The 72089-nt window shown below is 38.4% G+C and overlaps 4 protein-coding genes and 1 pseudogene across 4 annotated transcripts in view; all 5 read right to left on the bottom strand.

Moving 5' to 3' along the window:
- LOC148126473 (proto-oncogene Mas-like) overlaps positions 1-197 on the bottom strand; it is a 7722-nt gene extending 7525 nt beyond the window's left edge. Inside the window, exon 1 of the mRNA XM_087928732.1 lies at positions 38-197. The gene's annotated coding sequence lies outside the window, so the exon portion shown is untranslated. The remainder of the gene's footprint in view (positions 1-37) is intronic.
- Positions 198-5624: 5427 nt separating this feature from the next.
- LOC113451563 (mas-related G protein-coupled receptor member H-like) lies at positions 5625-7518 on the bottom strand (annotated as a pseudogene).
- Positions 7519-14782: 7264 nt separating this feature from the next.
- Positions 14783-15727, bottom strand: LOC113454936 (mas-related G protein-coupled receptor member H-like). Its single transcript, XM_026726253.2, has one exon. It carries the CDS (start codon positions 15725-15727, stop codon positions 14783-14785), a length of 945 nt encoding a protein of 314 aa, XP_026582038.1.
- Positions 15728-31274: 15547 nt separating this feature from the next.
- Positions 31275-38239, bottom strand: LOC113455073 (mas-related G protein-coupled receptor member H-like). The gene is made up of 2 exons (XM_087928731.1): positions 37419-38239; positions 31275-32374 (listed from the first exon to the last, which is right to left on the bottom strand). The coding sequence occupies exon 2, from the start codon at positions 32329-32331 to the stop codon at positions 31387-31389; it is 945 nt and encodes a 314-aa protein (XP_087784857.1). The 5' UTR covers positions 32332-32374; positions 37419-38239; the 3' UTR covers positions 31275-31386.
- A 5171-nt stretch (positions 38240-43410) lies between these two features.
- On the bottom strand, positions 43411-60843 carry LOC113451559 (mas-related G protein-coupled receptor member H-like). Its single transcript, XM_087931735.1, has 3 exons — positions 60774-60843; positions 59660-59789; positions 43411-45866 (listed from the first exon to the last, which is right to left on the bottom strand). Exon 3 carries the CDS (start codon positions 45821-45823, stop codon positions 44879-44881), a length of 945 nt encoding a protein of 314 aa, XP_087787861.1. The 5' UTR covers positions 45824-45866; positions 59660-59789; positions 60774-60843; the 3' UTR covers positions 43411-44878.
- Between the last annotated feature and the right edge of the window lie 11246 nt (positions 60844-72089).

Below are 72089 nucleotides of genomic sequence, written 5' to 3'. Positions count from 1 at the left end.
TCCCATGGTAAAAGCTCTATTTGAGCCGAGGACATACCTGGTGATGATTTTCAGTAATCCCTGGTGAGAACCAACAGATCTCCTTGAGAATCCAGATGAACCCAGTTTTGTCTGTAGCTGATGTTTCTGTTGTAAGAAAGAAGAATTTATTGAGCAACAGGAACCGATATCTATGCCACAGAGGGATTTCCTTTGCATTTTTCTGTAATACTGAAAGGAGAAAGAGAAAATGTTTCTACAAATTTGCAGGGGTGTGTGGATTTATAGAGACTTCATAGCAACTTTGAAGGAGAAACAAACATCAGACTGAAAATCAGTCCAATTTCATCCCTATTTATAATAACTATAAGACTGAGAAAACACCTGAAATTGAATCCAAAGTCAATTTCTTCCTTTGCTTGCCAACATTAGCAACTTTTGAAATTTTTGCATGAAGATTTAAAGTCATTTCCACCCCCCCAGTGGGTTAAGATACCCTTCTGGAGCCATAGTGGCACAGTGGTTAGAATGCAGTATTGCATGTTAATTCTGCCAACTGCCTGGAGTTTGATCCTGGCCAGCTTAAGGTTGACTCAGTCCTCCATCCTTCCGAGGTCAGTAAAATGAGGACCCAGATTGTTGAGGCAATAGGTTGACTCTGTAAACCATTTAGAGAGAGCTATAAAGCACTGTGAAACAGTATATACAGTGCTATTGCTGTTGCTATTTTGCACAATGTTTGTTAAGGCTGTAACTCTTTCTCCTCTTTGCCAAGGTCATTCCCACATACCACTGCATGTTTGCATATCATTACAAGGTTCTAAGGAATCTGCAGTTGAAGGCCAACACCTTAACTTCTAAACTATGGTCTATTTGAATATTCACATTCCTCCTCATGACTGTTACATCTGATCCTGGCCAGATTTTCCTGTTTTTTTGAGAAGCACAAAATGGTTATATAAAATCATGGAGTTCTTCTTTCTAACAATCATCCAATGACACTGACTGGATCTAAGTCAGGCAAAAGATATGTACTCACACAGTGCATAAGTTTAACATTTGAAATGATTACCATAGTTTTAAAGGATCCTGGTTGCCATTAGTATGGATACTTTTAAAAATAGGGTTGATCAATGTATAAAGATTAGGACATCCAAATGCAATCACTGATGAACAATGAATGCTACCTGTGTTTTGTGAGCATTTCAAACATCCCTTTACTCAGAAGTAGGGAAAGAGCCTTCTGCCATGTCTTCCTTCTTAACATCTTAGAAATATCTGTTTAATTTTAAAAATGCTGAAATAAAAGAGATCTTTGATTCATTTGAAGGTCAAATGCAGAACTTGTGGGACTCTGGGTACTTTCAATATTACTAGTCATGCTGGTATAGTTCAGTTATATCCTCAAGAGTGTAAATTCCCCAGAGTCATATCTATATGAAGGCAACCCAGATTGAATGTAGTGCACTACAAGTTCTATGCAATCTTAACAGAATAGAAGGGACCTTGGAAAGTACCTGCTAACAGAATGAGAAGTTCTTATTACAGTTCTTATTATAGCAACACAGAGATTTATGTGGAACTGTTCTTTTTTTAAATTGACAATTAAAAGGTAATTTCAGCAATCCAATTTCTCTTTTGCTTGTGTAGCTGGAGAATTGCTGCAGTGATCACAAAACCAAGATTTTTATCCTTAAGTCCTCTAGATGTTTTTCATTATAATTCCCAACAGTCCTCATTATTTCCCATTCTGGCGGATTCCAAATTTGGAATTTCCCAAGTTTGGACAACATCAGGTCATTGATTTCTACCAAAAGTTTGCCACAATTCAACACACAAATGTAGCCTTTCTCTGCCGGTTTGAATGCAGCTTTGCTTTCAAGTGGCAATGAGGGACACCAGAAGAAGTAGCCATACTTTCAGACAACCAGGAGCCTAGTTCGAAAATTCACATAGTCAAAAGCACTTTTTTGTCAGTCAGATCTGAACTACTGTTTTCTTAAAATCAACCTATTGGATGAAACCATAGTATCTTACATACCCATCCAACCCATCTTTCAGCCTATCCACAGCAGAAGAGGGCTTCTTTCTTTCTTTCTTTCTTTCTTTCTTTCTTTCTTTCTTTCTTTCTTTCTTTCTTTCTTTCTTTCTTTCTCCTTCTTTCCTTCCTTCTTCCTCTTTTCTTTCTTCCTTCCTTCCTTCCTTCCTTCCTTCTTTCTTTCTTTCTTTCTTTCTTTCTTTCTTTCTTTCTTTCTTTCTCTCTCTTTCTTTCCTCCTTCCTTCTTTCTTTCCTTCCTTCCTTCCTTCCTTCTTTCTTTCTTTCTTTCTTTCTTTCTTTCTTTCTTTCTTTCTTTCTTTCTTTCTTTCTTCTTTCTCTCTCTCCCTCCTCCCTCTTTCTTTCTTTCTTTCTTTCCTTTTCTTTCTTTCTTTCTTTCATTTTTTCTTTCTTTCTTTCTTTCTTTCTTTCTTTCTTTCTTTCTTTCTTTCTTTCCATTTATTGGCCTGCCCATCTTACCACAGGGCTACTCTGGGCAGCTTATGGTTACATCCAATAGTTACTCACAATAGAGAGGCTTTGAGTTTGATCCTAGGCAGATCTCTTGATTGAGCAGGGGATTGGACTAGATGACCTCCAAGGTCCCTTCCAACTCTGTTATTCTATGATTCTCTTCATATAACACAATTTCCATGAGCTACACCTGGACAACAGGTTTCTTGGGGATGATAACCAGGAGCTCTATTTTAAGACCAAAGGATGCCCAGAAAATGAAATTTATTTGATGAATCCACTTTCACCCGTTGATGCCCTGTGGTAGAGATGCTTTGAGGAAACAGAACTTAGGAAGCCAACATTGAAGGAAAAAGAGGAACTTGTTTTATCTCTGCAAACTCAGCATGATGATTTCCTGTAAGTACCCAAAATAAACTTAATAAATATCTGACTAGATCTTGTCAGGAGAAGGAATCTGAGTGAAAACATCCGGTGGCCTTTAAATTCTGTTTAAATTCTTCCTTCCAACTTCATGATTCTGTATTCTATAGACAGAGGACAGGCCAGCAAGGGCTGTCACTTAACCAAACATTGGAAGCCATGTAGGAAGCAAAAAGATTTAAAACAATAAAACTCACGTATTTTTCAAATGCATTGAAAAGAAGAAAATCTAGAAGCAAACTTTATTGTAAAAGTAAATATAACTGTAAGAATGTGATAAATTTAAAATTAAAAGTTAAAAAGGATAAAATATAGAATAATATGTCTGACATTTTCTAGATCATCAATATCATATTTCATTTCTTGGATTATTTATACAGCAAGGTTTCCTTTTACTCTATTTCCTATAATTATTTAAATTACACAATCTTATTCCATATATCTTCCATTAAATATAATTATGTGAAAATATTAAAAAACTCTTCTTTAGGAGGAGCGAGACCGCGTGGTAGACCTAAACAACACTGGATGGACACGATCAAGGCCGATCTAGAGATCGCGAAGGCAGACCCGACATACGTGGCAGACAGAGAGGTGTGGAAGCAGTACTCAAGGACATTAGCGGACCTCGCCCGAGCGCGAGACAAACGCTGAAGAAAAAGAAGAAGAAGATTAAAAAAACTCTTCTTTTATTGTTTGAAGAGTACAACGAAACTGGTCTTCCTTCATGGTTTTCTGTTCTTCCCAACTGCCTTCTAATCGTTGAATATTTTCTATGAGGTTGGTTTGGTTCTTTTTTTCATCTCTTTTCTCTGGCTAAAAATATAAGTCATTTCACTGATACTTCTCTTCAAAGGAGTACATCTACAGAGTGCAGATTTTACATTATGCATAGTAGATTTTATAACAGATATAAAAGTAGCACAAATAAATTGTTCTTCAAGTCATTCTTGAAGGATAAAGGCTGACTTGAAGGATAATTTACTTCAGAGGTGGTATTCAGCAGGTTCTGACCAGTTCTGGAGAACCAGTAGCAGAAATTTTGAGTAGTTTGGAGAACCACTAGTGGAAATTTTGAGTAATTCAGAATACCAACTCTGACTGGCCCCGCCCCCATCTATTCTCTGCCTCCCGAGTCCCAGTTGATTGGCTGGGTCTTCTTTTGTTGCCCTGCACAGGAGAACAGAGCTGGAAATCAGGTTAGTGGAGTGCAGAGGGAATGGGATTTTATCCTCCCCCTGCCACACCCACCAAGCCACGCCACGCCCACGAAGCCATGCCCACAGAACCAGTAGTAACAATTTTTGAATCCCACCACTGATTTACTTGTGCTACTTTTATAACTGATATAAAATCTACTATGCATAATGTAAAATATAAACAGACATCAATGTACCCCAACATTTAAAACTGTTCAAGCTTTCAAATAACTTACAATTCAATCAACAATTTCATTTCAAAAATGGAGGTTACTAAGCTATTAATGGAAGTTACTAAGTTAATTATAGAGGCTGATTGAATTTCAAACTCTAGCATTTGATGATAATGACTGGAAAATATGCAACAAAGCATCACATTTTAAATGATGATAAAGGCTAAAGCTTTAAAACATTTCATCCAGTATGAACTAACAATTACTGCTACAAAACTCTTATTATGAAAACAAAGCAACAAATGGAACAAAATGAAAGACATCTTTCATATAAATGTTTTGCTAGTTTTAAAAACTATGAACGCAACCATGTTTTTTTTTTTTTTTTGTGGTTTTGAGTGTTGTAGCTGCTTCTTGTAGAGCACATCCGTGTTACACATCCTTATTGAAAACACATATTATATACTAAATTAAGCAACAGTAGAAAATATTGAATATACAGGGTCAGCAACACTTCACAACTTGTCTTCCTTCAGAGCTTTCTGGTCTTCTGCGCTGTCCTGTTCATCTTTGAAAACTCTTTGCAGAGCAAGTTTGAAAGATATTCTGGGCTGCTCTCTTCCCCTCTTCTTCCTCCCAACTGAGAAATAAAGAAGAGGGTTGGTGCTACTGTTGAGAGAGGCACATCCAAATCCAATGGTCATGAGAACGTTATGAAGTAGATCCAAATGTGCAATGACATAAAAGGCATTTATTGGGTGAGAGAGAAGGAGGAAACAAAGAAGAACCAGCAAAGTGCTGGTGAGCAGCTTCCTGTTAGGGATACACCCTAGCAGAATCTGCAGGGCAGTCAGTCAGGCAGGCAAAATATGTGAGATAAACGTTTTTGTAGCTTACACTCAGTAAAACAGATACACAGTGCTAATTAAATAGTTTATTCCAGTAAGAGTTATAGCATAGTCAAACAGTCCATATATCATTCACTAGTTCAGTCCATCCAGGGATTATTCAGTTGCAAATTCCAGTGTCGAAAAAGACAGGTCAGTAAACTTACAAATATCAGTCCAGTGATATATCTCCTCGCAGTAGAGATATGAAGAAGTCAAAAACTCCTCTCTTCCTTCAGCAACTCAGCAGTAGGGAAAACACGCAGCTAACAAACCATCAACCATCCAATGCAATCCAGTAATTGTCAGCGAATGAATCAGGTTCTCTTGCTCCCTCTTATGGTGGTTTCACACCACACCCAAAATTACATGCTTTGCAGTTTTAAAGTGACACACACTTAAACTTACAATCATAGTTTATATATATTATTTTACCCAAACTATGTTAGGTAACTTATGTTATTCCTAACACTTCCTTTTGATTGCATTGCAATGTAGACCTCATGTGAATCAAAAGGGTTGCAGTGGAGACAATCATAACAGGTGTACAAAGTAAACCATTCGCAATAAGCTGGAAAAGCAAAGGTGAGCTGCTGATCCGGGGGAGAATGACGTCTACAGCAGAGATCAAGAAAGAGAGGATCCAGATGAGGCCACAAACAAGTTTGGAGAAATATAGAGGGTGATGGCAGCGATGCCAGAGTGGGAAGTGAACACCACACACCTGTCCAGGCTGATGGCCATCAGCAGAAACCGACTAGCAGTGAAGAAGAGCTAAAAAAAAAAAAGAATTGAATGGTATGGACAAGGTCAGTTCTGTGACCCAGAAGTGACACCACTACAAATATAACTGCAACAACTGGAATTTGAGGACACAAAATCAGTGAGGGAGAGATTCAAGATGAAAATGGCAAAAGAATTTCTCTTAATGGAATTGGTCAGAATATAAATTGTCTTTCCATTTCCCACCAGTCCTAAAACACAAATAACTGCAATGAATCAATTGATAAGATTTCATGTTAGATTATTAAATCGAACATCAAATGGAGAAGTAGAAACATTCTTTTTGCATAGTATTTTTTATTTATTTTTCAAATAAAATATTACAAAATTACAAAGATTCCATTTTTATCTCAAGCAGTGTGTCGTCTGGGTATAGACATCTTTGTGCTACATTTTTCACCATTCCACCATTTACAACATTCATATTTACCTTGATATTATTTCTCAAGCTTAGAATTAAAATATAGGCTTCATGTAATACATTTGCAACATCGTCACTACCAGAACTCTTAACCAAATTTAACCATCCAGAGTCTGATCTGTTGACAGAAAGAGAACAAAAGGAAACCAATCCTTATTACAGAAATAGACTTTTTTTAATGCAAAGATTGGTGGACAATTTTTTTTTAATCAAAAGTTAACTTTGATAATTCCAATTCTCTGTTCTTGTGTGGCTGGAGAATAGCTGCTATATGTAATGTAATGTAATGTAATGTAATGTAATGTAATGTAATGTAATGTAATGTAATGTAATGTAATATAATATAATATAATATAATATAATATAATATAATATAATATAATATAATATAATATAATATAGATACAAGCTTTTTATCCATAAGTATTCTAAATGCTTTTCATTATAACTCCCAACAACCCTCACTGCTGATTATTCTGACTGATGTCAGTGGAAGGCAGAGTTCCATGTTCTGGAGAACATCAGATCCCTGGTGCCATGAATGTGTAACCAAAGTCATGAAATACTAACTAATTTCTCAAAATCACTGGGAAATAAAATGTAGCAGTTTGAATGCCATTTTGCTTTCAAGTGGCAATGAGGGACACTAAAAGAGACAGCGATACCTTCTGACATTACCTCCAATTGCATTAATAGATTCAGGGCTTAAGAGGTTACGCCACAGCACACTAACTATATCGATTCTTCATCCTTAGGACTTCCTGATTTGAAGTGGGAGTCATCATCCATCCTCATAAGGTCTAAGGAAAGTAGGGAAGGGAAGGAAATTATTGCAGCAAATGTTATTTCAGCAGCTGAAGGGCCAATTTTCTAACACCATGTTAAACCTCATTAAAATTAAGTTAAAAGCATAATCGGCAGGTTATAAGCCCACATAATATATTATATGAGAAGTCACACTGGAGGTCCTGTTTCAATGTCTAGACATTGATGGAGTCTGGATGGGGAGGAACTGGATCAGTCTCAATGCCAACAAGACCTAAAGCTTGTTTACAGAATGACAGGGCATTTTCTGTATTTCCCCAAAATTAGCTCTGAAGGGGTTACACTATCTCTGCACTACTATTACCGTTAATCGTCTCATCATTCCTTATCACCCATCCCCTCTCACTTGTGACTGTAACTTTGTCCCTTGTATACTTACGATTTATATTGACTGTTTCCTAGTACGATTTGATTGCTTATTGTACCCTGTGACTATCATTAAGTGTTGTAACTTATGATTCTTGACTCTTGATGAATGAATCTTTTCTTTTATGTATAGTGAGAGTATTTACACTAAGACAAATTTCTTGTGTGTCTAATCACACTTGGCCAATGAAGTATTCTATTCTATTCTATTCTATTCTATTCTATTCTATTCTATTCTATTCTATTCTATTCTATTCTCAGCCAGAGCTTATGTTTAATTTGTGTTGGTCCGAGATTCTTAGTTCTTCATGAAAGAGCCAAAGTAACCATGGGTTTGATGGCATTGTAGATATATATCTGGTACCAAATATTTTTCTTTTCTGGACAGAGATGCCTTTCTAATGAGACAACTTTCCTCAATTATTTCTCAGTTGGTTTATCATAGCTTGCTCCCCTCCAATTCCAGATGTTCTGCCTCATTGTCCTGGAGGAGCATATTGACATGGCCATGTGCTTACTGTGCAACACATCATAAGCTGCCTATATGCAAGCCAGAATAGGAGGAGGAGAGAAGGAGAGGAGGAGGAGAAAGAGAAAGAGAAAGAGGATGAAGAGGAGGAGGAGGAGAAGTTATTTGTAGTCATTTTTTCTACAATATCATCATGAATGTATACCCACCATTTTCAAGGAGAAAATTAGGAACCGCTGAGAGAGAACTAGAGGAATTATGGAATTAAGTTAAAGAGGTTGTTAAGGATGAATATGTAAAGAGACTGCCAAAAATAAAAGAAGAAGAGAAAGAAAACTGGATGTCAGAACAAACTATGAAACTTGCCAAGAAGAGAAGAGAAACCAAAGCTAGTAAACATTTTAAAAAAGCATAAAGGAATTTAAGTGTGTTGGAACATCCACCGCTTCTGCATTAAATTTATATTTACCAACAAGAAATAAAGGAAGACTAGTATAGATCTATTTCAAGCTATTTAGCTCTCATCAGCTAGCCATACCCTTCTGGGATTCAAATCCAGGCTACTTGCATATTAGGTAGATGTATTAACCACTAAGTCACGGGCTCTCCTTGGTTTGAAGGCTGTACTAGGGGAGAGATTAATTGTTTTTCCTATCAGGGCAACCTGGTCTACCCATATAAGGGACAGAGTATACAAAATTGGAAGCTAGCCCTCCTGAAGCACCTAGACATGCTTCAGGAAAAGTTCAAGTGATCTCAAAACTGTTTTTGCAATCTGCTTCTCAGAGTGAAATATAGCAATCTTGTTTGTGTCACCCACCTCATTTCCTTGACGTTCTTAATATACAAGCAAGTTGAGAGGAACCTCATAGTATAAAGTAATATTTGTGCCATGGATCATAAACATGTATTGGGCATGACGAACCCACAAATTATGGTTAAGACGAACCATAGAAATGTCATTTTGAGCAGAAACATCAGTAACCATAAACAAGAAAATGCAAAGTAAAATTGTAACAGAATTAGCAGTAATAATAGCAAAAACAGCAGGAACAAGATTTTTAGGCGTCTGAGGTAATGACGCCTGTTGCAGTTGTTGTTGAGCTTGAAATGTAGTAGATTTAATCTGGCCCCAAGTGATGGGTTGTGGGCGCTTCGACCTTGGAAGACGGACTTCTGTGTTCAGATAAAGATTGAAATCCAGAATCGGATTGTGAAGGCCCTGATGCCATGCCATGATATGGACAAACACAGCACACTGAAACCCACACTGCTTGTCCAGTAGAAGGATCTTCTATGGCAGCGTAATCACAACCCCAGGTGATCAGCAGTGTAGGGCTTTCCAGGTTGGATCTGGAGCTTGGTGATACTTTACCAAAGGCCTTGCTAAAGATTCAGTAGTTCGAAAATGCAAATTAACAGTTGAGCCTGCAAGAGAATCTAAAAAGGTTAAATAATTCCAAGTATATAATGCTACAGCAATGAGATTTTGAATCTTTCACAGATGGTAAAGGCCAGACTCAGTTTGTAATTGTTTCTGAAACAATGCCTTAAAAGTACGATGAGCTCACTCAACTATAGCTTGACCCTGAGAGTTGTAAGGAATTCCGTGCACTAAAGTAATATTCCATTTCTGACAAAAGGTTTGAAATTCCTTACTAATATAAGCTAGGCCATTATCAGTTTTCAACTGAGAAGCCTGACCCATTATAGCAAAAGAGGATAGGCAATGAGAAATAACATCTGAAGTACATTCATGTTTTGAAACAGTAACCCAAAGGAAATGTGAATGAGTGTCAATAGACGTGAAGATAACGAGTATGGCTTAAAGGTTGAAAATTGAGTTACATCCATTTGCCAAATTTGATTAGCTTGGGTTCCTCGTGGGTTGACACCCACTGGAAAGGGAACAGCCAGTTGCTGACAAGCTGGACAAGCATGGACAATATCCCGGGCTTGAGATAATGAAATTTTGAATTGCTTTGCAAGCAATTTGGCATTTTGATGAAAATAAGAATGGCTATCAACAGGATCAACAAACAAAGATGCAAGATCCTTTAAGGATTCATCTGCCTTCTGATTTCCTTCAGTCAAGGCATTAGTAAAGGGAGTATGACTCCAAATGTGTTCTACATACAAAGAATACAAGCGAGTTTCCAAACTATTCTTTAAAGATAAAAACAAGGTTAACAAATTCTTATCCAAAGAGAGAGCACAATAAGAAAAAGAGATTGCATAGCTAAATACACATACTAAGTATCAATGATCAAGTTAATAGGTTGGTCATTGAACAATTGTAAAGCCAAAATCGTAGCAGCCAGCTCAGCACGTTGAGCTGAAGTCTGAATGGCAGTAAATATAGAATACCATTGTTGTTGAATCTGCCAGATGACCACACCCCTTGTAGGTGAGCCATCAGTAAAAACTTTAAGAGCTTTAGAAATAGGATTTCGCACAAAATGGAAGAAAAGGCCAGATTTAAAGTAGTAGTAACCACTATTCTAGGATCCTTGGGTAAAGAATACAACAAGTTTCCCACATATTGAGAAAAGGCTATCTGATATGATTCTGAAATCATCATCAAATGCTCATGTTCAACTTTTGTACGAGTGAAAGCTATGCTAATAAGATCCTGTCCTGTAAGATGTAAGGCTCGTTTATCACCTTTAATAATCAAATCCTCTAATGCTGATTGATAAGGATAAATGTTTTTAGGTGGAGTAGCTGACAAATTAATCCATTCATGAATGTTGACTGCTTGTGGAGAGGCATTAGAATAAAGACATCCCATGGGTAAGGGTGCAGTGGGAAGAATAGCTAAACAAAGTCCTGTTGTTAAGGATGTTATCCTGTTCACATATCAATGCTTAAACTTATTCAATATTTCTTGAAGGCATGTTCTTTGAAGATCAGTTAATACAACTAGATCTCCTGGTGATTGTGCTCCCTTCAAAGACTGAAATAAGGGCAACTTTTCACCAGTTGTAATGTAGAAGAATGGGCGTGCCCAATTAATAATGCCAAGTAATTTTTGCCATTGAACTAAGGTATATGATTTCTGTACTTGTAAGTCAGGAAGTATTGGAATGGAGAAATTGTGCAACATTCTATGTCCTAAGTAGGTATAAGGTTCTACCTTTTGAATTTTGTTTGAGGCTATATACAATCCCTGTTGTGCCACAATATCCATTAACTCTTTTAACAATTTAGATTCATCAAACTCTGGGGCTGCTATCAATATATCATCCATATAATGATAGACTAAATAGGAAAGAAATTTTCTCCTAAAGGGTTGAAGAGCATTATCCACGAAATATTGACAAAGTGTAGGGGAATTAAGCATTCCCCGAGGCAACGCTCGCCAATGATATCATTTTGTGGGCATGCTATTATTAAAAACTGAGACACTAAATGCAAATTTTCCTTTGTCTTGAGGCTGCAAAGGTATAGTAAAAAAGCAGTCTTTAAGATCAACTACCAATAATTTATAAAAATTAGGAATCAAGTTTAAATCCTGCAGGAGGCGCCATTTCCCATTTTTCTTTTTTAATAACAAAAATAGGAGTATTCCAAAGACTAGTAGAAGCTTCTATATGACCAGCAGCCAATTGTTCTTGAACCAATTGTTGCAAAGCAGCAAGTTTTCCCCCCTGATAATGGTCATTGTTCCACCCAAACCAGCATAGAACAGAGCCATTTAAGAGGAAGAGCCATCATCAAGAATCAAATGAGCATTAAGAAGAGAAAGGATTTCACGGCCCCAAATATTAGTATGAATATCTAGAATGTATGGTTGTAGGAAAAAAAAAACTTACCAGCAGATTTTGTAACATTAATTTCTTGAACACTCTGCCAAGCAGCTGTAGAACCTCCTATTCCCCACAATGAAGAAACTGTCATTTTTGCCACTGTACTGGCCATTGCAAAGAGGAGATGACAGTAACATCTACTCCAGTATCCAATAACCCTTGAAATGGTTGTTTATTAAGGAAGAGAGAGGAGTTCAGCTGATGAAGTAAGCCTACAGATAAAGAAGTTGATCCAAATCCTGCATCTCCACAATTACCTATACCAGGAGATGGGTTTTCATATAGAAGAAGAAACAATTGAAGAACGGAAGAATTACAAGGAAGAATTTGAGGAAGATTCACCCAAATCTGAATCATAAGGATACCAGGGTAATCTGAATCTATTACACCAGGCACAACAAAACAGCCCTTTTTGTGTGCAGAAGAATGAGGCAAAATTAAGCCAACTAATTCTGAAGGAAGAGGTCCTTCAAATTGAGATGGAAAAATTTTAACTTCCAAGGGAAATTTAAACTCAATTTCCTCTTGAGTGATTAAATCAATCCCAGCACTACAAGCTGTGGCTGGGGAGGAGTGAGAGAGACTGCTGGAGGAGTCAAGTAATATTTGCTTCCCATCTTCAGAGATCATTGTATAACCATTTTTTATTCCTTCTACAAGTCCTCTTGTAAAATTACCACTAACCCCATAGTTTGTAACTGCTTTTTTTGAACTCTCTTAAGATCTGATAAGGCAGACCCTCCCATTCAGCTATTTGCAGTCCAAGCTGTGGCCCCTGACTAGGACGATATTGTACTGGGCAAACAGACACTAATTCTGCAAGTTCTGTTCCTGAGACAGAGGCATCCTTTTTCTCAACCATTTTCTGAAAAGAAAACTGAACAATAGAGTCAGGAGGCTTTTGCCTGTATCTGCAGAAGCTGAGAGAATTGAAGACATATACTCAGTTGAAGAAGGGGTATAAATGACATTAGTATAACGTGAAGGTGGAGGTGTAAAAGAGAAAGTTCATTGTGACCAAATTTTTCAATTGCATGTCTACATAAATGCCACACCTGCAAAACTTCTATTTTTGGTCGAGGTTCAGTATGCAATGTTTTCCCTATATGTTCCCAAACAGTTAATTTTAAAGACCCCTCTTCTGGATATCATAAGCACTGAGCTGCAATCTCCTGGACCAGCCTTAAGAGATTTCTCTGTAGTACCTCAGTATTATTTTTCTTCAACAAATAGCCTAATTCATCTACATGCTTCCTTTGTTCCTCAGAAAGTAAAGACCCCATACTTACAGAAACCAAAAGGTTGAAGAAACCACAAAGGGTTGAAGGTGCACCAAATCCTTGCCGGACGAAGTAAGAGGGTCCCTGTTCATGCGCTACTTGTTGTAATGAAGAGGCAGTCGAGGTGTTTGATCATGATCAAATGAATCATGATGAACTTTATTGGAGTCTAGTCTTACATTTATACACATTTTTAGTAATCCTCTAACATTGCTTAACTTTGGTTATTGCTTAAATTTCGTTACTGTTTAGCATAGTAATTAACACAATTAATTATCTCTAGTTAAAGTTTACTTCCTCTCTCTAATCCTCCTTTACATCAGTGACTTTGTTTGCCTGAGTTGTATTTGTTTTGTAAACATTCTTCATCTGAGGTTTGCCATCCAAGATAAGAACTTTCCTGCAATTACAACTCTACAAAGGACTTTATTTTATTTATTTTTATTTTTTAAATTTTAAACAACCCATTTCCCCTATAAGGTGACTTACAAGTTATAAAGCAGAAAAACAGTTAAATATATTTAAATATTAATACTATGCAGATTAAAAATTTTTAACTATACCAAATTCAAAACTAATAGAAAGATGGCACTGGGATGACATCTTCTTGACCAGACAAACATCTCTAGTAGTGAATCCTCCCCCCAACATTTTAAGATGTGTGAACTGTCTGGCTATGGAATTCTAGGAGTACACAGATTATAAACCTGTCTGCTTTGGTTGAGAAACCCTTTCTAGAAGATTATTTTTGGCATTCCATTTTAACATCTCTCTCTCTCTCTCTCTCTCTCTCTCTCTCTCTCCCTCCCTCCCTCCCTCCCTCTCTCTCCCTCCCTCCCTACCTATCTACATACCTAATCCTTCATCTCTCATTCATCTCTTATTTATCACTTTCATTCTTTCTATCATCTATCTAGCCTACCTATCAACCTACCTACTTACCCACCTATTTGGATTCATTTTTTTAAACTATCAGTTTAAAAATAGAAATACCCGCGAAAACCTCAGAAAACCAATACACACACAAACACACACACACACACACACATATACACACATACACACACATAAACACACACATATGGAGGAAGAGAGGCCAGTTTATAAATATTATTCTTTTCTGCTGGAATCATACAACTTTTTCCATTTCAATGTGATTTCATAATTGTTGTATCAGTTGTCTGCTTTTGATACAGTGGATTTGATGAATCCTGGCCTTATGGAGATATATAGGATTCCCCAGATAACACTGAACTAGAATTCCATTATCCTTCACCATTGTACATATACTTGATAGAAGCTAAGATATTTTGAAAGCTACCTGTTCCTTGGCTTGGCCTTTCTATGATGAATGCCTTCAAAAATGTGAATGTCCACTTAAATTCTTAACAATGATCCTACTGGTTAGACACCGAAGTTCAAAGTTAGAATTGAACTAAAACAAGCTAATTAATCATCAGATTGGAGATACTAGGTAAATAGATTACTTGAGAAATGTTTTGATATTGCACAAAGATAATTGTCTGCACAAATTGTGGATTCACACACACATTAATCAGTATAGAGATCAGTTTCCATTAAATAAAAATAAATAAATTATGGGCTTGCTTGGAAAGAAATGATTATTTCTTATGGATGACAATGGTGAAATTAAAGAGTTCAGATCGTGGCACCTTCTGAAGTTTCCATTTGATTAGTACAATTTTCTTCCTCCTTGAAAAGTTTCTGAAGCAAGTCCTTGATGCTTCTCTGAGTTTTACCCTTCTGTCTCCCCACTAGATAATAGATCAGAGGGTTAATGCTGCTGTTAATGCAGATACACAAGTAGCCATAATATAGAATGTTGGGATGTATATACGTTGAAAAATACCGGATAAAATAAAAGACATTTAGTGGAAAAGCCAGGACTAAAAAGAAGAAAAGTGTGAGCAAGACAGCTGTCAAAAGCTTCCTCCGCCTTTGGATTTTGGATATGAAGCAGATTTTGATAAACAAGGTGACACTGGAGATGGTCATAAGTGGGAGACAAAGCACAGCATTAACAAAGAACTGATATTTCAGGCGATATTTCAGTTTATATTTATGAACACTTCCAATTGTGAAGTAAATTGAAGAGAGGATGAAGGAAATGGCCCAGATAACTGCACACACAGCAGGAAACATATGCACCGGCCGGTGGCATCGATACCAAATTGGGAAGAGGACTGAAACACACCTATCAATGCTGATGACTGTCAGGAGAAATTGCCCCGCACTGTACATTAACAGCAGGCCTGTTTGGAAGAGTTCGACGGGAAAGTCACAATACAAATGTGTAAAAAGCCAGTGGATTTCGATAATCAGCTCAAAGGTGAGCAAACCAAAGTCCGCAACAGAGAGGTTGATAATATAAATGGCAAAAGTGTTCCTCTTAACGGAGGAGCCCAGGAACCAGATCACAAGGCCATTGCCCAACATTCCCAATAAACAAAAAACCATAGTCAAGATTGCAAAAATATGCACTTCTTCCTTTTTGCCAGAATAATAGCAGGTTATGTTTTTGCTAGCGGTTGTTGCAATGATTTGTCTTGAGACAATGAAAGGAGAGGGGGATGTCGTATCCATAATGCTCCAGTCTTTTCTCTTCCTTCTCAGGCTGCAGATACTCCTGTTGGAACAAAAGAGAAACTGTTTTGCATTAGTCTTAGTCTCTAAAACTGCATATTGCAAGGTGATCTCTAGATTAGCAGTCCTGTCCTCACCATTAAGCATGCAAGGACTCGGTCTGTATGGTTGAAATAAGGGTGATGATCTGGACTTGCTTTTCTGATTAAAAAGTGTTATGTGAAAATCTTGATTCATCAAGGCAATGATGTATTGAAAGTCATCTTCCATCTATGGGTCATCTAGGGTCCTATCTGGTGTTACTTTGGTTCTCCCAAAGTGATGCAAACTGGCTGAATCCCACCCCTGGGTGTACTCATGAAATATGGAAGATTTCCAATTAATATTGTGACTTTAAATAGTAAGCCACATGGATTAATGAATGGGAAGGAAGGAAGGTAATTTGGTTTTGTTAAACTAAGAAAAATGAAATGCTCTAAGCTTCTGAATTTGATGTATGGAATAGGACCAAAAATTGTATTTTACTAATCAAAATGAATCATATACAGAATGTGTACATGAGCAGAAGCTCACTCAAAACATGTAAAATTTTTGCATCATGATGATGATTATCACCATCCTCATGGATTGCATGGGTTAAAAAGCAATTTCAGTCTGAATATGAAATGGGGTTGATGGGATCTGAGGTGAGAAAAAGAAATGGTAGGAAATAATCAAGAAAAACCTATAGTCACTCTACATATTAGGAAAAAAGGCTGCAATATTGTAAAGAGTTTATCAGGCTAATTTTTCCACAAAGCACCTGTATTCAGTGGAAGAATTGGAAATATACTGCATGGACCTGTATACTGCACAAGTCAAAAAGAGGGCTCTGAAAATATTTACAGACCCCTTACATCCTGGACATAAACTGTTTCAACTCCTAACCTCAAACGACAATATAGAGCACTGCACCCCAGAACAACTAGACACAAGGACAGTTTTTTTCTGAATGCCATCACTTTGCTAAACAAATAATTCCCTCAACACTGTTCAACTATTTACAAAGTCTGCACTACTATTAATCTTCTCATCCCTCCTTATCACCCATCCCCTCCCACTTTTGACTGTATGACTATAATCTTGTTGCTTGTATCCTTACGATTTATATTGACTCTTTCCTAGTATGATTTTATTGCTTATTATACCCTATGACTATTATTAAGTGTTGTGCCTTATGGTTCTTGATTCTTAATGAATGTATCTTTTCTAGTATGTACACTGAGAGCATATGCACCAAGACAAATTCCTTGTGTGTCCAATCACATTTGTCCAATAAAGAATTCTATTCTATTCTATTCTAAATATTACCAGGATGAACAGAGTAACATTCAGACTTCAATAATTGGCATCACTACAGAGCTAATACAAAGGGAAGATGACAGATCAATACAAACAAAAGCATTTAGTTTATTTTGATACATTTTAATCAGAAGGTATTCAAAGTGGCTCCATCAAATTCTTTGGAGACAAAGCTGTATATATGATGAAGGATCATAGATAGAGGAGAATTTAATGACAAGGATTTTTTTTTTTTTTTTGGTATTAATGTCTTACCTTCTCTTTGAAGATGACTACTAGAAAATCTCCTTTTAGATCGATGCAATTCTTATTCTTAATGGCAAGCTTTTTCTTTTTAATCTTAGTTCTGGTTTCAAAGGAACTGTGACCACTCATGCATATCTGAAAAATTCTACATAATTGCTTTATATATGTTCAGGAGAGTTGGTGTAAAAGCAACACACCCACCTCTGAAAGAGCTGAGTGCACAACTGCTAGGAAATAAGCATATCTTTTTTCGAGATCATCCTTGTCAGGAAATGAGGAACTTTTGATAGCAATCTCTGAAATTATTATTGCTGCAATACATTTAAGAGCATTCAGCTAGGGGGACAATATATCTATTCCTTCCTACATTGGCACAATCATCCCCCTTACGAAACAGGACCAAACTTTGTAAAATTCTATGTATCTATTTGAGCCAATTTGACCTCCTCTATCTACTGTATATAAAATAGGGTAGCTAACAGGTGAACCAACTGCAGAATTAAACTTCAAACCCCTCTGTTAACAACCTATTAATGTATTTAACTTGTAAACAGTCTACAACAGCTACCACAAATCACTGCAATCATTTTCTCTGTTCTATCCAAAGAGGGTCTGTCCAGGGTCAAATATCCTCATTTGATTCTTAAAAATGAAACTTTTCCTTGATGTTTTCCTTGGGGTTTTTCCCAACAGTTGCTCATTTGTAAGAACCACAAGCCCCTGTTGTAAAAATATCTGCAGCACCCATTGTTTTGAAAGTCTCCCTGTAAGAAAATTGTATGATCTTGCATATAACTACAGCCGCAAGGATAGCATTCGCATAATGCTGGAAAAAAGGATAGCATACCATCAGAAGGTCTACTCACTCAAAAGATTTTAGAAAGTGCAGAAATAGACAAACTCACCCTCGAGTAAAAAAGGTAAAGAAGATTCGGAGTATTATGCAGTATGTGAAAATTGGTATGAGTGGATGGACAATAGGAATAGGAATTGTAGAGACAAGAAGAAGATATAGTTTATTGTCATTGCACCTCATACAATGAAATCAAACTCCATCTTCAGTGCACATCATGACCACGACCATGAAAATAAACACAAACAAACATCCTTCACCCTTCACACATTGAACTGGAAACTCACGACACCACACCAACACTGCACTATACAGAAGAATTCAAAAGAGCTACTGCCCTGGGATAGAAGATGTTTTTCAGCCTATTTGTCCTTGTTTTTATTATTCTGTACCATCTGCCAGATGGTAATAGTTCAAAAAAAGGGTTCCCAGGATGAGATGGTTCTTTGAGAATGTTCTGAATTTTCTTAAGGCAATGGGAGCTATAAAGCTTTTCCAAAGAGGGGAAAGGGTAACCAATGATCTTCTGGGCAATGATATTAACCCTCTGGAATGCTTTCCTATCTGCCACTGTGCAATTGGCAAACCATACAGAGGTGCAGTATGTTAAAATGCTCTCTATGGTGCAGTGGTAGAAGGTCACCAGCAGTTTCTCATTCAGTTGTTGTTTTCTGAGAAGTCTCAGGTAGTATAATCTCTGCTGGGCCTTTTTGACCAGGGTTTCAATGTGGGCACCCCAGGTCAGGTCCTCTTTTAGAGAAACACCCAGAAACTTAAAACTGACCACTTGGTCCACCCAGTCTCCATTGATAAGCAAGGGCTGGATGTCTGATCTGTTCCTTCTATAATCCACTATAAGCTCCTTGGCCTTCCGTTTTGACAGGCTTTGGAGGTCCAATTGGATTAGGAGGCTATAGCTATCCTGTAGGGATAGCTGAAGCAAGGGGGGATCCGGGCAAGGGTCAGGGGATATCGCACCCCTCTTTCCCAGCCGGCTTAACTCCCTTTTCCAAAGGTGGTGGAGCGACGGTCAGCAATGGCCATCACAAAGAACCTCTCAACCAGACGAGTTATGTGCTGGAGGAAGTGAAAACAGAGAAAGCTTTTGGCTGAACCGGGATGACAATTAACATCTGAATGCCCTGGAACTTTGGCTTTTTAAGTGATATATTGTTTCCCAGAGGATCGTTAAGCTGCGGTGGAAAGTAAAGGGAAAGTTTTTTTCTCTCCTCACTTTCCTTCCCACGGAGACAGCAGATGGAAATCGGAAATACCTGCTTTGGCAGCAGAAGGTACTAACTTTCAAAATTGAAGCCAAGGGGACATTAGATTTCTAAACACTGATATTTAAATCTTTTTACTTTAAGTGGGAAGGAAGAGAGGTAAATGATTTATACTAACGTTTGTTGAAGGAGACTGCTTGGAGTTTTATAAGATTAGAGATTAAATCGCAATAAAACTTCCAAAAATCTGTGGAATTGTGTAATTGAATGTTGCCCCAGGAGAAAGTAGAAGAAAGTGAAACAGACTGTGCTGACTGTGCTGATTTTGATTGCTTGATGACTTTGGGACCTTAACTATCTTTTGAAAGACTAAGAAAACATTTGGATTGTCTAAAAAAAAAATTCTTTTTACAATGGTATCTGTTGAAGAACTGAAAATGCAATTTGAAAGACTAAGAGAAGAGGAAGAGGAAGGCAAGGGCTCTTTTGGATCTATATTTTGCTTTTTAGAAATGGCGATTTCTGCTTACCAGGAAATGCAACAAGAAAAAGGCTGGGATGATGAAGAAGAAGCCATCTTTAATGGACATATGATTTTAAAAAGGGTAAAAAGGAGAAGAAAATGAAGAATTTAAGTTCTAAAAAACAATCAAGAAAGGGAAAAGTAAGGTGAAAAATCGATATAATGATAGAAAGCAACAGAAAAGAGGAATACAACAGAGAGGGGAGATTAAAAGTTGGAGATGGGGGGTAAAAGGTTAGATTTGATAAGGAAGGAAGGGATAAAGCGAAGGGACGTTATAAAGGCTTAAAACAAGATGTTAATAAACAATTTTTTTTCAGAGATAAAGGGTAAAATATAATCTAAATAGAGATTCTGCAAAAGTACACAAGATTGTATTTTAGTATTTGTATTTGAAATACGTGTTAATAGAATACTGTAGGGATTGTGTAATTAATGTTTAATTAACTAATTTGTTATGGAACACTATTTTTAATATACTATAAGATTATTATGTTTTATATTTTAAAATGTTATGTAGAATGTACTAAGCAGAATCAGAATAGAAACTATGTCTAATTTTAAGTGTTAAATTTGGGGGGAAAATAGAAAAATGTCATACTTCAACCAGTCATTACAGGAAAAAGTTTGTGTTAAAGAGAAAGATAAATGGATAATTGAAAAAGAACGGACAAAAGATACAAGTGTAATGATTTAAATTGAGATTAAATAAATAAAATAGAATTAAGAGAGTGAAAAGAGGGGAGAAGATATATGCAAAATGTAGAATTTTAAATAAGATATGAAATAGTATATAAGCTGAGCATGAATTTGATTTACGTCTGTACAAAAAGTTATAACCCGCTTTCTAAAAAGAAGTTTTATATTTTTATGTTATGTGTTTTGTTAGTCTATGTTTGTCTATTGAGGAGTAATGATGTTGGACAAGAACATATGAAATAGTAATAATATGTAATATAGTAATATGAAATATATGAAAGTATAAGTCTAGTGAATAAAATTGAATAGAAATAAAGGAAGAAACAGTAAGAAGGTGGAAAACAGTAAAAAGATATGAAGTTGAATATATATGATGCATATTAAATTGTGTGTGGAAACGTGATAATCTAGAACTATATTATACTTAAATGAGATGTCTTATTTGTTTTGTTAAGTAGTTGTTAGAAAAAATGTTTTATGTTCTTATGTCTTATGTTTTGTTTGTGTACTCTTTTTGAAAATTAATAAAATTTGTTTAAAAAAAAATCCACTATAAGCTCCTTGGTCGTATTGGTGTTGAGGACCAATTTATTGTCTCCACACCATGAAAGCAACCGGTCCACCTCATCTCGGTTGGCAGAGTCATCCCCCCCTCTGGAGATAAGTCCCACCACTGTTGTATCATCTGCAAATTTAGCAATAGTATTACTAGCATGAGTGGGAATGCAGTCACGCACATAAAGAGTATAGAGTAAGGGACTCAACACACAACCCTGTGGTGTACCAGTGTTAAGAATAAGGGTTGAAGAGGCATGATTACCTAATCTGACTCTCTGTGAGTGGCCAGACAGGAAATCCATAATCCAAAGGCAGATTGAATTAGAAAGCCTAAGGTCCAGAAGTTTAGACATTAGTCTATGTGGAACAATTGTGTTAAACGCAGAACTAAAATCCACAGAAAGCATCCTCACATAGCCCTCCCACTGTTCTAGATGAGTCAGAGCAGTGTGAAGAGTGATGGCTATAGCGTCCTCTGTAGATCTAATTTTTCTGTATGCAAACTGGTGTTTATCAAATGTATACGGAAGACCAGAAATGATGTGCCAGCAGTCCAATTTCTCAAAGCACTTCATGATGATAGGAGTGAGTGCCACTGGTCTGTAATCATTGAGGTTATAGATAGGGAACTTTTTTGGCAGTGGAACAATGGTGGAAGCCTTCAAACAAGATGGAATAGTGGACTGGGATAAAGACTGATTGAAGATCCTGATAAAAACTCCAGCCAACTGATCAGAAATGTATATAAATAATTAGGAAAGTATGGAGGTGTGTATTTGTGACAAAGATGCCTCAGTACTGTTAAATGATGATTGAGATGCGTAAAGAGAAAAAATGCAATAAAAACAATGAATAAATAAATGTTTTCTGGTTAAATATAATAAGTGTATTTTTCAAAGGCATCCCTCTAAGTTTCTTGTAGTCGTTCCCCTTTCAGCCTTCTCCTCCATGCCTGCAATTCTCAGACCAGGTGCTTTTTTCATATCTGGCCGCAACTGACCAGTTCCCAGTCATTCAACTGCATGTCCATTCCAAATTCTGTCATCTACACCTAGGTGTTATCCTTGGATTGATTATCCTCGTTATTGACCCGTCAAACATTTTATTAAAATTTTCAAACAGAACTTTCAGGTTAAAAAGCATTTTTTCAAAGGCTTCCCAAAGGGCTCTATCTCTTTTTGTAAGCATTGTAAATCTCTCTCTGTGTGTCTCTGTTTCTCTCTCTCTTTCTCTCTCTCTCTCTCTTCTTTCTCTCTCTCTCTCTCTCTCTCTCTCACTCTCTCTCCCCCCCCCCAACCGTATCTAGGTATGGTATGGTATGCTATAGTATTTGAATTGTATTGTATTCAGTATAGTATAGCATTTGAATTCTATTCTATTCTGTTCTGTGCTGTTCTGTTCTGTGCTATTCTGTGCTTTGCTGTTCTATGCTGTTCTGTTCTGTGCTGTTCTATGCTCTTCTGTTCTGTGCTATTCTGTGCTGTGCTGTGCTGTGCTGTGCTGTGCTATGTTACGCTACACTATGCTACGCTATTCTATGCTATGCTGTGCGCTACACTATGCTACGCTATTCTATGCTATGCTGTGCTGACACTGAGAAAAATGACTTATGGCCATTTCCCCACAGTTATGACCTTTGCAGCATCGCTATAAACATGTGATCAAAATTCAGATGCTTGGCAACTGGTTCATGCGTATGACCATTGCTTTGTCCCAAGATCATGTGATCCCCTTTTGTGACCTTCTCACAAGCAATGGGGAAGCCAGATTCATTTAACAACCTGTGTGACTAACTTAACAACTGCAGTGATTCGCTTAACAACCAAGGCAAGAAAGGTCATAAACTGGGGCAAAACTAAGCCTCTCACAATCAGCTGAGAGGAGGGAAAAAAGCCTCTGACAATCAACTGAGAGCAGGATCAGCCCTCACACCTGCCCCTGCACTTTTCTCTTCTTTATCCTCTCAGCCGATTGGTGCTGCAGGCCTCAACTGAGGTGGTGAAAGCTGCGCAGATGCATTAGGTATGCGTGCGTTAGGTGCACATGCACACACACATGATCACCAAACCAGTAGTGGAACAAGTAGGATCCCATTGCTGGTGCAAACCATTTCTGAAATCCTTGATAAGAACATTACAAAGACTTGTTCAGTTACCAGAAGGCAAGATTGCCTTGACGTCAGAGGGAAGAAGGAAACATGAAATCTGATGACTAATAGGACAGTTCTGTGAAAATCTTTTTCCAGTTGTTTTGTTTCAGAACTGAAGAAGCCTCTTGGATAAGAAATGAAATGTCTTCAAGGAAAAAAAAACCCACCAAGAATGTCCAGTTGTCTTTTGGAAAAACTGTCTTTGGGACAATCATGACCAAAATGATTGAGAATCTCCATATAGATGTGCTTCAGGAAAAGTTCAAGTGATCTCAAAGCTGTTCTTGCAATCTGCTTTCAGAGTGAAATATAGCAATCTTGTTTGTGTCACCCACCTCATTTTGATGTTCTTAATGTACGAGCAAGTTGAGAGGAACCTCTTTAACACATATTGTGGACAGAGATGGACTTAAATGATACTGGCCCATGGCTTCCAGGCTGGAAGACTTATTCAGCCCTTGGAGAAAATCTGACATGAACCTTATTCCCCAGCCTTGGCTCAGAATGGCTCAAGTTAATAAGAACTAGTTCAACTTTACTTAATCAACTTTACCTAATCAAACAGAATCCCATTGTCTTCTTTCTAACAGTGAGACAAGAAAACAAATTAAAAATCCATCCAAACATAATGAAAATCATAATAACAACATTAATAATCTTCTACGCCTAAAACAAATAAAAGTTACTCACCAAACCATGGAATATCCCAGATAAGGATGCAAATTTTGTTCATACATGCTACAGAATGAACAATTTTCTAAAGAAGATGTTTTTAGTGGTTTTAAGATGAGTTGACTTCAAATCCCAGAATGTTCATTCCGGGAATGAACTCAGAATTCAGCTTTCTCAGAAAATCTGAAATATTCTTTACAGCAGTGTTTCTCAACATCAGTGACTTTATTTTATTTATTTTTATTTGTTAAATTTTAAACAACCCATTTCCTCTATAAGGTGACTTAGAAGTTATAAAGCAAACAGAAAAACAGTTAAATATATTTAAATATTAATACTATGCAGATTAAAAAAATTTAAACTATACCAAAACCAAAACTAATAGAAAGATGGCACTGGGATGACATCTTCTTGACCAGTCAATCATCTCTAGTGGTGAATGCTCCCTCAACATTTTAAGATACGTGAACTGTCTGGCTGTGAAATTCTAGGAGTACACAGATCATAAACCTGTTTGCTTTGGTTGAGAAACCCTTTCTAGAAGATTATTTTTGGCATTCCATTTTAACATCTATCTATCTATTTATCTATCTATCTATCTATCTATCTATCTATCTATCTATCTATCTATCTATCTATCATCTACCTACCTACCTACCTATCTACATACCTAATCATCTCTCCTTCATCTCTCATTTATCACTTTCATTCTTTCTATCATCTATCTAGCCTACCTATCTATCAACCTACCTACTTACCCACCTATTTGGATTCATTTTTTAAAACTATCAGTTCTGTGGGTGTGGCTTGGTGGATGTGGTAGAAGAAGAATACTGTAAAATGCCCAATCAGAGTGGAATTTTCTTGTTCTCTGAACTACTCAAAATTTCCGCTACCGGTTCTCCAGAACTGGTTGGAACCTGCTGAATATCACCTCTGAGATCGATCTATCTATCTATCTATCTATCTATCTATCTATCTATCTATCTATCTATCTATCATCCATCCATCCATCTATCCATCCATCCATCCACCTATCTATCCCTGAACTTCATTCTTTGTCCATTTGTAGCAGATTGCAGCTGGCTCTTTAAATCATCAACCTGCCTAATCTGCCCAGGAAAAATAAGGGGAACCTTCTGTCAGATTTTTGGCAGGAAAACTTTAGAGTGTCTTTGGTGCGAGAATGAGGTGAACTCCTGGATGAGGAGTTAACCTCAAGTGCGGTATGAAATTGTGGTTTTCCACTACAGTTCCAATTGTGTTGGGGTTTTGTATATTTAACTTGTATACTGGGGAAAAACATTAACCTGTAAACCAAAGTAAAGCTGAGTATTCATGTCTCTCTTTTTAAATATTGTTGCATGGTTTTTATCCAAACTAGAGGTTTAGAAGTGCAATGAGGGAAAAAGAGACAAATATAAGAAGATTCTCACCTGGTAAACACATACAAATTCCAGGGCTGTCAGTCATACTGACCGGTTTATGTACATGTGAATTAAGCCACAAAATAATCATAATCATAGCCCTATTCTGAAATAAGAGTGAATGCCTGGCGGCAAATCACAACATGAATTTTCATAATCACAACATGAATTTGCATTCACTTATAAAGCCTCCCCTGCTTGAGAGGGCAGCCCAACCCCATGTGGGGAGGTGAATCTCCCGGGGCCGCAGCACAGGATCGGCCCACCCCGGGAGAAGCGCCCAGCTGCCATCCCTGCCTAGCGCCAGGCAGAGAGTGGAGAGCTTCACCTGTGGTGCCCAGCACACCTGACAGGTGGGTCCTCCTGCCCAGTGACAGAGCTCTGGCCAAGGCAGCGAGTGCCTCCCCTCCGGGCCCTCTGCTCATCCTGCTAGGGCTGTGCTGGAGCCAGGCGGGCTGGGCAGAGCCGGGAAAGTGAGCTGTGGGTGCACGCCTGCCTGCCAAGCAAAAGAACCGGGCCGATCCGAGCTTGGCTTCCTTTCCAAGTCCCTCCAGCATGACCTTGAAGGGGCCACCGGGAGAGGCTGCCCGAGGCAGTGGTAGCACCTGCCCATCCGTGGACAGGGAGGTGAGGTGATGGCAGCGCTCCTTCCCTGGCCAGAGGCGCTCACTCGGTGGGGTTCAGCTCAGAGGAGGACGTGGCGCAGGCCATCGCCTTGCCTCCCTCTCCATGGATGGGTGGGTGCTATCACTGCCTCAGGCGGCCTCTCCTGGTGGCCCCTTCGGGTTCAGGCTGGAGGGACTTGGGAAGGAAGCCAAGCTTGGGTTGGCTCTACTCTTTCGCTTGGCAGGCGGGCATGCACCCGCGGCTCGCTTTCCCGGCTCTGCCCAGCCCACATGGCTCCAGTGCGGCCCTGGCGGGATGAGTGGAGTGCCTGGCAGGGAGGCACTTGCTGCCTTGGCGAGAGCTCCACCGGTGGGCAGGAGGACCTGACTGTCAGGTGCGCTGGGCGCCCCAGGTGAAGCTCTTTGCACTCTGCCTGGCGCCAGGCAGGGATGGCAGCTGGACGCTTCTCCCGGGATGGGCCAATCCTGTGCTGCCGCCCTGGGAGATTCGCCTCCCCAAGTGGGGTTGGGCTGCCCTCTTGGGCAGGGGAGGCTTTGTCATACCGGTAGTAGGGCATCATTTTTAAAAGAATTGGCTTTGCCTTTGAAGGTGAAGGGAAGGTGGTGACAGGAGTGCCTGAAGCTGAGTGTCTCTGCCGGGGTCCGGTTGCAGGGAGGAGCCCTGGCTGGCGGAGCATGGCTGCGCTAAATGCCACAGCGTTGCTCTAAACACCACAGCAGCATGGGGAGAAGGGAAAGCAATGGTGGCGGAAGGTCTCCTGATACGAAGTGCCCCACCAACGCCAAAGTTAACATCCAAGCTGTCACCGTCTACCCGCCTGAGGATGCAAGGGGGGGAATTAAGTCACCCATGAAAAGACAGCCTAGCCGTTTTTTCAGGAGTCAAAAAAAAATAAAAATAAGGCTCAACCTTATTTTGTGAGAAACACAGTATCTGGACAACTGGACATCTGGCCAGCCATCTGGCCAGTCATTATTATTTTATTATTATTATTATTATTATTATTATTATTATTATTATTATTATTGTTGTTGTTGTTGTTGTTGTTCTTGTTGTTGTTACCTTTATTGTCAGAGTAAAACATGTATATAATGAGAGCCTCCCTTCGTTCAACCCCCCACACACAAAACTCACAGTAGGGACAGAAGTCCCTAACCCAGAACCAATCTTATTACACTATGTGACCTTGTTGTACAACCCGCCAGCCCCACAAGTCTGTCATACTATGTTGACATGAAGTTATTTTCCATTCAGAGGTCTGACAGCCCACGGGTAGAAACTGTTCTTCAGCCTGTTGGTGTGGCTGGCTATGCTTCTCTATCTCCTACCCGATGATAGGAGAGTGGAGAAGGGTTGACTGGAGTGTGAGTCATCCTCTCTCTTCTAGGGCAGCTATCTATCTATCTATCTATCTATCTATCTATCTATCTATCTATCTATCTCTACCTCTACCTCTACCTCTCTCTCTCTCTATCATCTATCATCTATCTATTATCTATCTATCTATCTATCTATCTATCTATCTATCTATCTATCTATCTATCTATCTATCTATCTCTACCTCTACCTCTCTCTCTCTCTATCATCTATCATCTATCTATTATCTATCTATCTATCTATCTATCTATCTATCTATCTATCTATCTATCTATCTTTCTCTCTACCTCTACCTCTACCTACCTACCTACCTACCTATCTATCTATCTACCTACCTACCTATCTATCTATCATCTCTCTATCATCTATCTATCTATCTATCTATCATCTATCTATCTATCTATCTATCTATCTATCTATCTATCTATCTATCTATCTATCTATCTATCTATCTATCTATCTATCTATCTATCTATCTATCTACCTCTCTCTCTCTCTCTATCTATCTATCTATCTATCTATCTATCTATCTATCTATCTATCTATCTATCTATCTATCTATCTATCTATCTATCTATCTATCTATCTATCTATCTATCTATCTATCTATCTATCCATCCATCCATCCATCTGGCTGGCCTCACTCTCCCTCTCTCTCCTTCTTTCTCCCCCCACCCCCCATCTATCTGAATATCATCTATCTAAAGATATACAGTATAGCTTCCCATCCAACTTAGAGATTGGATTCCCATGGGACCACCTCTCCAATTCTTGTGACTATTAAATAGGAATTAGCAGTGTTGACATTTTCTGTATCCCATCTATGAAACAAAAACTACACCATGCCCTCTGCTCCAGCTCTGCAGTTAGCTCAAGCGGAGGATACATCTGTATATCTGGCCTGCACTCCCTGCCTTACACTGGGTTTCAACTCACTTTACCGTTTTATTCTTAGCCAATCTACTTTGACTGGTGTTTTTTTTTTCCAAAAAGAGTTTAGAGAAGATAGCTCCACAGAATTGCTGAATTGCTTCTGATTTGTACAAAATCGTAGAATCTTATGACCTCATCCTGAGACTCATCAAAGCAAAAAGGAACTATTTGCAGATAAGAATTCTCAGAGCAGAAACAACACCAAATCTGTGATGGTAGCCAGAAATTCCAAGAGGTTTTAAATGAATTTAAAATATGAAACTACAAAGCTCAGAACGTTTCCTTTATTTCCCAAGAGAGGCAAAGGTCCTTCTGTTGTAGATGTGAGAGCAGAGGCTTTCTTAGAGATGTGAACCCAGAACCATTTAGTAATTTAACATCCAGAAGTTTCCTCTTAAACTAAGCAGGCAGCCATTGAAATTATGATACAATAAACATAATAAAATCAGAATGCATACTGGCTGTCACATCTCCTTCCTGCACTATTTGAAGTTTTCAAATTGTCTTTATGGACAGTTATAGCATAGTTGCAGAAGAAAGAAATTTACTTTTTAAAACCACAGCCAGCAAACCACACAGATTATTTTTCTCTAAAATAAAAATACACATTCATAAGGAAGCCAAAAAAATTCAGAGTTCCTCCATGCTTTGTCATTAGCTCTTTAGGGAGAGTACAGTGAATACATAATGTTATTTTTTCCCTTCAATAAAAATTATATAACATCCAGAAATATTTCATGAGAAGAGTACTACATTCCTCTGCTCGCAACAGAATATCTTATATCACCAGGCTTGAAATTTTGGGTTTGTACAATCTTGAACTACGCCACCTACAGTTGGACTTAAGTATAATACACAAAATTATCTGCTACAATGTCCTAACAGTCAATGACTACTTCAGCTTCAACCGCAACAATACAAGAGCACACAACAGATGCAAACTCAATGTAAACCGCTTCAAACTTGATTGCAGAAAGTACGACTTCAGCAACAGAGTGGTCAGTGCCTGGAATGCACTACCTGACTCTGTTGTTGGATCCTCTAACCATTAACCTCAAACTATCCACTATTGACCTCACCCCATTCCTAAGAGGTCTGTAAGGGGTGTGCATAAGTGCACAATCGTGCCTACCCTTCCTGTCTTATGGTTCCCATTTATTCGTACCTATTTCCTGTATTCTTACTCATGTTTATACTTATACCTATTATCTTGTAAGCAATTGACAAATCAAATAAATAAATAAAATAAATAAATAATTGTTTTATTTTCAGTTGCTTCTGACTCTCCCCTCAGTAATATGAAACTACTTATGTACAAGAAATATATATATATATATTTCCTCAGAAAACATATATATATATATAACCCCCCAACCAATCAGAACACAGCCAAACCCCCTACCAATGAGAACACACCCCCACCCAATCAGAACACAGCCAAGCCCCCACCCAATCAAGTCCCACCCCCACTGGCAGTTAAAAGGAGGAAGCAGCTGCAATCTCACATTACTCTGAGAAGCACAGAGCCGGAGACAGAAGCCTGAAGATGATGAATGAGACTTCATCGAAACGTTGCCTAGATACTTCGAATCTTACGCGGGAGAAAACCCGAACAACCAAAGATCCACATATAAATACCCGAGAACCTCAGAAAATATATATATATATATATATATATATATATATATATATATATATATATATATATATGTGTGTGTGTGTGTGTGTGTGTGTGTGTGTGTGTGTGTGTGTGTGTGTGTGTTTGTGTGTTTTCTTAAGTTTTCGTGGGTACTTACATGTATGATATTCAGCTTTGTTCGGGTGTAAGTCTGAAAAAGTCTGACTCACAGATGAACACAATACAGAAGCCTGATGATGGCAGATGAGATTCTGCCAAAAACGTTGCTACAACTTTAGAAGCACAACTATAATGATGTGGGAAAATACTCGAACAAAGCTGAATACCATACATACATACATATATATATGGATCGTTGGTTATTCGGGTTTTCTCCCACGTAAAAAACACACCCTCAACCAATCAGAACACAGCCAAACCCCCAACCAATAAGAACACAGCCAAACCCCCAACCAATGAGAACACATCCCCACCCAATCAGAACACAGCCAAGCCCCCACCCAAACAAGTCACACCCCCACTAGCAGTTAATAGGAGAAAGCAGCTGCAAGCTCACATTACTCCGAGAAGCACAAAGCCGAAGACACAAGGCTGAAGATGATGAATGAGACTTCATCAAAACATTGCCTAGATACTTCCAATCTTACGCGGGAGAAAACCTGAATAACCAAAGATCCACATACAAATACCCACGAAAACCTCAGAAAACAAATATACATACATACACACACATAAATACACACATATGGAGGAAGAGAGGCCAGTTTATAAATATTACCATTAATATTTATAAATATTAAAATGTTTTCAGTTTGATTCTTTTCTGCTGGAATCATACAACTTTTTCCATTTCAATGTGATTTCATAATTGTTGTATCAGTTGTCTTCTTTTGATACAGTGGATTTGATGAATCCTGGCCTTATGGAGATATATAGGATTCCCCAGATAACACTGAACTAGAATTCCATTATCCTTCAACATTGGTCATATGCCTGAGAGAACCTAAGACATTTTGAAGGCTACCTGTGTCCATCCTTGGCTTGGCCTTTCAATGATGAATGCCTTCAAAAATGTGAATGTCCACTTAAATTCTTAACAATGATCCTACAGGTTAGACCTCGAAGTTCAAAGATAGAATTGAAGGCCACTCAAGTCAGGGACAGCTGAACTAAAACAAGCTAATTATCATCAGATTGGAGATACTAGGTAAACAGGTTACTTGAGAAATGTTTTGATATTGCACAAAGATAATTGTCTGCACAAATTGTGGATTCACGCACACATTAATCAGTAGAGAGATCAGTGTCAATTAAATAAAAATAAATAAATTATGGGCTTGCTTGGAAAGAAATGATTATTTTGTATGGATGACAATGGTGAAATTAAGGAGTTCAGATTGTGGCACCTTCTGAAGTTTCCATTTGATTAGTACAATTTTCTTCCTCCTTGAAAACTTTCTGAAGCAAGTCCTTGATGCTTCTCTGAGTTTTACCCTTCTGTCTCCCCACTAGATAATAGATCAGAGGGTTAATGCTGCTGTTGATGCAGGTACATAAGTAGCCATAATGTAGAAGGTTGGGATGTATATACGTTGAAAAATACTGGATAAAATAAAAGACATTTAGTGGAAAAGCCAGGACTAAAAAGAAGAAAAGTGTGAGCAAGACAGCTGTCAAAAGCTTCCTTCGCCTTTGGCTTTTGGATATGAAGCAGATTTTGATAAACAAGGTGACACTGGAGATGGTCATCAGTGGGAGACAAAGCACAGCATTAATGATGAATTGATACATCAGAGTATAACTGTTTCCAAATCCGTCCACTGCTATAATTGTGAAATGAATTGAAGAGAGGATGAAGGAAACGGCCCAGATGACAACACACACAACAGTGAACATATACACCGGCCGGTGGCATCGATACCAAATTGGGAAGAGGACCGAAACACACCTGTCAATGCTGATGACTGTCAGGAAAAATTGCCCTGTACTGTACATTAACAGCAGGCCTGTTTGGAAGAGTTCGTAGGGAAAGTCACAATACAAATGTGTGAAAAGCCAGTGGATTTCGATAATCAGCTCAAAGGTGAGAAAACCAAAGTCTGCAACAGAGAGGTTGATAATATAAATGGCAAAAGTGTTCCTCTTAACGGAGGAGCCCAGCAACCAGATCACAAGGCCATTGCCCAACATTCCCAATACACAAAAAAGTATAGTGAAGATTGCATAAACAAGCACTTCTTCCTTTATGCCGGAATCATAGCAGGTTCTGTTTTTGCCAGCGGATGTTGCAATGATTTGTGTTGAGACAATGAAAGGAGAGGGGGATGTCGTATCCATAATGCTCCAGTCTTTTCTCTTCCTTCTCAGGCTGCAGATACTCCTGTTGGAACAAAAGAGAAACTGTTTTGCATTAGTCTTAGTCTCTAAAACTGCATATTGCAAGGTAGTCTCTAGATTAGCAGTCCTGTCCTCACCATTAAGCATGCAAGGACTCGGTCTGTATGGTTGAAATAAGGGTGATGATCTGGACTTGCTTTTCTGATTAAAAAGTGTAATGTGAAAATCTTGATTCATCAAGGCAATGATGTATTGGAAGTCATCTTCCATCTATGGATCATCTAGGGTCCTATCTGGTGTTACTCTGTGGTGGGATTCAAATAATTTAACAACCGGTTCTCTGCCCTAATGATTTCTTCCAACAACCAGTTCACCAAACTGCTCAGAAAGTTAACAACTGGTTCTCCCAAAGTGATGCAAACTGGCTGAATCCCACCCCTGGGTGTACTCATGAAATATGGAAGATTTCCAATTCATATTGTGACTTTAAATAGTAAGCCACATGGATTAATGAATGGGAAGGAAGGAAGGTAATTTGGTTTTGTTAAACTAAAAAAAATGGGAAAGAATATACAAAATAAAAATGAAATGCTCTAAGCTTCTGAATTTGATGTATGGAATAGGACCAAAAATTGTATTTTACTAATCAAAATGAATCACATACAGAATGTGTACATGAGCAGAAGCTCACTCAAAACATGTAAAATTTTTGCACCATGATGATGATGATTATCACCATCCTCATGGATTGCATGGGTTAAAAAGCAATTTCAGTCTGAATATGAAATGGGGTTGATGGGATCTGAGGTAAGAAAAAGAAATGGTAGGAAATAATCAAGAAAAACCTATAGTCACTCTACATATTAGGAAACAAGGCTGCAATATTGTAAAGAGTTTATCTCATCAGGCTAATTATTCCACAAAGCACTTGTATTCAGTGGAAGTATTGGAAATATACTGCATGGACCTGTATACTGCACAAGTCAAAAAGAGGGCTGTGAAAATATTTACAGACCCCTCACATCCTGGACATAAACTGTTTCAACTCCTTCCTCAAAACAATGCTATAGAGCACTGCACACAAGAACAACTAGACACAAGGACAGTTTTTTCCCAAAAGCCATCACTCTGCTAAACAAATAATTCGCTCAACACTGTTCAACTATTTACAAAGTCTGCACTACTATTAATCTTCTCATCCCTCCTTATCACCCATCCCCTCCCACTTTTGACTGTATGAGTGTAATCTTGTTGCTTGTATCCTTACGATTTATATTGACTTATATTGATTTTATTGCTTATTATACCCTATGACTATTATTAAGTGTTGTGCCTTATGGTTCTTGATTCTTGATGAATGTATCTTTTCTTGTATGTACACTGAGACCATATGCACCAAGACAAATTCCTTGTGTGTCCAATCACATTTGTCCAATAAAGAATTCTATTCTATTCTATTCTATTCTATTCTATTCTATTCTATTCTATTCTATTCTATTCTATTCTATTCTATTCTATTCTATTCTAAATATTACCAGGATGAACAGGATAATATTCAGACTTCAATAATTGGCATCACTACAGAGCTAATACAAAGGGAAGATGACAGATGAATACAAACAAAAGCATTTAGTTTATTTTGATACATTTTAATCAGAAGGTATTCAAAGTGGCTCCATCGAATTCTTTGGAGACAAAGCTGTATATATAATGAAGGATGATAGATAGAGGAGAATTTAATAACAAGGTTTTTTTTTTTTTTTTTTGTAAGAATGTCTTACCTTCTCTTTGAAGATGACTACTAGAAAATCTCCTTTTAGATCGATGCAATTCTTATTCTTAATGGCAAGTTTTTTTCTTTTAATCTTAATTCTGGTTTCAAAGGAACTGTGACCACTCATGCATATCTGAAAAATTCTACATAATTGCTTTATATATGTTCAGGAAAGTTGGTGTAAAAGCAACACACCCACCTCTGGAAGAGCTGAGTGCACAACTGCTAGGAAATAAGCATATCTTTTTTCGAGATCATCCTTGTCAGGAAATGAGGAACTTTTGATAGCAATCTCTGAAATTATTATTGCTGCAATACATTTAAGAGCATTCAGCTAGGGGGACAATATATCTATTCCTTCCTACATTGGCACAATTGATTGTGCCAATGTAGGAAGGATTAGATATATTGTCCCCCTAGCTGAATGCTCTTAAATGTATTGCAGCAAAAATAATTTCCCCTTACGAAGCTGGACCAAACTTTGTAAAATGCTATGTATCTATTTGAGCCAATATGACCTCCTCTATCTACTGTATATAAAACAGGGTAGTTAACAGGTGAACCAACAGCAGAATTAAACTTCAAACCCCTCTGTTAACAACCTATTAATGTATTTAACTTGTAAACAGTCTACAACAGCTACCACAAATCACTGCAATCATTTTCTCTGTTCTATCCAAAGAGGGTCTGTCCAGGGTCAAATATCCTCATTTGATTCTTAAAAATGAAACTTTTCCTTGATGTTTTCATTGGGGTTTTTCCCAACAATTGCTCATTTTTAAGAACCATAAGCCCCGGTTGTAAAAATATCTGCAGCACCCATTGCAGATTAACTAACTAAGCAAAATCCATCATCATCACCACTCGGTTCTCCAGGCAAAATGCGGTAACGTTTCTCTTCCATTAATGATTTAGAATAACAGAGTTGGAAGGGACCTTGGAGGTCTTCTAGTCCAACTCCCTGCTTAGACAGGAAACCCTACACCACTTCAGACAAATGGTTATCTAATCTAATCATTCAGTCGAAGCTTATATTTTGATTTAGAATGATATCTGTGCCCAAAAGTTTGGATTCAAATCGTTGGCTTATGGTTTGCACAATATTTACATTGAGGACCTGCTTGGTAGAGTAATTAAGCCATCAGGGTTTCTCTTTAGTGAGATAGCCAGGTTTCTTGGTGATAGAAAAGCATGAAAAAATAAGGGTGTTTACAATGCTGTCAGTCTTTTTTTTTTAAAAAAAAAACAGAAATTAGGAACAAGGACAAAAATTCAGAAGTTAAGAAGGAGGAAAAGTTTGGAGTTGGCATTTAGGTACTAAAGCTAAAAAAAAATCTATTTGGAGTACTGCCTGGAAGACTATCTACATCAAGAAAAATATGCATTGCTTTCCTCTGGTAAAAGGGAACTAAAACACAGGGGTATTTTAGAAGACATTATATTCAAGAGGCATTGTTTTTAAACTGGGAGAAGATAAAAAAGCAATATTATTTTAAAATTCCATTATGGATATCTACTATCGAAGCTTTTTCTTATCCAATAACATATAAAAAGGAACAAACAGTTAGATATGGTGAGATATTGAATGAAAAGGCTGAACTTAAATCCATGTAAGCATTGGAAGAACAAGGTATAAAGATGAATTGGTTTTCATATGTACAAATACAATCTAGATTTGATAAAGATTTTAAAACAAAAGGTTTCTATGATAAGTTGTCTGATTTAGATAAAATCTTGATAGGTACTGATGAAAAGATGATTAAAAAACTTTATAGACATTTACTAGAATTTGATTTAGAGGAGAAACAAGTTAAAGAAATGATGATTGCTTGGGGGAAAATTTTTGGATATGGGATTGACTTAGAGAAATGGCAAAAATTATGATCTCAAAACTATAAAATGTCAATGTCAACTGCTTATAAAGAAACTTTGTATAAGATGTTTTACAGGTGGCATCTACCCTCGATGAGACTTGCAAGAATGTTTAAGAATAAATCGGATAAATGTTGGAAATGTCATCAGATACCTGGTTCATACTACCATGTGTGGTGGACATGTTCAGATGCAAAAAGATATTGGACTAAAATCCACACGTGATTGAAAAAAATGATAAAACAACACATAGACTTTAAACCAGAGATCTTTTTATTGGGAATTATACTGGAAATATACAATAAAGAATTGATATATTTGATTGTAAATGTTTTAACAGTGGCTAGAATTGTATTTGCTAAGAATTGGAAAAATGAAAAAATACCTATGCAGGAGGAAGTTGTTAAGAAAATTATGGACTGTGCTGAAATGAGTACACTGATACTTGAAATTAGAGAACAAGAAGATAAACAATTTTATATGATATGGGACTTATTTTATCAAAGGTCAGATAAAAAGACATGGCAATGAAATAAACTAGGAAGTTTTGTAATAGAAGATTAATAGATTGATGTAGAATACAATACAAAATATATAACCTTTGGATGAATGTATAATATAAATTCATAATAGAATCTAGAATATCTCATATGAAATGATGGAATAATAGTTTAGTCAAATGAATGATTAATAATTGATAAATATATAAGCATATGTTAGATTGACAGTTTGAGAACCTTTACAACTTGTGAGTAAGGACTATGAAAGGATAGCACAAAAGATTTGTAATCAACTGACACACTGTATGTATATAACTGGAAGATGGTTTTATGTTTTTATGTTTTTGTCTGTATATGTTTGTCTTAAAAAATAAAAACAGTATATAAAAAAGAAAAAGTATGCATTAATATGTTTATAAAGAGAAATGTATAACATGTATATACTAACAGGAACTCATTCAAAGCTTGTAAAATTCTTTGAATGGTTAATGATGATTTCATGAGTTTAAAACAACCACAGTGTGAATATGAAATGGGTTTTTCCCCCCATTAGGTGGAAAAAACAAAAGAAGAAACATTATGAAATAGAAAAGCAAAACAAATTTCTGTTGTGCATATTAGGAAATAAGGAAGCAGTTTTATAATGGGTTTATCTAATTATTTATTCCATTAAGCATCTTTATTCAATGGAAGCATACCATTATTACCAGGATGAATAGATAGTATTTAGATTTCAACAGTGGGAATCATTGCAACGGTAATAGAAAGATCGATAAATTAATACGAACAAAAGAATTTAGGGTTATTTTGACACATTTTGGTCAGAAGGAAGTCAAGGAAGCCCCATCAAATCCTTTGGAGGAGAGGTTGTATATGATGAAGGATTACAGACAGAAGATGTAAAAAGCAACTAATAAGAAAATTTTCTATGAAGGTCTTACCTTCTCTTTGAAGAAGACTACTAGAAAAAGGTCTCCTTCTAGATTATTGTAAGGTTTTCTTCTAGATGTCAAGGTTTTTCTTCCTAAACTCAATGCTGACTTCAGAAGAGGTTTGACCACTCTCTCATCTCTGAGGAGAAAATATTACAGAATTACTTTATGTATGTTTGGGAGAGGTGGGGCATGAGAGACACACCCACAGCTGGGAGGTGGGGGCCCAGCTGTTGGGAGATGAGGGCATCCTTTTTTGAAATCATTCCTGGAAATGAGGAACTTTTTTTTTCAGTGATCTCTGAAAGCAATGAATATTATGAGGTTAAGTGTGCTAAGAGAAGAAAGGTTGTCAATACACTTTTTTTTAATCAGAATGACAGGTGCCACCAATACCAGAATAATAAGAACAAACAATAATAAGTTCAAATTATATATATATTAATTTCCAACAGATTCCAAAGAAACACAATCACCAACCTAATCCGAAAAGAGATACCCCAAAAAACCAAGACACAGAATAAGACAACGGTATCGCACTCCTCCCCTACATCAAAGGCACCACAGACAAAATCAGCAAAATTCTCCACAAACACAATATCAGGACAGCCTTTGGCACTGACCAAAAAATAGCCAACATCCTAAGAAACCCCAAAGACAAGATCCAGTGAGAAAACCAAGGAGTTCAAGAAATACCATACAACACTTGCCCAGCCACATACATTGGACAAACCAAAAGGAGAATAAATGCACGCATCGCAGAACACAAAAATGCGGTCAGAAGAGAAGAAAATACTTCCTCCCTCTTCCAGCGCCTTAAAGCCACAGGACATGAAATTAATTTCGAAGGAACCAAATTAATATCCAACACTGAACACGCCAGCAAGAGAATAATTAGGGAAGCCATTGAGATAGAGAAACACCCCCAAAACATGAATAGACGGCATGACACATTCTGCCTACCAGATATCTGGAAGCTAGCCCTCACCAACAAACGAGTCCCAGCCATGAAAACCAACACCAGACCCGAAATAACACAGGACACCACCGCCAATCCCCCTCATCAGATCCAGGCCCAAGCCCATCCTATAAACCAAGGACAACCACCATCCAGAAAACAGACCATGGCTGTTTTGCCAGCTGTCACATCCCCGACCCTAAAACCGAACAATCTGACACACGCCAAGAACACAGACCCAGACTCCAAACTCGAAGCCAGACTAAAACCCAGAATGCTACATCACGGCCACCCGCTCAGGATATCACATCCAAAAACTCAGGAAATTACACCACAAGAACAAGAAGTTGCAACACAGCAAATGATCCAGGATATCACAGCACCAAGACCAAGGATACCACAGCAATAAATCTCACAAGGTCATCACACAACTCATTACCCACGCCATTACAACACAGGAGGCTAATGGAAAAGAGATCAAAACACAAACGACCCAGGAGATTATAATGCAGGACCCAGGACACCACAACAAAAGAACTCGCAAGCCCATCGCACAACCCATTACCCAAGCTGTTAAAACATGAGAGGCTAATGGAAAAAAAATCACTACAAAACAAACGACCCAGGAGATTACAGCACAAGATCCAGGATATCTCCACAACAAAACTCACAAGGCCATCACACAGCCCATTATACCAACATCAACTCCATCAACCAATCAAGAAGCAGCAGCGCAGCCAATCAGCCCAGCACACCAGCCCCTCCCCCCAGTATTTATAGAGAGCCAGCAGCTCCGATCACAAACTGCTTGCACTGGCATGAAGCTGAAAGCACCAGCCTGAGGATGGCGAGTGGGACCTCACCGAAACATCACCAAGATACTCTTAATCTTACATGGGAAAAGACCCAAACACACCTACACCTACAGATAGATAGATAGATAGATAGATAGATAGATAGATAGATAGATAGATAGATAGATAGATAGATATAAATATATATAGATATAGATATATATAGATTGAGATAGATATAGATAGATGATCGATAGATCGATAGATCGATAGATATAAATAGCTATAGCTATAGATATAGATATATAGATTGAGACAGATAGAGATAGATAGATATAGAGATATAGAGATAGATAGATATAAATATATATAGATATAGATATATATAGAGATAGAGATAGATGATAGATAGATAGATAGATAGATAGATAGATAGATAGATAGATAGATAGATAGATATAAATATAAATAGATATCGATATAGATATAGATATATAGATTGAGACAGATAGAGATAGATGATAGATAGATAGATAGATAGATAGATAGATAGATCTATTATACTTTTGCTGTTCAAATGAGTGAAAATATGGCAAAGGCCAGAATGATTGTAACAAGTCTTTGTCCAAATATATGGCATTTGAACTAAGGTGACCTTTCCGGTGAAGAAACTCTCCCGTAAGCCTCCCTTTCTAACCGCAATGAAGCCATAGTGATGAAATATGCATTGCAATGTCATGATGCCAGCTCTGTTCCTTTTGTACCTCAGGCAAAAATGCAGTTATATAAGGGGCAGCATTTGCAACATCCTGATAATATTTCCTCACTCACCTCCCTCTGAAGGAACCCCTGGAAAACAGGGTGCTATATACAAAGTGGTGTCTTCTCCTTGGTTACACCATTGATTGTTTGTACAAAGAAATGATTTTGACTCAATTGATGGTAGCAAAAACTGAGTGATCAGAACACGGAGGAGTAGCTTTTTTCTCCTCTTTAAGAAGAATCTTGTGTATAAAATTTGATGATAAGAAAAAGATTTCTTGCCTTCTAATCCTGGGAAGGTGTTATTAATTTAGAATAGAATAGAATAGAATAGAATAGAATAGAATAGAATAGAATAGAATAGAATAGAATAGAATAGAATAGAATAGAATAGAACAGAAACAGAAACAGAAACAGAATAGAATAGAATTCTTTGATGGCCAAGTGTGATTGGACACACAAGGAATTTGTCTTGGTGCAAATGCTCTCAGTGTTCATAAAAGAAAAGTTACATTCATCAAGAGTCAAGAATCATAAGGTACAGCACTTAATAATAGTCATAGGATACAATAAGCAATCAAATCATATTGGGAAACAGTCAATGTAAATCGTTAGGATACAACTGACAAAGTTGCAGTCATACAATCACAAGTGGGAGGGGATGGGAGATAAGGAGTGATGAGAAGATTAACAGTAATAGTAGCGCAGACTTTGTAAATAGTTGGACAATGTTGAGGGAATTATTTGTTTAGCAGAGTGATGGCGTTCAGGAAAAATCTGTCCTTGTGTCTAGCTGTTCTGGTGTGCAGTGCTCTATAGCATTTTTTGAAGGTAAGAGTTGAAACAGTTTATGTCCAGAATGTGAGGGGTCTGTAAATATTATTAATTTAATGTGAAAGCTATACGAATAATGTAAATTCAAAAGCGGAGTGAGTTTTGAGATTTGGTTTGGTGGGGAAGATATACACAAGAGCATTTGGCAGGCAGGATGCATGTGCATAAGTGTGTAGTATGTAAGGCTTAGGAGCAAAGTCATTTGCATGCTGGCAGTGTGCTCAGGTCTGAGGTTTACCAAGGAAGAGCAGGGCAAGAGAAGGGAGCGTGTGCAGGCAAGCCACAGAGTGTAAGGTAAGGAAGCAACAATGGCATTACAAGGAAGGATCGTGTTTAATGTGTGTTTGCATTCCAATGAGAAAAGAACTCTGGTCCATTTTCCAAACTGGGATCAGTGGTGGGCTGCTGGTGGTTCTAGAGAACTGGTACAAATGACAATCAATTGGCCCCACCCACCCACACCTTCACCTGCCCTATCCTGTCTTACATTTTCTTCTTTTGCAACTCAGCTGATTTGCGTGGCAAAGCGGATTACAGTTCCTCCGCTGTTCTACTTGAGAGGTCTGTAGGGGGTGTGCATAAGCGCACCAACGTGCCTATCGTCCCTGTCCTATTGTTTCTTTTCATTTTTTCTTATATGTATCCATTTCATGTATTCATAACTATGTTTATACTTATACCTATTATCTTGTAAGCGATTGACAAATCAGATAAATCAATAAAATTAAATAAATACTTACCAGGGAAGACTAGAATGTGAGCTGGAGAGGTTCAGATCAGTGTTTATTGAATGCTGCGTGTGCGAAGCGAGTGCGAACCAGTTGTTAAACTGGTTGCAACCCAACACTGGCTGGGATTATGTAAGAATAATGGCAGGCATGCTGCTTGAAAAGGTTGAATGTTTGTTTGAGAGCATAAAGACATCGCTGAAAGAAAGACTACTTTGAAGTTTCCAGGTGGGAGGTATTTATAGGAAAAATTATTCTTTGTGTGAATGTGTTTTGAAGTTTTTATCTCTTCATAATATACAGGTCTGGCGGAGGCATGATCTTATATAAATCTTTCAGGATATCTTTCAGTATATGTGTACCTGTGGCTGTGGTGGTATTCAAATCTTTTTACTATCGATTCTGTGGGCATGACTTGGTGGGCGTGGTGTGGTTTGGTGGGCATGGCTTGGTGGGTGTGTCAGGGCAAGGATACTGTAAAATCCCCATTCCCTCCCCACCCTAATAACTGCTTTTCAGCTCCGTTCTCCTGTGCAAGGCAACAAAAGAAGACCCAGCCAATCACTTGGCCTCCGATCAGCTGGGACTTGGGAGGCAGAACAGATATTGTGTGCTCTGAACTTTGTGACTAAAAACAACAAAAACGTTTCTTTAGTTTCATAAAGCTATTTCTTAACACATCCCAGAGCTTGTATCATTGCCCAATTGCTGCACCATGCAATTAGAAGTGGGTTTGGATGAGGCAAGACTTTACAATATTTCTCAAACCATTCACACATTCATCCATATAAAGGAACATGACCACTTGTCTTGCCCAAGGCCTAACTTTCACATTTCCCCAGATAATATGCAACCAAGTTTTAGGAATGAGCTTTAAGCTGGGATTATGACAAATGTCCCCCCTCTGGTTCACTAGTGCACCAATCACTTGAGATGCTGGAACCAGCTTGCAATGCTTCGTAGGTGTATATATTCTCCCCACATCACAAACAACTAGAAAAATTCTGAATAAACAAACATTCAAAAGCTCACTTTTACCCTCTTTGAAGAAGCTTCAACATTCTCTCAAAACTCAATGTATTTTAATGTCTCCAAATCTCCCACCATTCTTGGGAGCCACCTGTTGGGAAGAGAGCGAAGTCCACCTTGGAAGAAACCAACTTGAGTTTTCCTGTTGGTGTCAGCACTGTGCCTGCCCCAGATATCTGAAGTATTTTGGAACACTTCTTATCAGCCATTCCCCTGCCCCCCTGCAGCTCTTGTAACTGCTCCCAGTGCAATGTCACCATTATATACCAGCCATGGTGACACCATTTTGTAGATGGTGGGGAGGCAAAAGCCTCTCTTGGTTCTCCTTCTGCTTTCAGCTATGCATTCTGGGTGCAGTGACAGAAGAAGCCGCCTGCTAGCATTGTGGTCTGAAGAAGCAAGTTGTTGCTCCTTTGCCTGATAGGACAAAGAAGCAAAGAGATCACATCCTGTTCAGGCATGGCTTATCTTCAATTCATCTAGCATAGTGATGGCTAACCTTTTCGGCACCGAGTGCCCAAAGCATGCACGCGAACCCCCAAAATGCAACCCGCATGTGTCCACTGCACATGCCCCCTGCCCCCTGCACATGCATGCGTGTCCTCCATGCATGCGTCTCGCCCCCACGCATGCATGCATGTCCCCCACATACAGCCCACCCTCGCGCATGTGCTGCAGAGACCCAAAGACCAGCTGGCCGGTGGGAGGTGTGCTCACATGCGCAGCAGAGCTGAGCTGGGGTGACGGCTTGCATGCCCACAGAGAGGGTTGTGCGTGCCACCTCTGGTACATGCGCTATAGATTCGCCATCATGGATCAAGCATTTAGTTATTGTATGTTCAACTGTCAGCTGTCCTGCATCCTCTGTTCTGGGTAAATCAGACAGGAAACATGACTAGATGAGCTAAATCTACTTTATTGTAGTGAAATTTCCAGCTCTGAAGGTATAAACTTCTATTTAACCATATCAAAGATAAAATATCATCAGCATTTACTGGAAGGAGAAAAAAAGCTCTTTGGTGCAATTAAAATTGCTTAAGGCTAAAGTAACTTTGCTAAGCCCAGGCTTAAACATCTATTTATTTCTATAATTGTGATGCCTGTGTAATTTAAATGAATTTTAAGCATGAAACCACAAAGCTTAGAATGTTTCCTTTATTTCCCAAGACAGGCAAATTGCCTTCTGTTGATACGAGAGCAGAAACCTTTTTATATATGTTAACCCAGAACTATTTAGGAATTTGATACCTACAATTTCAAAGTTGAATAGGCAACCATTGACAATATGGTACAATAAATACAATAAAATCAAAATGCCAAACGGCTATTACCACCCTTCCTGCACCACTTGAATTTTTAAAAACTCTTTATGGGTAGCCCCACATGATTCTAGCATAGCAAAATTCATTTTCTCTACATGGAGCCACAGCGAGTGAACCATATGGAAATTTTTTGTGTAAAATAGTCACTTTCACTTTCACAAGAAAGCCAAAAAAAAAAAAAAAAAAAATTCAGAGCAAGGCCATACTTTGTTGATAGCTCTTTAGGAGGAATACACTGAGTAAATAATGGTATTTTTTTTAACATTCTATAATAAATATACAGCATTATTTTAGTTGCCGTTGCTTCTGTCCTTATAATAGGAAACCTTTAAACCTCTCATTTATGTATGCCCAGACCATAAAGCTATAACAAATGGTTGAAATGTAATTGCTCTAAGTACAATATACATTGGAAGATAGATATTACCACTTGAAATTCTTTCAGTCGTTCTCTGATTCTTTTCTTCTTGAATCAGCCAAAAATATTTTTTATTTAAATATGATTTTCTTGTTGTAACAGTTGTCCACCTTTTGATACAATTGAGTTGATGAATCCTGGTCTCATGGAGATACAGAGTTAGGATTCTCCAGGTAGTGTAGAGCTACAGTTCCATTATCCTTCACCATTGGTCATGTACGTGATAGAACCTGGGACATTTTGAAGCTTACATTTGTCAATCCATGGCTTAGCAATTCTCTGATGAGTGGCTTCCAAAGATGTGCATGTCAACTTTGAAAATTCTCAGCAACGATCCTACTAGCTAGACATTGAAGTTCAAGCACACAGAATTGGAAGCCATCCAAGTTGGGGAAGGATGAATTAGAGGAAGTTCATTAGTCTTCAGATAATACTTGGTAAATAGATTAGCCCAACTTGAGAAATGTTATGCTTTCCACAAAGATAACAATCTGCACCAATTCTGGATACATGCAGAAATTAATCAGCATAAAGTCTAGTTTCTTTTAAATAAAAATATATACATGGGCTTGCTTGGAAAGAAACAAATGCATCTTTTGGTTGACAAGAGTGAAAGTAAAGCATTCAGATCTTGGAACCTTCCGATGTCTCCAGTTCATCAGTAGAGAGTTCTTCCTCCTTGAAAACTTTCTGAAGCAAGTCTTTGATGCCTTTCCTGGTTTTACCCCTCTGTCTCCCCACCAGATAATAAATCAGAGGGTTAATGCCGCTGTTGATGCAGGTACACAAGTAGCCATAATGTACAAGGTTGGGGTGTATATATTTGAAAACATACAGGATAAAATAAAAGGCATTTAGTGGAAAAGCCAGGACTAAAAAGAAGAAAAGTGTGAGCAAAATTGCTGTCAAAAGCTGCCTCCGCCTTTGGCTTTTGGATATGAAGCAGATTTTGATAAACAAGGTGACACTGGAGATGGTCATCAGTGGGAGACAAAGCACAGCATTAATGATGAATTGATACATCAGAGTATAACTGTTTCCAAATCCATCCACTGCTATAATTGTGAAATGAATTGAAGAGAGGATGAAGGAAACGGCCCAGATGACAACACACACAACAGTGAACATATACACCGGCCGGTGGCATCGATACCAAATTGGGAAAAGGACCGAAATACACCTGTCGATGCTGATGACTGTCAGGAAAAATTGCCCTGTACTGTACATTAACAGCAGGCCTGTTTGGAAGAGTTCGTAGGGAAAGTCACAATACAAATGTGTAAAAAGCCAGTGGATTTCGATAATCAGCTCAAAGGTGAGAAAACCAAAGTCTGCCACAGAGAGGTTGATAATATAAATGGCAAAAGTGTTCCTCTTAACGGAGGAGCCCAGCAACCAGATCACAAGGCCATTGCCCAACATTCCCAATACACAAAAAAGTATAGTGAAGATTGCATAAACAAGCACTTCTTCGTTTATGCCGGAATCATAGCAGGTTCTGTTTTTGCCAGCAGATGTTGCATTGATTTGTGTTGAGACAATGAAAGGAGTGGGGGATGTCATATCCATTATGCTCCAGTCTTCTCTTTTCCTTCTGTGGCTGCAGATACTCCTGTTGGGACATAAAAGAAACAGTTGGCATTAGGCTTTATCGTAATTCCTAAAAATGCATATTGATTGCATGTTAGAATACGTGAGAATATTGCATATAAGTCTAGTTGCTGTGATGTGAGTAACAACATGTTTGTTTGCAAGGTAATCTCTGTATTAATAATTGGATAATCAGCAGCACCATTGAGAGTGTCTTGACATAAAGCATTCTTGCATGGTATGGGACCAGCTCTGTAGTGGACAAAAAGGCTCTACAGAGAATCATTAAAACTGCCTGGAATATCATCGGGCTCCAGCTACCAGCCCTGGACGACATCTTCACATCTCGCTGTTTAAGGAAGTTGCACAGCATTCTCAGAGACTCTTTTCATCCTGCGTACAAACTTTGTGAATTGTTGCCTTCTGGCTGAATATACAGAACAATTAAAACTCGGACCATTACGTTTTCTGAACAGTTTTTATCCCACAGCTATAATTGCAATGAACTTAAAGACAACCATTAGTGAGCTGTTGGACAGTATTACTTGGTCTGTTGTGTGGATGCTTGTGTGTTTTTAGGGGATGGGGAACCTTGGTGGGTGGGGTATGTTTGAGGATTGTCATGTATGTGTATGTGTTGGGTGTGGTCTCTAGGTGTTATGTGAATTTCATTGTATATGTATACTGTGTATATTCATACAATGATAATAAATTATTATTATTAATGTTGTTGTTGTTGTTGTTCACATTGGGTTTTGGTTATACTTGTGGCAAACTAGCCAAAACTGCCAAACTGACCAGTCCTGTCCTCATCATTAGTTTTTCTGGTTTGAACAAAGGGTGATAATTTGGCCTTGTTTGTCTGAATTAAATGTGTTAAGTGAAAGCCTTGATTCATCAAACCAATGTTGGACATTGGTGGTTAAATATCTATGATCTCATCTGGTGTATTCATGGAATATGAAGGATTGTGACTTCAAATCTAAGAGTGGTAAATAGTAAGAAATAATGGATTAATAAATGGAAGGGAGGGAAGATGGAGGAAAGGAATGAAAGAAGAAGGGAGGGAGGGATAAAAGAAAGGGGAAAAGCACAAGATAAAAATGGTCCGATGGAATAAAATTGGGAACCGGCCAACATTCACTTTTATTAGATTCTCTTTCCAGATGTTTCATTTCCTACCATGTACTAATTACACTTTTAAAAATGAACAACAAAAACTAAGTGGTGGCTTCTCAAACAATGAGCAATTGCTTATTTTGCTTTCACCTTCATCCCAAAGCTATCATTAAAGCTGTTTGATGAAACTGTTTTGCCTTGTTAGGTGAAAAACAAAATCTTACAGAGGCACTTAACAGAAAGACATGAAAACAGCAGTACATAAGTAAGATGTCTATAAACAGTAATTTCAGTAAAATGTCTTCTGGTGGTTGAGTTGAGGATCTAATAGGAAGAATAATAGAGGAAGAAGTAAGCCAATTTGCTGAGTATCTTCTTTCTGTTACAGTGCATTTAAATCTTGTATTATAAATATGTCCTTGTTGGCATTTTCTGTTGCTTTTTCATTTTTGGATTTTAGTTGATAACATTTTTGGCCAAGCCAGGTATAGCCTTCAAAAAGTATGTTGGCAAATTGCCCCAGCACATGGTGTGTGGACCACAGATAAGCAAGAGGCATAATATCATATATGTGATATTCATACACATATAAATGCACACACATATACACGCAAACACCATTTCTAAAAGTGTTGGCAAGAAAACTTCAGGGACTTTCCCAGGTAGTCTCCGGGACTGAAGATTGACTTCAATGCACAAATTCACACCTACCTACACACATGTGAAATGTGAAAAAAAAATGTTGAAAGTCATCTACCAGCATTGTACTGAAAAGATCTTAGCATTTGGGGTGAACAATAAGAATATTGCAGCTGAAAGTATGTGAAATATATTTATTGAAATTTTTAAACACAAGATTAAGACTAATGCAAATTAAAGTAGAGTTTAAAAAAAGAGAAAAAGGAAAGGAAAAAACTAATTGTTAAAAGAAAAAGAATAGCAGAAAGATAGAAAAGAAAGAAAAATATAAAGTGGCTATTAATCTTCTTTACTGCAGTTATAAATAAAATTATAAATTGACCTCTCTCTCAAGTTATTCTACTACTTTTTTCCCCTACAATTTATCCCATTTAATCAGCAAAACTATAAACCATAAGTTCATTTTTTTAACTTTTTACACAAAATGTCCATAAGTGTTTTCACTCACCAATAAATGAAGATATTGTCTTTTCAGTTAAAAGTATGCCTTGTAGCCTATGATTAGTATTACTGTTGACAGCCATACAGGTGAAACTCGAAAAATTAGAATATCGTGCAAAAGTTCATTTATTTCAGTAATGCAACTTAAAAGTTAAACTTAAAATTTAGCCATATTTAGTAGGAGAAATTCAGGTATTTTTTTCACAAGGCTTCTTGCATTGAGTAGCTTGCATTTAAGGCCAGCTGTAGTTGGAATTGAGGTAGTTACGGGCATGCGTGCCTAGTCTTGGGTAATGGCGGATTGGTTGAGGTAGAGTTGTGGTTGAAGGTTAAAGCTGAGTTGTGGGTTGTGTGACTTACTTTTCATACAGTCAGCATGGTAGTCAATGTATAGGTCCTTCTCTCCATTGGCTAGATGGTTTTTGAGTTCTGTGCGGAGTACACGGGAGCGGGCACGTTGCTGTATGGTTAGGTCAGGGTGACAACGGAGGTTCTTATGGTTGATGTTGCTTTTGGCAAGTGAATTTATAGTATAAATGAATTTACGTTTGCTTGATTCATTTTTGCAAATGACCCTGCAGAAGCGTGGGGCCACAGAGCCATCTCTGTTTTTGAACTCTGGGCTGATGTGGGAAACCCCGATGCGGGAAATGTCAAGTATTTCATCAGGAGAGATGGTTGATGCTTGATAATTACTGATGATGTTTCGGACAGTTGTGATGTCATCATTGTCATTGATGTCCTCTAGAACAAATAAGATGGCGTTTGGACATTTCCGTTCACGCTCAACAGCTTCTCTGATGAGGATTGGGATATCATTATTTGTCTGATTTATGTTTCTTGTGTGGATTGGGTTGTGGACTGGTTTGTGGCTGTTGGGTAGAGATGTGGTTTGTAGCTATTGGATGTTCAGGTTTTTGCATTGTGTCTTTTTTTTCAAGGTTAGATAATCTTTCTCTTAAAGCATTCAGGGATGCTACTATGGTGTCAAGGGATGTTATTCATGTTTCTATGGTATCAACTCTTTCAAACAGATCCAGTTTGGGTCTGCATGATTTGCAGAGATATGGAAACTCATTGGATGATTCTAGGTATTGTATCATTTGCTTGGGTAATCCCAAGCAGTCATGATGAGTGTATTTGCTACATAGAGAACATTTGGTGGAATTTTCATTATCCTTTAGAGTTTTATAGCATTTAAGGCATGTGCAGGAGTCTTGTGGTTCATTGGTGGGGATTACTTTCTCTTTAGGTTGTGGTTTGGCATTGGATTTTTTTTCTTGGCATGGTAGGTTTGTTAAGATGGTACGTTGATTAAATTACTTCATGAAACAATTTTGGGTAATCAATATAGCCAATATCACACCAATCAATCAATTGCAATAGTCTCTCTAGTCAAATAATTTTGTTAAGCAACAATCAGCCTAATCAATTAATTACACTAATTGCTAATCAATTAATTACACTAATCATTAATCACACTGTTAAATTAAATTCACTAAATCAATAATTTTACTAATCAATTAAAATTACATGAATCTTGATCTTTTAAATTAATCAGTAATCACACCATTTGCACTAAATACTCTAATCACACTAATCAATTAAAACAATAAATCAATTAAACTATTAATATTTTATAGGAATTGATTATCTAATCATTGATATAGGTAATGAGGTAGAAAAGTTGTAATGAACTAATCAGTGTTTGATAAAAGTAATGAGGTAGCATTGAGAATCTGCAAGGAAAGGGTTAATTGTTTTACTAGCAGCTATTATTTACAGGGTGGGAGGGATTTATTGCTTCAAAGGCTGCTGCTATTGCGCTGTAAACAATAGGCTGTAACAAGATGTTCAAAAGCACGCTAGGTTATTGAGAGAGAGCAAAACTCACTGAATTAGAACACTTTAACTAAAATCAATAAGTCTTTGAATAAGATTGTTTTCCAATAGTTTCCCAAAGTTCTTCAAGTTGAGTAGTAGTAAAAATATAGTCCAGAAATTTGGGTTAATCAATCCAATATGTCCTTTACTTTTAAAGTTACTTCTAGCTGCAATATCTTTTCTTTCTTTACTAAATCTGACAGTCACTCCCGATCTTTAATTGCAGCTAATTTCCTCCTTTGAGTTCCACTTTCCAAGGAAAATTCCACTGCAGAAATTTGAGTGATTCTTACCAAGACTAAGCATGCTGTTACAAGACCTTTCCTTTCTTTTTCATTTCCATCTCAGCTGCCTTCTCGGCTTCGATTCAGCCATGCTGGCAGTTCTCTTTTTAGTTCGGATGGAGGGGTTTTCTTTGGGTCGGTGGAGGAGACTCTACTCATCTTGCGACCACTGAAATATCTCCTCTGCCTTTATCACCCGTCCAGAGTGACTTTCGGCTCCTAAGATCCTCAGGGCTTGAAGAAATCGGCAGGACTTCACAGAGCTGCCGCTCATCCACACCGCTTCATTGCTTCAAGGAAAGTTCCCAAAATAGAAAGTTATGTGGAAGGGAAAGGTGTGGAAGAAAAAGGTGCACAAGCAGCAGGGATGACCACAGCCTGGAGAGGATTGTCAGGAAAAGGACATTCAGAAGTGTTGGGAACTTTCACAAGGAGTGGACTGAGGTTGGAGTCAGTGCATCAAGAGCCACCGCACACAGACGGATCCTGTACATGGGCTTCAAATGTCATATTCCTCTTGTCAAGCCACTCCTGAACAACAAACAACGTCAGAAGCATCTTACCTGGGCTAAAGAACAACAGAACTGGTCTGTTGCTCAGTGGTCCAAAGTCCTCTTTTCTGATGAGAGCAACTTTTGCATCTCATTTGGAAACCAAGGACCCAGAGTCTGGAGGAAGAATGGAGAGGCACACACTTTAAGATGCTTGAAGTCCAGTGTGAAGTTTCCACAGTCTGTGTTGATTTGGGGAGCCATGTCATCTGCTAGTGTTGGTCCACTATGCTTCATTAAGTCCAGGATCAATGCAGCCATTTACCAGGAGATTTTGGAGCACTTCATGCTTCCTTCTGCAGATGAGCTGTATGGGGATGCTGACTTCATTTTCCAGCACCAAAACCTGGTTCAATGACTGTGGGATTACTGTGCTTGATTGGCCAGCAAACTCGCCTGACCTGAACCCCATAGAGAATCTATGGGGCATTGCCAAGAGAAAGATGAGAGACATGAGACCAAACAACACAGAAGAGTTGAAGGCCGCTATTGAAGCATCCTGATCTTCCATAACACCTCAGCAGTGCCACAGGCTGATAGCTTCCATGCCACACTGCATTGAGGCAGTAATTGCTGCAAAAGGGGCCCAAACCAAGTACTGAGTACATATGCATGCTTATATTTTTCAGAGGTCCGATATTGTTCTATGTACAATCCTTGTTTTATTGATTGCATGTATTATTCTAATTTTCTGAGATTGTGGATTTGGGGTTTTCATGAGCTGTAAGCCATAATCATCACAATTATGACAAATCATGGCTTGAACTATCTTGCTTTGCATTTAATGAGTCTATCTCATATATTAGTTTTATGTTTTAAGTTGCATTACTGAAATAAATGAACTTTTGCACGATATTCTAATTTTTGAGTTTTACCTGCATTTTGTATCACTGTGTGGGAACTGAACCATCGAAGAAATATGAACACACACACTGTAATACACTAGTTACAGAAACTCAAATCCCAGATTTTAAAACAAACAAACAAATACAATAGACAAAGCAAGCATACAAATGTAAGTTCATACACACAGAGAAACAGTTGCCTGCTTTGTCACTGGCAAATGTCTGCTGCCATTTAAATAAATGCAAATGACGGGGAAATGAATGCAAACCAAGTAAACAAATGAATCTTTAAAAGGAAATAAACCTTGAGCTAAATGAATCTTGAGCCAGAAGCTGTGGGAGAGTTGTATGAGTTTCACTGGTATTCAGGCATAAATCTATTCAAACTATCTCTGTGTTTGTGTGGCTTATATATATCTATGGCTATTTAAGCACAGAAATATCCAACTTTATTTTTATAAGCAATTTTCCCGAACAATCATTAGTTGCCCTCTACTTCCCATCAAATATGCAACTTCCCCCAAATTAAGCTTTGCTGGATGCAATCTCTGAAATGAGTCAACATTTGGAGAATTACACAATAGGAAGAATAATATTATCATCTCCAGATTAGTTAAGAATGGGGAAATTTAACTGATTTGTTTAGAAACAAAAAAAAAACCCACTAACCAAATATGCTCTTATGTGTGAGGTTAAGTCCTCTGTAGGTCAAAATTCATGCCTTGATGATTTCATGGTCATATTGACTTGTTTTCTTAGCAACAACATAACCGCTGCCCTTCTGCCCTTTGTCATTAATTTCCCTATAATCTCCCTCCACGTATGATGTTGCATAGCTTTCCAAGATGATCCAAAGCTAGTTGGGCTTCTTAAATAAGAGGAATGGTTTACTAATCAAATTGATTCAAGTTTTATTTCCCGAGTAAATATGGTGGAACAATATAAAAACTGGGCACTTGATAAAGGTTGTATCCATATCATGAAGATCTCAGTCGTGAATGAGACTCTGAATTGAATGCTGGTATGGTGGACATCTCTTTTTACAATCGTGTCACCATAGCAAAAATTAAGCAAAATTGTTAATAAATGAGTTTGACTTCTAAAAGTTGCTTAGCAAACAAATCCTTAATAGGGAATGCAGAGTAAATCTAACGGTAAGAGTTTCCCATTTTCCAATTCTATTGGAGGTTTAGTTAGAAGTAAATGATGCTGCACGTAATGGGACAGTTCTTTTGATCTCTCTCTCTCTCTCTATCTCTCTCTCTCTCTCTCTCTCTACATATATATATATATATATATATATATATATATATATATATATATATATATATATATATATAACTTCTAATGTGTACTTTCTTTTTGTAGAATTATGCAATAATTGCAAAGCTATTGGTAAATAAGATAGATATCTTTTGACAATCTCCACTTAATTTTTGAGCAGATGATTTGACTTTGTTTCCTGTGCATTTTCTGCAAAGTAGAGAGATTTGCAGCAATTTTCAAGGAGACCAGGACACACTGTTGCAGTTACATTTTTGTAGCTTAGCAAAGAGTGGAGAACATTTTATCGTGGCAATGAGGTACTTTATTACTCTAAGATCTTGGTTTTATCAACATTTATTTCATCTATACACAAAGAGGAGTGGCAATGGCATTCATTGATCTGTTTTTTTAAATTAGGATGCTAAAAAGAAGTGAACTGCTTAAGAAATGCAAGAAAATCTAGAGAAATAAAAGGATATCTGGAATTGCAGCTTTTATGTATTGGACCATGTATAGATAGCTCACTGTCAGGGCCAATTTAAGAAATGTCATCTCAAAATTGGACCCTTCACTTTCCCTGTGTACTTGCTGACCATCATTAACACTGCAAAATAAAATGTTCAAACTATCAGAATCAGTTCAAAATGGGATAGACAAAGAAGGAGAACTGTTCTGATCGTTGTTGTTTTTCTCTTCACCCACCTTCCTTCATGGCATCTTCCTTATTCTTTGTGCTTTGCTGGTCTGAGTTTATGCGCAGGAAAGAGCTTTCAGAGATGCTAGTTGAGCAAGAAATGGAGGAAACTGGGCAACAGAGATAGGCATGGCAGCAGGCAGCTAATAAAATGGCCATTAACCATGTCCTGTGAAAGGGAGTTGTGATGAAAGAAAGAAAGTAGTAATGCTCAGTATTTTTCACTCTTCTTTTTACAATGAAATGCACTATCACAAACCACAATAACAAAGCAAGAACATTAAAGATGAAATTAGATATTTTTTGCACCAAACCTGTCTGATCCAAGTTGATATTTCTGGCCTTCCTTAATATCTGTAGTAGTTTTTCTCAGCTTTGGAAGCCATGTTTTACTTAGAAGCTTCCACACTGCCACATCTTAGTGCCTGGGAATTTGGGAGGGGGGGATTTCATAGAGTGGTGAAAGTTTAGGCATAACAACATTCTTCTCATAAAGTCAAGGACATGTTGTCCTGCACCTGGAAAGGAGTGATTAGAGGAATGTCTCCAGTTGGGATGATGAGTGATTGGACCATATAATGGAGTGGTGGGTGCATGGGATAGGGTTTGGGTTTTCAATTATGAAGGGAAAACCCAGAACTCTCAGATTCATGTTTTCCCAGATGTGCCAGTATGACTTCTCTAATAAATTCTTACTAAAATTTTCAGTAAATTCTTACTGAACTTTGTTTCCGAGTGCTGAATGAAACGGGGAGTTTCATTGGAATGCTGACAGCTTTCTTTGGTCCTGGATCTTTTTTCACATATCTTTGCAGTCTTGCAAAAATAGCATTGCCATTTGGTGTAGAAACCAGCGATCTTAAAGTCAAAATAATAGAGTTGGAAAGTGGTCTTGTTGTCCAACCCCCTGCCAAATGGTTGTCCAATCTCTTCTTAAAACTCTCTAGTGTTGGAACACCCACAACTTCTGGAGGGCAAGCTGTTCCACTGATTGATTGTTCTCACTGATTGGAAATTACTCCTGAGTTCCAGTCTAATGGATCCTGGACCACTTTGGGAGAAAAATATAAGATAACACTTCTGGTTTGTCTAGCAACTGAGCAGAACTAACAACCTCCCCACAATGCCACATTCTTCATTGAAATGTGTCTGTCTTACATTACAAGTTTGCATTGCATTACAAAATTCTTTTAAAGGCTCAATAATTGCAAGGCACCAGCTTGTACACCTGGCTGCCAAAATCTTACTTTTTGCTTAGTCGTTTTTTGAAAGATTGATATAAAACATTCCGGTTTGAGCTTCTTTGGCGATGGACCAAAATCCGTGATCATGCATGGTTTCGATCCATGCTCACAGACGGAATGCCCAGAGCCGGCTGGATTCAGGGCTAAGCCACCCGTAGAGGTGGTGAAGAGTGGGGAGACTACCAGCAGGGTGGATGAGAGCCACATCTCTCCTCCCCAGCTGGCCATTACTCCCTTTCCCAAAGGTGGTTGCAGTGGTGGTCAGAAATTGCCACCTCAAAGAAGAACTCGACTGGAAAAGAATGTGCAGGAGGAAGATAAGAAGAGAAAGTTTTGGTTGACTCGGTTGAACTGAAAAATCAATAACATAAGGTACCTTGGAATTTGAACTATTAAGAATAACATTGTTCCCAAAGAAGATTTTGAAGTGGTGAAGGAGAGAGGGAAGGGAAAGGATTCAGCTTTTTTTTTCTTTCCTCCTCATATTGACAGCTAAGTGATTTAAGTAAGTAACTGACAAAAATCCACTTTGACATCAACAGGCATTCAAATTGAAAATAAAATGTCAAAGGGATAGCAAAGACTTTTGAATATTCAAAAACCTTTAAAAGAAGGAAAGGAGAGAAAAAGAAAGAATAAAAGGGCGGGAAGTAAAAGGAATTTACAGCGAAACTTCAACAAGATTCCTAAAAGATACATTCTAACTGAAACTTTGTAACAAGATAATAGAACCTCAGGAAGAGAAAGTGGAAAAAAGAAGCAAGAAGAAACAACTTTGGATTATTTGGATTACTTGATGATTTTTGGATTTTTGTTTATTGGATTTAAATGACTAAAATCAATCGGGTGGTTGTTTAAAAGTGTTTAAAATGGCATCACTCTTGGAAGAACTGAAAATGGAACTTAAAAAACAGAAAGAAGATGCACAAGAAGGAAGAGGCTTTTTTGGCTTCATATTTCAATTTTTAGAAATGGAGATCTGGAACTATGAGAAACAACAAGAAATGCTTGTAGAACAAGAAGGGCGGGATAAAGAAGAAGCCATCTTTAATGACCAAGTAATTTTAAGTGGGAAAAAAAGGGAAAGGGGGGAAAGAGAGTGAAAAGTATAAGATTTGAAAAAACAACCAAAAAAGAGAATAGTTTGAAAAGTAATTACAATGCTAGGAAGAAACAGAAGATTGGATTACAGAAGAGAGAATTAGAATTAGAGGGACAAAGAGTCAAAAAGGGGAGGGAGAAAAAGAGGGGGAAGAAGGAAAGAAAAAGAGGTTATAAAGGACAGAAACAAGATATAGAAAAACAGGGAAAACATACAAAGATTAAAGGTATAAGCCTATTTAGAAGACATAGAGATAATGGGTGAAATTTAATTGAAAGAGAAATTCTGCAAGGGTACATAAGATAGTATTGTTATATTAGAAATAGAAATAAACTTAGAAAATATGAAACAAGTGTGATTAAAATGATAGATAAAATACTTATTGTAATGTAATGTAATGTTTGTTAATAAATAAGAAAGAGAGAATGAAATTGAAAGGATGGGAACATTTTAATTATTATTAATGATTTATAAACACTTAAGAGAAATATGAAAGAAATTCGGGGGAAAATTATGGAAATATTGTAAGTGTTCCAAAGGAAGTATGATATTCAATTGAAAAGAAATGTTAAAGATGTTAAAGATTGTAACATCAATGATAGAGCTGAATTGGAATAGAATAAGTGTTTTATTTACTATTGTTTTTTATGTTTTCTTAAGTTTTCACGGGTACTTACATGTATGGTATTCAGCTCCGTTTGGGTATTTTCTCATGTCATTGTAGTTGTGCTTTTAAAGTTGTAGCAATGTTTCGGCAGAATCTCATCTGCCATCATCAGGCTTCTGTATTGTGTTCATATGTGAGTGTTACTTGTAAAAGTCTGACTCACAGATGAACACAATACAGAAGCTTGATGATGGCAGATGAGATTCTGCCGAAACATTGCTACAACTTTAAAAGCACAACTACAGTATAGTTGTAGAGCACTATGTGCTCTTTAAGCACATAGTGTGTATTTTAAGAATGTACCAAGCAGAATTCAATTGGAAGTTATGAGTTATACTGAATGTTATAAATTATAAAGGCATAAATTGAAGTTTAAATAAGAGTTGAATGGAGAAATTAAAAGATACAAAGGTGTCATACTACAATTAGTAACTACAGGGGAAAACTTGTTTAATGAGAAAAGAAAATATAAAATTGAAATAGGACAGACAAAAGTATAAATATGATTGAAAGACATTGAAACTTAAAAAAGATACATAATTGAATTTAGATAGGTATGAGATAATTAAAAACAAAGTTGAGAAAACTAAGGGAAGGGAAAAATTATGGAGAAAATGTTAAAATAGTAATAAGATATGGAATAGAACACAAAGACAAATATGAAATTAAGTTTGTGTCTGTATGGAGAAGTGATAACCCAGGATCATGCTATTCTGAAAAAAAAGATGTTTTATTTGTATTATGTTTTGTGAAAACCCAAACAATTTTTTTTTTTTAAAAAGAAAATTATGAAGTCACCTTCACATCTCTTTACATCTGATTCTAGTTGCTCAACTTGGCTAACCCTTTAAACTCTTTAACTGAGAACTTTCTTTTTTTCTTTTTGTAGAGTTCCTGAGTTTCTATATGTATAAGTTCTATACTGAGGAAAGATGCTCTCAACGCTTTAGAATATTGACAACTTCACAGTAAGAAAAACCAAAAAGTAAGGATGACATTTTGGCAAACTATTTGCATTTTCCTCTGCATTTCCCTACTGGCATGGGTAGTGCATCTTGAAAATGATATCTTTTGCATCCAAATTAGGTTATCCTGTAGTGTAACCTTGCAACAACCAAATTCTGAGGGAATATATTTTTTTCTTTTCAATGGGTTTTTGATAAACACCAAAATAGTTTCCATAGTGAACACTAGCATTGTCACCACTGCAGATGCTGAAAATTCATTCAACTCCAAATTAGAAATGTTAAACTTCATAATACCCACTTTGCAAAGTCAAGCCTCCTATTTCTTACATTTAATAAATCAGAATATAAAATGTTCTCAGAGAGAACGTTTCCCTCCTAACACAGGTCCTTAACACATGTCCGGCTTTTAGCAATATCAAATCACTGAACATTTCTCAATCAACTGTTGCACTTCTGCCCACAAGACTGGCATTATTTCACAACTGTGTTATAGAAGAATACCCTTCCCTTTTTTGAAATGTCCATTTCACACACAATACAGAATTCAAGATGGTCATATTTTCTGCTTATTGTTATACGCATGAGTTATTGTGTTCATTCTGGATTAAATGTATTCATTTTCACTTGAGTATTGCAGATTAACTAACTAAGCAAAATCCATCATCATCACCACTCGGTTCTCCAGGCAAAATGTGGTAACGTTTCTCTTCCATTAATGATTTAGAATAACAGAGTTGGAAGGGACCTTGGTGGAGGTCTTCTAGTCCAACTCCCTGCTTAGACAGGAAACCCTACACCACTTCAGACAAATGGTTATCTAATCTAATCATTCAGTCGAAGCTTATATTTTGATTTAGAGTGATATCTGTGCCCAAAAGTTCGGATTCAAATCATTGGTTTATGGTTTGCACAATATTTACATTGAGGACCTGCTTGGTAGAGTAATTAAGCCATCAGGGTTTCTCTTTAGTGAGATAGCCAGGTTTCTTGGTGATAGAAGAGTATGAAAAAATAAGGGTGTTTACAATGCTGTCAGTCTTTTTTTTTTTAAAAGCAGAAATTAGGAACAAGGACAAAAATTCAGAAGTTAAGAAGGAGGAAAAGCTTGGAGTTGGCATTTAGGTATTAAAGCTAAAAAAAAATCTATTTGGAGTACTGCCTGGAAGAATATCTACATCAAGAAAAAGTATGCATTGCTTTCCTCTGGTAAAAGGGAACTAAAACACAGGGGTATTTTAGAAGACATTATATTCAAGAGGCATTGTTTTTAAACTGGGAGAAGATAAAAAAGCAATATTATTTAAAAATTCCATTAAGCATATGTTAGATTGACAGTTTGAGAACCTTTACAACTTGTGAGTAAGGACTATGAAAGGATAGCACAAAAGATTTGTAATCAACTGACACACTGTATGTATATAACTGAAAGATGGTTTTATGTTTTTATGTTTTTGTCTGTATATGTTTGTCTTAAAAAATAAAAAAAAACAGTATATAAAAAAGAAAAAATATGCATTAATATGTTTATAAAGACAAATGTATAACATGTATATATTAACAGGAACTCATTCAAAGCTTGTAAAATCTTCAAATGGTTAATGATGATTTCATGAGTTTAAAACAACCACAGTCTGAATATGAAATGGGTTTTTTCCCCCATTAGGTGGAAAAAACAAAAGAAGAAACATCATGAAATAAAAAAGCAAAACAAATTTCTCTTGTGCATATTAGGAAATAAGGAAGCAGTCTTGTAATGGGTTTATCTAATTATTTATTCCATTAAGCATCTTTATTCAATGGAAGCATACCATTATTACCAGGATGAATAGATAGTATTTAGATTTCAACAGTGGGAATCATTGCAATGGTAATAGAAAGATAGATAAATTAATATGAACAAAAGAATTTAGGGTTATTTTGACACATTTTGGTCAGAAGGAAGTCAAGGAAGCCCCATCAAATCCTTTGGAGGAGAGATTGTATATGATGAAGGATTACAGACAGAAGATGTAAAAAGCAACTAATAAGAAAATTTTCTATGAAAGTCTTACCTTCTCTTTGAAGAAGACTACTAGAAAAAGGTCTCCTTCTAGATTATTGTAAGGTTTTCTTCTAGATGTCAAGGTTTTTCTTCCTAAACTCAATGCTGACTTCAGAAGAAGTTTGACCACTCTCTCATCTCTGAGGAGAAAATATTACGGAATTACTTTATGTATGTTTGGGAGAGGTGGGGCATGAAAGACACACCCACAGCTGGGAGGTGGGGGCCCAGCTGTTAGGAGATGAGGGCATCCTTTTTTGAAATCATTCCTGGAAATGAGGAACTTTTTTTTTCAGTGATCTCTGAAAGCAATGAATATTATGAGGTTTAGTGTGCTAAGAGAAGAAAGGTTGTCAATATACCTTTTTTTATCAGAATGACAGGTGCCACCAATACCAGAATAATAAGAACAAACAATAATAAGTTCAAATTATATATATATTAATTTCCAACGGATTCCAAAGAAACACAATCACCAACCTAATCCGAAAAGAGATACCCCCAAAAAACCAAGACACAGAACAAGACAACGGTATCGCACTCCTCCCCTACATCAAAGGCACCACAGACAAAATCAGCAAAATTCTCCACAAACACAATATCAGGACAACCTTTGGCACTGACCAAAAAGTAGCCAACATCCTAAGAAACCCCAAAGACAAGATCCAGCAAGAAAACCAAGGAGTTCAAGAAATACCATACAACAATTGCCCAGCCATATACATTGGACAAACCAAAAGGAGAATAAATGCACGCATAGCAGAACACAAAAATGCAGTCAGAAGAGAAGAAAATGCTTCATCCCTCTTCCAGCACCTTAAAGCCACAGGACATGAAATTAATTTCGAAGGAACCAAATTAATATCCAACACTGAACATGCCAGCAAGAGAATAATTAGGGAAGCCATCGAGATAGAGAAACACCCCCATAACATGAATAGACGGGATGATACCTCCCGCCTACCAGACATCTGGAAGCTAGCCCTCACCAACAAACGAGTCCCAGCCATGAAAACCAACACCAGACCCGAAATAACACAGGACACCACCGCCAATCCCCCTCATCAGATCCAGGCCCAAGCCCATCCTATAAACGAAGGACAACCACCATCCAGAAAACAGACCATGGCTGTTTTGCCAGCTGTCACACACCCCGACCCCAAAACCGAACAAGCTGACACATGCCAAGAACACAGACCCAGACCCCAAACTCGAAGCCAGACTAAAACCCAGAATGCTACATCACAGTCACCTGCTCAGGATATCACATCCGAAAACTCAGGAAATTACACCACAAGAACAAGAAGTTGCAACACAGCAAATGACCCAGGATATCACAGCACAAGACCAAGGATACCACAGCAATAAATCTCACAAGGTCATCACACAACTCATTACCCAAGCCATTACAACACAGGAGGCTAATGGAAAAGAGATCAAAACACAAATGACCCAGGAGATTATAATGCAGGACCCAGGACACCAGAACAAAAGAACTCACAAGCCCATCACACAACCCATTACCCAAGCCGTTAAAACACTAGAGGCTAATGGAAAAAAGATCACTACAAAACAAACGACCCAGGAGATTACAGCACAAGATCCAGGATATCTCCACAACAAAACTCACAAGGCCATCACGCAGCCCATTATACCAACATCAACTCCATCAACCAATCAAGAGGCAGCAGCACAGCCAACCAGCCCAGCACACCAGCCCCTCCCCCCCCAGTATTTATAGAGAGCCGGCAGCTCCGATCACACACTGCTTGCACTGGCACGAAGCCGAAAGCACCAGCCTGAGGATGGCAAGTGGGACCTTGCCGAAGATAGTCTTAATCTTACACAGGAAAAGACCCGAACACACCTTGACCTACATATATAGATATAGATATAGATATAGATATAGATATAGATATAGATATAGATATAGATATAGATATAGATATAGATATAGATATAGATATAGATATAGATATAGATATAGATCAACCTCCAAATGCTTCAACAACCTGCTAAAAGGATGCAGGTGACCAGCTATCTGTAAGGAGTATCAATCCTTCTATTCCCCACTATCCTGTCAGAGAAGAAGCTTCTTGGATGAGAAGCGAAAGGTCTTCAAAAAGAAAAGAAAAGAAAAAAGAAAAAACAAGTAAGTTCAGTTGCCTTTTGAAAAAAAAATCACCTTTGGGACAACCATGATCTGGAGGACTAACAATCTCTACAGACTTTTAGCTATACAATTTGGAATGAACACCCTTTGAATGGTGTGGGAGGAGGAATGGATTTCCAGAGGGGAAAATTGCAAACTACAAGAACTCAGATGACACTCCAAGTGGCCTCAACGACCCTCTAAAAGGATGCAAGTAACCAGCTGTCTGCAAGAAGATAAATCCTTTCATTCCCCACTATTCCCCACTATCCTATCAAAACTGAAGAAGCTTCTTGGATGAGAAGTGAAAGAAAAAACAAGAAAGTCCAGTGGCCTCCAGAAAAAAACACTTTTGGGACAACCATGACCTGGATGACTGAGAATCTCTATAGACAAATACCTTCAAAGCAACAATAATATAAGAATGTGAAAGATAGATCCAGATGGAAAATGCCAGGTTGGGGACGATTCATAATTATACACTCGAGTATCGAATGAGCTGCATATGAAAGTCAAATAATTGAGTGCCTAAAGCTCTAAAAGATACGCAGGCATCAATAATCTGAAATTGTTCTGGACAGCAGAGGCTCCCGGAGGAGATTTTGAAACATGGCTTAAAAGCACAAAGTTCAAGTTAATTCTTGGTGCTGCTGAGGGAAGATGGTGGACTGTAATGGATTGATGGCAAGTTTTGCAGTGTCCTAGGAGGAAAGGTGCCAATGAAATTAAGTGTTAATGGAGATTTTCAGTCATCCATGTCATGGTTGTCCCAAAGTAATTTGTCAAAATGCAACTGGACTTTCTTTGTTTTTCCTTGAAAACATTTCACTTCTTATCCAAGAAGCTTCTTCAGTTCTTCGTCCTTCTTCAGGATTTTGGATGAACACTGATTTCTTATGTACACTGTTATTGTGCCTTGAGGGAAAGGGGAAAAGTGCACTTGGTGGGCTGAAAAATAATATTCTGGTTTATTTCTCCCTTATCTCCCCCCTCCACCCCGAAATGGGATTTTAAATCTGGCAGGGATAGTAAAGCAACAACAAAAATAAGGAAACTAATAGCACTTCTGAGCAAATACAAAATGGAATTGCTCTTTAATAAGAAAAAAAATCATATAATGGAGATATTGTTGTGATGGAATTGAAAAAACATTTGCAAAGTGCATTGCAGAATTACTTTTAAAGAACCTTCTGCTGACCATCCCTGGAAAGAAGTCAAATTAACACTAAAAAAGCTCAGATCTTCATTCTGAAGATAATGAGCAAAAAGGACTAGCTCAATTTACAAAATAGGTTTTAGCTATAGGGGATGAAAGGGGATGAAAGATGCTTAATGTTTATAGGTTTGGAAATCATAAACAATCTCATGGGTCTCTCCAGAAATCTCTCTGGAATTACTATGTAATTTGATATATATACAAATGTATAGAATAGAATTCTTTATTGGCCAAGTATGATTTGACACACAAGGAATTTGTCTTGGTGCAAATGCTCTCAGTTTACATAAAGGAAAAGATACATTCGTCAAAAGTCAAGAATCATAAGGTACAACACTTAATGATAGTCATAGGATACAATAAGCAATCAAATCATACTAGGAAATGGTCAATATAAATTCTAAGGATACAAGTTACAGTCACAAGTGGGAGGGGATGGGTGATCAGGAGTGAAAAGAAGATTACTAGTAATAGTAGTACAGACTTTGCAAATAGTTGAACAGCGTTGAGGGAATTATTTGTTCAGCAGACTGATGGCATTCGGGAAAAAACTGTTCTTGTGTCTAGTTGTTCTGGTCTCTATAGGGTCATTCTGAGGGTAGGAGTTGAAACAGTTTATGTTCAGGATGTGGTGGTCTGTAAATATTTTCACAGCCCTCTTTTTGACTTGTGCAATATATAGGTCCTCAGTGGAAGGTAGGTGGGTAGTAATTGTTTTTTCTGCAGTCCTAATTATCCTCTGAAGTCTGTGTCTTTCCTGTTGGGTTGCAGAACCAAACCAGACAGTTGTAGAGATGCAGATGACAGACTCAATAATTCCTCTGTAGAACTGTATCAGCACTCCTTGGGCAGTCTGAGCTTTTTTTTGTGTGTGTGCTTTTTGATGATGTTTTTGATGTTAGGTGTCCATTTTAGGTCTGGTGATATGATAAAACCTAGAAATTTGAAGGTCTCTACTGTGTTGTCTGGTATTGTAAAAGGTGGTAGTATGGGAGGATTTCTCCTAAAGTCTATCATCATTTCTACAGTTTTGAATGGGTTCAGTTCCAGATTGTTCCAGTTACACCATGAGGCAAGCTGTACAACCTCCTGTCTGTATGTGGATTCATCATTGTCTTGAATGAGACCAATCACTGTTGTAACATCTGCAAACTTCAGTATTTTAACAGATGGATTTTTTGAGATGCAGTCATTGATATATAGGGAGAAGAGAAGTGGAGAAAGCACACAGCCTTGGGGAGCCCCATGCTAATTGTAGAACTATACAGTACATTACACTATATACTACTCCTTAAATTGAGCTAATGTACACTTTCCCGAATTCATGCAACCTCTTTGGGTAAAAGAAGAAGCACAGCAAAACTTAGTGTACAAATGCAGATTCAGTTCCTTTATTGGAAATTTGCTACTTTTACAGGAAGCAACTCAAGATTGAAATCCATGTTTGCTTATTATCAATTTGACCTCAGAATTTTTGAGCCTTCCCCACCAAGGCTTCTCCAACCTCAGTGCCCCCAGAACTAAAACTGCTATTTCTTTTCATTGTTGCAACGGTAATTATAATCCTTAAAATAGGTTTGATGGAGTTTAATGAACAATGGAAAAGAATCCCACTTAACCCAGATGAGAAGCCCAGGAAAAGACAACTTGTTTCGTGGATAAAACATGAGTCCTTGCATCCTACATCATCACCCAACTTTATTTGGCTCTTCTCCTTGATGATCCCCTTTCTTGCTTTGTTCATCATAGGTTGGCCAAGATCAGCATAAATATCTTGATTTCAGCAGTATGGCTTCAGCACTTTTTTTTAGGGTGGGGTGTGAGGGCAGGAAATTGAAGTTATGGAATTTTTAAGATCAAAACAGTGTCTAGGAAAAGTTGCAGCATATATATATATATATATATATATATATATATATATATATATATATATATATATCTATCTATCTATCTATCTATCTATCTATCTTCTATCTATCTTCTATCTTTTATTACGGGTTTTCTCCGTAAGATTGGCAGTATCTAGGCATTGCTAGATACTGCCAATCTACGTGGAAAACCGAATAACAAAGATCCACTAAAACCAAACCCAGAAAATATATATATTTGTTTTCTGAGGTTCGCCTTTGACGATTCAGTGCACGTTCGAAGTCTCATTCACATCATCAGGCCTCTGTCTTCGGTTCTTCACTGAAAAAGAACCGAAGACAAAGGCTGATCCACATGAACTCATCAATACCTGATAGAACCTCAGAATATATAACAAAGATCCATATATATATATATATATATATATATATATATATATATATATATATATATATATGCTGTCTTCTTGCCCAGAACTTTAAAACTCACCCATGAATACCCTCTTCATTAAATACCCTCCCTTCAATTTCCTTATAAGAGTGTGCATAATATCTTTTGGGACATCATCCTACTCTTAGAGGAAAACTGCTCCTTTTTGGGGTGTGTGTGTGTCAAGAAACCAACTTAGAATGAAGATGTTTGACATCTGAACTAGGCTAAGAAATGAGAATGAGACCTTGATTTGATGTGTATCTTTTTTTCCAGCTTTACATAGCAGGCAGGAGTATTTTAAAAATGAAATATAGATCAGATGCTACCAACTAGTGATCATCTACTTTAATTAGCCAGTATTCTTTACCCTATAAATTTAACCAAGCACTGATTGCCCGATTAAACATATTTTAAAGAACAAACTGTAAGAAGTAGTTTGAAGCAGTAATAACCAAACATCTAATACAGAAACTGCTATTTAATGCATCGTCTGTCTTTTGGTGTCCTTCTTCCTGTCTACCTCTGCTTCTGTCTCTGTCTGCTGCATCTTTCTGTCTCTCTCTCTCTCTTTCACTTCTCCAAATGAAATCAATTCTACTTATTATTCTTTCTAACTTCTGCTGTCAGTTGTTACATAAAAATATACTTATATAGTATATTGTTGATGAGACATTAACCATAAAAAGCAACTTTAAACAATTTTAACAATGTTAGAAAGGATTTGAATATCTGAGCCAAGTGCCAAAATATTCACTATATGTTAAGAATATGGGATAGATGATAGATAGATAGATAGATAGATAGATAGATAGATAGATAGATAGATAGATAGATAGACTGATGACCCATAGTCTCTCAAAATAACCCAAAACCCAAAACATATATTGAAGTCCGGTAAGGCCTTCAATTTAACTTCACTGTTTTATTAGGCACATTTTAAAGTCACAAAAGTAAATAATGAGGCAAACAGAAAACCAAAACAAACCGCATTGATAAGAGTTCTGAAGCAAGCCAAGATAACTAATCATAAACTCCAGGAAAATAACCAAGAAAAGTCCATGGGAAGAATGCCAGCAAAGATAAACCTCTTTCAAGGTGAACACTAAATTGACTCCTGTAAATTCTAACTGCACAGTTGCAAACTTATATACATAGCTCCCACCTGCAAGCCACGAGGAAGATCATGGTAATCTCCTCTTGAGTAGACCTTGCTTTTCCCTAATTCTCTCTTCCCTGTGTGATCTAGGATGGATAGGGGATGGGCCTGGATCCTCCTCTGACTGCTCATCTGGCCTCTGTCCTTCCCCAGCCTCCTCCACCATCTCTGGAGCCTGTTGGCTGTTCTTCCTCTTCCTCAGAGTCAGTCTCCACCAGGGGCATGACACTTCCCCCCCCCACAGGGCCCCCTTCCCTGGGAGCAGGTGGATGAGGATGTTGAGGAAACCAAGCATAAAAGTCCCGGACCAAACGAGGAGCATGAACATCAGTAGCATCGACCCAGGGGAAGTCCTCTGGTCCATAACCTTTCCATGCCACCAAATACTGAAATCAGCCCCACAACTGGCATGAATCTCGGATGCTATCCACTTAGTACTCCTCCTCTCCCAGAGGGGCTACTGGGCCCGGCAGTGATGGAGCCGGTCAATGCGGACTGTCGGCCGAGGCAGGGACTAATAGGGAACAATGAAAAACAGGATGGATACGCATGGTCCATGGCAGGGAGAGACGATATGCCACAGGATTGATCACCACCTCCACCAGAAAAGATCACAAGTAACAGTGATTGAGCTTTTTCGATGGCCGTGTCATTGGTAAATATCGAGTAGAGAGCCAAACCTGATCGCCGACTGCTAAAGGTGGAACATTTTGACAATGTTGGTCTGCAAACCATTTATAGTCTTCCTTGGCTCTCTCTAGTTGATCGCAGACCATGTGGTGCATGGCTTTTAACTCCTGCAAAAAAGTATCCACTGCCGGAACTGGGGAATCAGACAGGGCTAAAGGGAAAAGTCGTGGATGAAACCCATAGTTAGCAAAGAAAGGGGACACACGGGTGGATGCATGTTGAGCATTGTTATAAGCGAATTCTGCCACCGGCAGCACTTCCACCCAATTGTCTTGTTGAGTATTGCTGAAACAGTGGAGGTACTGCTCCAAACAGCATTCACTCTCTCTGTCCCCCTATCAGTTTTGGGGTGATGAGCAGACGACAGACACTCCTGAACCTGCAGTTTCACAAGTAGGGTCTGCCAGAAGTGTGCCGTAAATTGTACCCACTGATCTGATACCATGCGGTCTAGTAACCCATGCAGCCGGAAAACATGGAAGATAAACAATTGAGCTGATGGAAGACCTGACCACAGAATAAAGTGGGCCATTTTAGTCAACATATCTACCACCACCAAAATGGTTGTGGCACCATTCGATGGTGGTAACTCAACGATGAAATCCAATGAAACTACCCCACACAGCCATTCTGGCGTGGGCAAGGGCTGCAAGAAACCAGGGGGTGCACCAAGAGCATACTTGGCTTGGCGACAGATCCCACAGGATGCCACATATACCGACACATCATGTTTAAGTCTCGGCCACCAAAATGTCCTAGAGATGAGGTGCAGTGTTTTGAACACTCCAAAGTGCCCTGCCACTGGACTATCATGACATTGACATAGGATAAGGCCACAAAGAGGATCTCCAGGCACATAAATGCAACCACAGAACCACAAAAGGTCCCCAATATATGCCCAAGGAGTCTCTTGTCTCCCATTCTCATCCAATTCTCGACGTTGAGCTGCCACAAATGGGTCCTGCCACTGCACCTCCTGAATCCTCACTTGAAGGTCCACAGGTTCCTCAGTGGCTGCAAACCACTCCAACAGAATCACTGTCCAGGGCAAGATTTTATCCTCCCTTTGGGTATACTCAGGCTTCCGAGATAGGGTGTCGATGCATTGATTCCCTCCACTCGGAACATAGGTCACCCAGAAATCAAATCAAGCAAAGAATAAGGACCATCTCACCTGGTGCTGGTTCAATGTCCGAGCTGTACATAGGTGTTCTAAATTGCGATGATCCATCCGAACCTTGATTTGGTAATGAGCCTCCTCCAGGTGGTGCCGCCATGTCTCAAAAGCGACCTTAACTGCCAATAAGCTCCTTGTCCCAAATTGTATAGTTGTGCTCTGGAGCCAACAACTTCTGGGAATAATAAGTGCACAGGAACAAGGTGCCTGCGGGAGCATAGGCCTGGAGGAGCACCGCACCAACAGCCACATTGGAAGCATCTGTTTCCACCACAAATGGCTGCTTGGATCAGGGTGTTTGAGGATAGGCTCAGAAGCAAAGGTGACTTTCAATGCCTCGACAGCTGCCTGCTCCTCAGCACCCCAATGGAACTTCTCCCTCTTCTTGAGCAGATTAGAAAGGGAAGCAGTCAAGGCAGCAAAGCGGGGAATAAATGTGCGGTAGTAGTTCGCAAACCCTAACAGTCATTGAATATCCTTAACCCGCTGTGGAGGTTCCCACTCCTGCAACGATTGTATTTTTTCCAGGTCCATTTCCACCCCAGCAGGTGAAATACAATGTCCCAAGAAGTCAATTGTGGTTTGTGCAAACTGACACTTCTCATGTTAGCAAACAGGTGGTTATCATGCAAACGTTACAACACCAACCGCACAATGCTGCCAATGTTCCTGCAGGGAGTCTGAATAAATCAAAATGTCATCTAAATAAATGACCATGAATTCATCCAATAAATCACGGAAAACATCGTGCATGAAATGAATGAACACAACTGGGACATTGGTTAATCCAAAAGGCATCACGGTATACTCAAAATGCCCGTACCTCATCCAGAAAGCTGTTTTCCACTTGTCCCCTGCACAAATGTGAACCAGATTGTAGGCCCCACACAAATCCAACTTCGTAAAGATCTTAGCTTGATGAAGCCGCTCAATCAGTTCAGGGATGAGGGGAAGTGGGTACCGATTCCTCACTGCGATTGCATTCAACTTGCGGTAATCACAACACAAATGTGGCTCCCCCGATTTCTTTTCACAAAAAGCACTGGTGCAGCCAATGGGGAGGTAGAAGTCTGGATAAATCCTTTCCAGAGGTTCTTGTCAATAAAATTCCACAACGCGGCCAACTCCGGTCCCAACAGGGAATATATCTGACCCACCGGCAATTTTGCATTGGGCAACAAGTCGATTGGACAGTCATATACCCAATGTGGAGGCAACTGGTCTGCCTCCTTCTTCCCAAACACATCAGCAAAGTCCACCAACTCTGCAGGTAGATCCAGGTCCATGGGTGTAGCCACACTCCCTGCACAAGAGCACAAGAAATGGCTGGCACACTTCCTATCAAGGAACTGCACAGCTCCAGACAACCAAACAATCTGTGGATCATGGGCCTGTAACCACTCCAAACCCAGCACCACTGGAAAATGAGTCACTGCAGCAACGTAGAACATGGTTTCCTCCACATGCTGCCCAATACGCATGAAAAGGGGTTTGGTTGCAGTAACCACAGGTCCTGAACAAAGAGGCCGACCATCAATCATCTCCACCATTACTGGTGGGGATACCTGTTGCTGAGGAATGAACCACTGCTTGACAAAATGAGCATCCATGAAATTGGCTGTGGCCCCTGAGTCAACCAAAGCTGGGATCTCCACCACTCCCACACCAGGCACGAACACACTTGCTGGCAGCACAAGATGCTTCACCAAGAGATACCAAGCTACTAACATCCTATGCGCAAGCAAACCACCCAAAAGCAACTTGCACAAAGAAGAACTAAAAGTGCTGCAAGCCCTAAAAAAGGATAGCAGCATAATCATACTTCCAGCAGCCAAAGGGAATGCCACAGTAGTAATGGATAGAAAAGACTATGAAACAAAATTGACAGACCTACTCCAAGACTCCACATACAAACCCATAAACACGGACCCAACCATATATCTGGAAAAATTAACCAAGAAGAAAATTATAACCAGCCACATGAGCAAAGAGATCCAACACACAATCATCCCAAGAGAAAAATCTTCCAGATGCCCCAAACTATACGGCCTCCCAAAAATACACAAAGAAGGCATACCTCTCAGACCCATAGTCAGCTCCAGAGGAGCACCACTACAAAACCTAGCTAAACACTTAGCAAAACAGCTACAGCCCCATGCTGAAACAGCGGCTTCACATGTATAAAACTCATACCACTTCTTGGAAATGATCAAAGATCTACATGTGGAATAAGAAGATCTGCTTGTAAGTTTCAACGTGGTTTCACTATTCACTCAAGTCCCGATAAAAGAAACTCTTGAAATCATGAAAAATAAATACCAACCAGCTAAACACCTCATGGAACTAGCAGACCACTGCTTAACCAACACATATTTCATATACAGAGGACAAAGATACAAGCAAATTGAAGGAGCCCCTATGGGATCACCACTGTCACCCATCATTGCAAACCTGTTCATGGAAGAATTTGAATCCAGAGCCCTGGCTAATCTTCTTCTTCTTCTTTTTCTTCAGCGTTTGTCTCGCGCTCGGGCGAGGTCCGCTAATGTCCTTGAGTACTGCTTCCACACCTCTCTGTCTGCCACGTGTGTCGGGTCTGCCTCGCGATCTCTAGATCGGCCTTGATCGTGTCCATCCAGCGTTGTTTAGGTCTACCACGCGGTCTCGCTCCTCCGACAGTCACCTTCATTACAGATTTGATGATGGATTCTTCCTTGGCGCGCTCACGTGGCCGAACCATCGTAGCCGGGACTGCCTCATGACCGTGGGGATGGGCACGACGTTGAACCGTCTACGCACTTCTTCGTTCCTGACGCCGATCGAGTAGGGTGAGGCCTACCGACCATCGGAGCATTCGCATCTCCATTATCTGGAGTCTGCTTTCGGCTTCTTTGGTCGTCGGCCAGCACTCTGCGCCGTATATGGCCACGGGGGCGCACCACAGAGTTATAGATTTTCGCCTTCAGGCGCATCGGCATCTTCTTGTCACAGAGGACGCCCGTGACGGACTTCCATTTGCCCCACGCTGCATTGATCCTGGCTGCCACCTCAGTTTGTAGTAGGCCTTCTTCCCAAGAGTAGTTCCCAGGTACTTGAAGGTGGAGGCGCGGTAGCTCCTGCCCGTTCACGTGGATGGAGCCTGTCATTTCATTATCAGTGGTCAGGTATTCGGACTTCTTTAGGTTCAGCCGGAGCCCGAACTGCTCGGGCGGTCGTGCCACTGTTGGACTCGGTGCTCGAGTTCAGCCTTGCACAGGTTGGCCAGGAACACATCATCGGCGTAGAGCAGCGTCCATGGGGCGGGCGTGTACAGGTCGTGTGTAATTGTGTCCATCACCAGAATGAACAGCAGTGGTGAGAGAGCAGAGCCCTGGTGTACGCCGACAGTAATATTAAACTCCTCTGATATCCCAGCTGCCGCTTTACACGGCTTTTGTGACATCTGTATAGGAGTTGGACCCATTGTACGAGCAGCTCAGGCACGCCGTGATCTGCAGTGCGTACCAGATGAGATCGTGCGGGACTCGGTCGAAGGCCTTTTCCAAGTCTAGGAAGGCGGTGTGGAGCGGGATTTTCTTCTCTCTGTGAGCCTCCATCAGCATCCGCACACCGAAGATGGCGTCGGTGGTGCCGCAGTTCTTGATGAATCCAGCCTGGTTGACGCTGATGTCGACGATGTCCCGAATGCGCTTATCAAGGACGCGCTTCAAAGATCTTCATAGTGTGTGACAGTAACCTGACCGGTCTG

This window comes from Pseudonaja textilis, chromosome 3, assembly GCF_049901715.1.
Source record: "Pseudonaja textilis isolate UNSWEBS1 chromosome 3, rPseTex1.2, whole genome shotgun sequence".
NCBI lineage: Eukaryota > Metazoa > Chordata > Lepidosauria > Squamata > Elapidae > Pseudonaja > Pseudonaja textilis.
This window is presented reverse-complemented; position numbering and strand designations above follow the sequence as displayed.

Coding starts and splice junctions, on each gene's coding strand:
- LOC113454936 (XM_026726253.2), bottom strand. CDS start 15,727: ATGGATACGACATCCCCCTCTCCTTTCATTGTCTCAAGACAAATCATT.
- LOC113455073 (XM_087928731.1), bottom strand. CDS start 32,331: ATGGATACGACATCCCCCTCTCCTTTCATTGTCTCAACACAAATCATT.
- LOC113451559 (XM_087931735.1), bottom strand. CDS start 45,823: ATGGATATGACATCCCCCACTCCTTTCATTGTCTCAACACAAATCAAT.